At 41.0% G+C, this 72,089-nt stretch overlaps 3 protein-coding genes across 5 annotated transcripts in view; 1 reads left to right on the forward strand and 2 right to left on the reverse strand.

Moving 5' to 3' along the window:
* Window positions 1-839: 839 nt before the first annotated feature.
* gramd1c (GRAM domain containing 1c) lies at window positions 840-40,398 on the reverse strand. 2 transcript variants are annotated; one of them, XM_076290638.1, is made up of 18 exons: window positions 40,178-40,398; window positions 39,259-39,414; window positions 36,078-36,201; window positions 35,861-35,961; window positions 19,749-19,844; window positions 18,853-18,933; window positions 16,858-16,982; window positions 16,099-16,249; window positions 14,857-15,016; window positions 11,208-11,351; window positions 9,732-9,850; window positions 9,179-9,321; window positions 5,061-5,164; window positions 3,879-4,049; window positions 3,373-3,439; window positions 2,706-2,825; window positions 2,284-2,389; window positions 840-2,158 (listed from the first exon to the last, which is right to left on the reverse strand). In XM_076290638.1, exons 2-18 carry the CDS (start codon window positions 39,343-39,345, stop codon window positions 2,090-2,092), a joined length of 1,968 nt encoding a protein of 655 aa, XP_076146753.1. In that variant the 5' UTR covers window positions 39,346-39,414; window positions 40,178-40,398; the 3' UTR covers window positions 840-2,089. The 2 variants fall into 2 exon arrangements, with proteins under 2 accessions (XP_076146753.1, XP_076146752.1); XM_076290637.1 differs by having other exon boundaries at window positions 16,099-16,252; window positions 40,178-40,397.
* Window positions 40,399-40,923: 525 nt separating this feature from the next.
* Window positions 40,924-53,351, reverse strand: atp6v1ab (ATPase H+ transporting V1 subunit Ab). The gene is made up of 15 exons (XM_076290639.1): window positions 53,262-53,351; window positions 49,469-49,565; window positions 49,055-49,183; window positions 47,827-48,041; window positions 47,499-47,636; window positions 46,679-46,830; window positions 45,131-45,293; window positions 44,921-45,029; window positions 44,525-44,647; window positions 44,152-44,266; window positions 43,973-44,036; window positions 43,510-43,713; window positions 42,989-43,083; window positions 42,446-42,617; window positions 40,924-41,769 (listed from the first exon to the last, which is right to left on the reverse strand). The coding sequence occupies exons 2-15, from the start codon at window positions 49,548-49,550 to the stop codon at window positions 41,677-41,679; spliced, it is 1,854 nt and encodes a 617-aa protein (XP_076146754.1). The 5' UTR covers window positions 49,551-49,565; window positions 53,262-53,351; the 3' UTR covers window positions 40,924-41,676.
* Window positions 53,352-69,776: 16,425 nt separating this feature from the next.
* The window catches only part of naa50 (N-alpha-acetyltransferase 50, NatE catalytic subunit), a 5,679-nt gene continuing 3,366 nt past the window's right edge, over window positions 69,777-72,089 (forward strand). The window contains exons 1-2 of one of the 2 annotated variants that reach the window (XM_076290640.1): window positions 69,777-69,942; window positions 71,984-72,089. The exon at window positions 71,984-72,089 is cut by the window's right edge and continues 31 nt beyond it. In XM_076290640.1, the coding sequence (XP_076146755.1) occupies window positions 69,935-69,942; window positions 71,984-72,089 (114 nt within the window). In that variant the 5' untranslated portion in view covers window positions 69,777-69,934. The remainder of the gene's footprint in view (window positions 69,943-71,983) is intronic. The other variant, XM_076290641.1, reaches the window with a different exon arrangement.

The raw sequence follows: 72,089 nt of genomic DNA on the forward strand, positions 1-72,089 counted from the left end.
TTGGATATTTTTAACTTCTATTTGCTATTTTAACTTCTATTTGCTATTTATGGCCGTCAGGCGTCATTGACTTGATCTCAGAAAGGGGAATTATATTGGGGAAAGGATCCAGTGGGGGCTGGCATAGAAGCAAAGAGGGGAAGTGTGTGTGTGTGTGTGTAAATGTACAGAACAGAAGCACAGATAGCCTAACAGTCCATCTGATCAATCGGTATGTGCCTGGATTAAATCGTATACAATGACCATTTTCTCACCCATTTATTTCTAGTGGCTGGTTTTTGACCTGGAATACACGTGGGTGTTCTTAAGTTAAATAAAACACCCAAATTGTTATGAAAATTATCAAAATTTGTTTTATTTGTTCAGATGCCCTGTGTTAAAGTCATGGAGCCTCGTGATGGTCAGAGTAAATTAACAATATTTTTGAGAGAAAAGAATTGTCAATCGGTCAAATTTGACCAACACAACAGGAGGGTTCAGAGGTTGCCTAGTCTATATTGTGCTGAACAGAAAGATAGCCTACAAACATTGTGTAGATCAATCTCTGTCTGGTAAGACAAGCCTTCATCGTGAAATAGTTCACCTCTCGTTTAGACAGTTCCAATGATATTTTTGGAAATCTATTTCTGACCATGTGTTATAAATTCTGTGTGACACACCACATTTAAGGGCTACCTAGTCATAATTGCAGAGCTGCTCTCCCATTGCTTCAAAGTGGCACTCATGATGTTTGCCACCAATCAGGAGTGTTTCACCCAGACTCAGGAAAAACACATTTAACTGTTCCAAAACGTTGTGTAATAATAAGTGGAAAACTAAAAACGGCAAGGAAGCAAATGTCAATTCCACCACCATGTTTTAATTGCCTTTAATAACCATTCATTTATCAGTAAAAACTTCATGTAAACACTCATCTGTGCAGCTGAACTGAAATCAATTAAAAAATCTGCATTTTTGCCCAATGATTGTGTAGTGCTGTGTGCTGGTTAGTGAACTTAAACTTGGCCATACTGAGAAAAAAACTAAACAACTAAGTCTAAGGCCAGCCCAAGTCAGGATGTCCGCCAAACTGACAAGGTAGTGATGTGAAGGCAACATTTATGAAAGGTAGTCACAGTGTTTTGTAATAGGCCTATGTATCTACATTTAACCATAGTGTACAAAAGTGGTGATGGTTTTTTCTATGCTGTATGAAAACTATTTTCATGTATGGATCATAGCTTTAATAGTTTAAAATCCAAAGAAAAAAAAAAACATTCTACCAGAAAGTTGAATTTCTGTTTTACATAATTAAGCCGAATAATCCCTGAGAAAATGCAAGTTCTGGAAGCAATATACGGAGCATCAGCACCCTAGTGGTTACACCACACATAACCCATTAAAGAGAAAATAAAATTCATGGAATCACATTCAGAAATATATTAACATCTAGTGAGACATGACAGATAAAATATAAAATATTGCAAAAATTAAAATGACAATGTATGAACATGTGCAAAAAAGTTAACTTAGAAGGCCATATGGTAGTATCAAAGATGTACAGGTTCACATTATCAACTGTTGTCCCTTAAGTTCTCAAAATGAAATAATCAAGATATCTGTTCACTAAACACACAATGTCAGCTTGTAAACAAGTATTTAGCAGAAACAATAAACAGGGATATATGTTTACGTATGACACATTTACAGTTGACAGACTCCAGGCCTAACTGGATCAAATGAAGGACTTCACCCTAAACTGGCTCAAGAGTGAACTGAAGTCAAAATGAGGCCAAAGCAAAAGGTTCACACATCTGTCAATCAAATGAATAATGGCCCAACTGAGGACAAGAAACTAACGACTTGAGAAAACAAACCCTCCTGTTTTCCCACCTTCCTTCACTTAGTCAGCACTCCTGGCTGTACACATGGAAACACACAGCCACCTGATATTGCCACAAAAAAAAGATGCCCACAGAGGCAATACCCATAGTAACCAGCCATCTCGTGAGTAACGTCTCCACGGTGACGTTTCTCGGGTTTGTGCGTCATGCGAGATGGATCCTGAGAGCAACTGACCACCCCCGTCACACTGTATACAAGACAGGTCTCATAGCGGAGTTGTGGTTCTGTTGTGGACCAATAAGTTCTTCTGTAGCACCACCAAAGAACTCCGAAGCTACAAGAAGAGCCAGGAATAAGTAAAAGAGATGTTTAAAGTGTAATTGTAACTGTACACACTCTGGACATACAATACCACTCACACACATGAGACGGAACCAGAGAGCAAATAGGTAGCTTTACCTGCTCTAAAAGGTTGATTGAGTCTTGTAGAACTGCTCGGAGTAAGTGCATATCCTCATGGGTCCGATGTGGAGTGCTTTGCCTGGGACCAAGATTTGGACTAACGCTAAAGAATGAAGAACTGGTCAGACTGAGAAGGAGGACTGCTGTACTTTAAATTGAACTTAGTTCTGTTTTTGGACTGTTAAATGTAAATTGTGATAGAAAATAGAGAACTTGTTATCATTTATGTCATGTTATCATTTAAATTGAACTTGAAAACACCCAAACACACAATATTGTATGGCACAATTGTAAATCCAAATAGAAACAATCCCACGCATCACCATTTTCAAACCTATCTCAGGCACTTAGAGGAAACAACTAAAAACAGGTAAGACATGCAGAATGTTGAAGAAAGCTCCGGCTGCAGGTAGTCTCACCTGGGCTCTGCCCTCTCCCTGAGCCGATGCTTGGTGCTTAAGTACATGCGATGAGCCACATCCTCCATGGCCCACAGTTTAAAGAACAGACCCAGGTTCAGCACCGTCAGGATCAGAAGACTATAACGACACGTACAGACAGACGGACAGATAGGTTTGGATATTTGGATATCATTTACTAGGCAAATTACTACAACGGCATGTAGAAGGAGTTCAAAGTGACCTGGAGCACTGTGTGTGGTCCTTGGGAATCAAGCTAATTAACCCCAATCTGAGACACACTGAGCTCTATTAGCTGAACTAATTAAACTGTGAAATGTGTCACCACAGGATACCTACAACATCCACTCAATTACTGTGAGCTGGAATGGTAGGCACAAAGGTTGCATAAAAATATCAGCTATACAGGGTAAACTGCCTTAATACAGATGTGCATGAGCACTGTAAGCACAACACAATTCATTCATGATTTTTTAACCACCCATGATCATGTCACACAAACCACAGGGTACCTGTATGTATCGTGTTGTGTGTGTGTGTGTGTGTGTGTGTGTGTGTATAGTGTGTGTGTGTGTGTGTGTGTGTGTGTGTGTGTGTGTGTGTGTGTGTGTGTGCACAAGTAAGTGAATGAGAGACAGACATAAGTGTTTTTGTTCTCTTTACTCACATGAAACTCATCCCAGCCACAATGGTGGCTATGTTCCACCTGTGGGTGCTCTTCACATCCATGGGGCCTAGAAAAAGACAATGGTCTATGTAAGAGAGCATGACATAACTTGGTGTGACCAGGAGTGAGTGGGGTTTCTAGGATAGTTTGAATGAGTCACTGAAAGTTACCTGTAAGATATGCATGAACACTGAGGTGAACTTGGCAGTGAACAAAGTATTGTGTAACACTGTAGATAATGGTGTGGCAGTTGTGGCAGTTACAGTCAGTGTACACACGTATCTGACAAGATTAAATATGATATCTTGCATATGATATCTGGTCCTTCCAAAGACATCGTAAAGTAAAATGTTCAAACAAACGTTGGGTTGGGTTTTTACAGTGCAATTTACAAGCGTAATGCACATACCCAAGACAAATATTTACGGTTAAGAGTGTCTCACACAACCATTTTAAGAATGTTCAAACTCCAAACAAATATTTTGATTTGTTCGGATAACACTTACCTATATTGCCTTCTCTGCGCTGCTCTGTGTCGGGCCCGTACTGCTTCCCAGGCTTCATGTGCTCCTGGAAGTTCCGACTGTAGGTCCTCCTCCTCCTCCGCAGGCTCGCCATCTTCCCAGCATCCCCGGGGCCCTGGGTCAGCTCCGCTTCCTCCTCTAATAGCTCAGCCTCTGTTGATGGGTTGTACAGTTTGACATTTGGATAAGGAGACAAATAAGTTCAGGTTCACTTGTTCACATTGGCATTATGGTTCCAAGGTCATTTGTTGTGTAAGCACTAAGCATCACTATGGAGAAAGTCAAAATATTGGAAAAATCATTATTAAACCATTACATAAATTACATAGAGAGGAGTACATATTAATGTAGTTCATATGCACAATAAATAAAAAATCCAACTTCTTCAAACAAGGCAAGAAATAAACAGCTGTGCTGCTATCCACCCAACATCTACAATGGATTTATGGATATAGATGTATAGGCACATCAATGTATTCTTCAAGATCAGAGATCATCTACTACCCTCTTGCCCTACGCTTCAATGTTAAACCACAGCAAAGGCCGGCATGAAGGTCGAGGCATTGATCAGATGGGTAAAGTGTGCTCGTTGCCTCCTGGCCTCTTGGTAATTGATGACGGAATGGCAAAAATAACCTTCAGGAAATGGACGCGAGTTATGCTCTTTTTCCAGTGTGGGGGGTTACTGACACTGCCCCAGCTCACCACTCTCGCTTCTCTAATAGCCTTTAAGAGCTACTTTGATCTGGTCAATTTTGTTCATTACTACCCCTCTTCTGCCCCCCCCCAATCCCAACATATACACCAATCCCCACTCCACCTCACAGAAAGGCCATTAGGATGCATTCCCTCAGAGGAGGGGAGGGGCAGCTGTCTACTGAGAAGTGCTTACTGTCAGCTGGCAGTTCACCCCAGCTAATTGACCTACAGCGGCTGCACAGAGAGACAGAGAGAGAGAGAGAGAGAGAGAGAGAGAGAGAGAGAGAGAGAGAGAAACCGACAGAAACCGGCAGACACAGACAGACAGAGAGGCAGTGAGGCACCTTACAGCCCCTTAACACGTGGTGAATGACAAAAAGATAGATGCATACAGACAGAGGCTGCCTCAGACGCGGAGGAAGGAAAGGCTGAAAAGGTGGAGGAGGACAACAGAGACTAACTAACCGAGGCGCCTGCCATACTCGTCCAGGCCACTCCAACAGTTCTTGGTGATGAAAGACTTCACCAGACCCCACGGTTGCTTTTTGTACTTCACATCGGTGTACAACCTACAGAGAAGATAGAGACAGAAAAGAAAGAGAGAGAGAAGAGAGAGATACAGTAACCAAAAGCATAGAAAAGTGATGAATAAAAACACTTTCTTTTAGAGTGTTAAAAACAGTATTCGGAAGTTCCTTTTCCAAGTGGGGAAGATCATGTGCATGTTAACATCTAGGGAAAAAATAAAATGTTACACATCTGGTATGATTACCAATCAGTTAAAGTTCCCAAAACAGGTTGAAGTTTTTTCTTTGTGCTCTAGATCAAACAGCATTTTGAAGATAATGATGAAGTGAAGTGTCAGGCATTAGGGGTTTGTGCTCTTGAAAAGCATATTTATCTGAAAATTGTGAAAGATATTACCAACTTTTTTCTTATTCTATTTTTGTTTATGCTATACATATTTCCCTTTTTATAGTTGTGACAAGAAAATGAAGAAAAATATATATCTAAAGGGTTTTTAAGTCCTCTAGGTCCTCGCTTTTAAGTATGTGTCACTTAATATTAATTTCTAGTAGCCTAGGCCTATCTAAATTATCGTTATAAAAAAAAAAAGACCTAGTACGTGACTCAAGAGCTGTAAACAGTGTTTTTGAGACTGCGTGTAGCCTACAAAAGCGCATGGAGATTTTAATTTTGCAACGAGAAACTGTAACACAGCTAGTCTAAGTCTAACATTAACTTGTTTGAGTTTTCTCCCCAACGTTTTCTCTGGTAGTTCTTCACTGATCTGAGATAATGAGCGAACTACCTTAAAGAAACCAAATGTAAGATTGTGGCCAAAACTGGTACTGCAATCAATTTGAAATTACTCTAGAGCGGTGTATCCCCTCCCCCTCCCCCCTGAGGTTGGCAACCCGGATGCCGAAACACAACTGACTTTGTGATTAGTAGATAGGTGGAGGGTGGCGCCTCAGGCCAAAACACAACATGACATGACAAAACACAACATCATCAGTTGAGGGCTGCAACTTCACTTTTTAAATGACAATATCCTGGCCGGACTACTGTTGTCAGTGATATAAGTATTTGAAATGAACATGATTTCTTAATGTCTAGTGACATATCAAGGCCATTTTATGATTAATTGAAATACATTTCTTGCATACGGTTCCTTTAACTAGCTAGCGTCTCGGGAGAATAAAAAAAAAAGTTTAAAGGTTTTCTAACATCTCTCCAGTGTAATGGTGGGCATGTTAAGTTAACCGTAGCATTACCTACACAGTAACCCCATGGTAATGCGATGCGAGTGATCATAATAACATATAAAATGTGATATAGTCCTTGATAAATAACCAGCTATGAACTCATAAACAACAGCATTTTGTCACCGTTTGTCATTCACCGTGCTGTGAATACAGCATTAAGATGCTAGGCTAAAGAATTGAGATTCAGAGAACTTGCATGGTTGTGCTCATCCTGTCAGAAAATAGCAATTTGATCAGTGATCATGCATCATATCAGCGCAAGCTTGGTTTGAAACTGGTTTCTGGGGATGGGGTTTACACGATCCTTCACTGGGCTAGTGCCTGCTGTGTTATGACCGTGCTGATGCTAAGCTGCAGCTCCCTCAAATCTATATAGGTTCTCATGCATATTAGGCTAGCTTTTGCCAATGAAAATGAATGCAACACAAAAAAAAACAGTAGGCTACTGCTCCTAACTGAAGAAACGTTTATGTTACTGTAAGGAAATTATTATTATCATTGAATAACCATGTGTAAGCAGAAATATTGTTGTGCTGAGTTCTAAGAACAGAGAATTCAAGTTAAATGCTGTTGTGCTGAGTTCTAAGAACAGAGAGTACAAGTTAATTGTGCACCCAGACAGACAAGAACTGCACCCTGTCTGTGTGTGTGTGTGGGTGGGTGACATAAGAGTATGTCACAATGAAGTCGCTATGTCTTGCTTCCTATTTTCTGTGTGCATCTGTACAATAAAAGACACAGCTTTTGGGCTGCAGAGTCAGAGACTGATGGTGTGAGGAATTCTTCCTTACATTAGCAGGCTCTCCTCTTGGTACCAGAGTTTGTGGGCAAAGCCATACTACGTGTTGTGGTTCCTGTATGTTGGGGTTAAATTCACTTACAGTTACCAACAATGTTAAAGGAACCATATGTAAGATTGTGGCCAAAACTGGTACTGCAATCAATTTGAAATTACTCTAGAGCGTTGTATCCCCTCCCCCTCCCCCCTGAGGTTGGCAACCCGGATGCCGAAACACTACTGACTTTGTGATTAGTAGATAGGTGGAGGGTGGCGCATCAGGCCAAAACACAACATGACATGACAAAACACAACATCAACATCAGTTGAGGGCTGCAACTTCACTTTTTAAATTACAATATCCTGGCCGGACTACTGTTGTCAGTGATATAAGTATTTGAAATGAACATGATTTCTTAATGTCTAGTGACATATCAGGGCCACTTTATGATTAATTGAAATACATTTCTTGCATACGGTTCCTTTAACAACAAACTCAGCTTCACTGCTGCAAACAAAAGTTGGCTATATGCTTCACCATATAACGAACCAGCTAGCCTTGTGATAACAAAATCTTTACCTTTTGTTTAGTCCACTGAAAGTTATCCACATATCAAACGATTAAATACACAGTTATGGAGGAATTGTTTTGGGGAAGCAGTTGCACTATATCCCACTTTTGCTGCCTTTAAGCCACTTAAATCCATAGCCTAGATGAGCATTGCGCATACGTTACAACTTGACGTGATGGTGAAGCTAAATGCCCAAGAAACGTCACGTCAAGTTGTAGGCCTACTAAACGCAAACACTTAATGACAGCTTGTTCGTGGTGGTGTAGTGCTGCCTAATTGAAATGGGATAGGCAAGTATCTTATATTTGGCTATTACGTGTGGCACATTTATTGGGCTTTTAGCCTCTTTTAATTTAGGCCTATTTGATGAGGAACTGATAAAGACTGAGCAGCAGATAAGTCATAGTCGATACATCGTTTATTATTATAATTAGGCTATTGATAGCCTACTATTACTTTACTACTATTACTGTTATTATTATTATTATTATTCGGATGAGGCAAAGGAATGTAAATCTGAGTCTGAAATGTTGGCTACAAACAGTCTACTGCACTGCTGCTATTATTAATTGTTAACTTCCGGGAACTATTTGAGGCTTCCATTAGCTGCCATTGTTGAAAAAAAAAAATGGAATATTAGCGTCAATGGAGTTGTCGCAACTCTACCTTTATATGGCTCTTGGTAGGACATTTAATTTAGTATATTTCCTTTGAAAATGTTCATGCAAGTAAATATTCTCAGGTTAATCTGTGTAACTTTGTTACAGCAAAGTCACAGAATTCTTTCTATATCTTAAAATGAGATGTTCTGAACAGCCCCAAAGTTGATATGTATGGTCACAATTTAAACAATAAAATGTTGTTTTAACAATAGGAACATTTGTAACTGTTACCATGCAACTCCGTTACCATGACTTATGAAACATATATGTCTTAGAAGTACATCAAAATTAGTCAGTGACAAAATCTTTGGTCATATTATAGGAAACAAGTATAGAAACACTTCTATATGAGTTTTTCTTAATGTTATATTTTGAGAACTGCATGTTTGATGATGTTGATTTTAATAGTAAAAAAGTGATTTTCAGTGACTCCATTATCGAGCACTAGGGCACATACAAACTGACATTGTTCTTAAATTTTAGTTAATTAATTACTGAGTGGCACCACAAAATCTAGTGGGAGTGTAACTCCGTTACCATGTGATCTTCCCCAAGTGTTAACATACTGTTCTATGTCCTACACCTCAACTCTACCAGGGTTAGTTCATCATCTGACAATTTTTACAGACATTCTGTTACCAAAGATAACACATGTTTCATATCCTGTGCCATGGATTAAACTTATTCCTGGAATAAGATAACTTAAATGGAGTTTTGTTTAGTCTATGAGGCTAGGTTTAACACTAGGCTTAATTTATGCACAGAAACTTTGCATGTATGCATGTTCTAACTGATGTTTCACCTTAGGCGACACTTCTTCTTAGAGTTCCGGATGATGCAGAAGCGGTTCTTGGTGTAGAAGTAGTCATGGTAAGGCACGTCGTGTGTGTAGACCTCAGCATCCACCATGTAGTACTGACCCTCCCGAGACTCCTTGTATAAAGTCTGAAGGCCGGCCATAACAAGAAGTGTGTGTGAAAGGTGCAAACCATATTAGAGAGGTAACACACACACACAGTTATAGTGCCATGCATGTAAGTGCCTGTGCGCACACACACAAAGATGCACCCGCAGAATTGAACATGCCCACACTCTCACACACACACACACACACCACCATGCATATGCGTGCTTGTGCGCACATACACAAAGATGCCCCCATGGAATTGAACACACACACAAACACACGCACACACACATAGACAGTCATTAAACAGATGCTCTTATCTAAAATCACAGAGTACACCAAACGCATTAATTTTATGAGCGCTTATGCTCCTAGTGAAATTAATCCATGACCTTGGCACCATTGCTCTTCCGGCTAAGCCTAACACACACACAGTCCTCTGTCTGACCTGGTACTCTGTGACGGTGGAGGACTTCCCCACCAGTGGGTTGGTGATGGTTACTGTGTAGTTCATAGTTCTCTTCATACTCCCCGAAGAGTCTCTCTGCCAGGGCGTGGAGGTTGCCCCTAAACAACCGCAGAACGCAGACAAAAACAAAAATCAAATTCATGATTAAAAGGGACATCAGAAATCAGGAAAAGGGTTATTGCCACATAGGTTTCCACAACCAAAGTGTACAAGTTATTATTACAAAGGGGATCATTGTTAAGTGTGACATATGATCATGGCATTTGACATATGGCATAACTGTGACATATTTCATAACACAACACAAACCAGGAAATCAAATCAATACAAAGGTTGATACAACAGACACAGTTTTGTTACACATTTGGGGCTTTGTTTAAAACCACCATTAAAGAAAAACAGAACCACCATAAAAAAACAGGATCCCTTTAGGTAGGAAATCACAGACTGATGTCACCTAGGGGCTTATTTTAGCCTGGCTGACACTCAGGCATATGGCACACAGTCGAGGGACATATCAGCGTACCGCTGAGGTCTGGACAGTGGCCCGCTCACTCACACTACTCTCCCATCCAATGCATGAAGGCCACTTAATGACTCCACTCTTATACAAGGTTCCTGATATCCTCTGATTGCAAAACAGATATGGTCCGGATTTAACAAGGTTCTGGGTTGTATCTGGATTTAAGATCAGGGCCAAACTCGTTTCAGAGCTGGCAGCTGCAGAGGTCAATTATCTCAGGGAATTCAGTTTTCATTGACGTTTCTGATCATAATGGGTTTGCTCCATGTATCTACATGAGGTAGTTGCCTCTTATGGAAGTTACTATAAATCATTACTGGTTTGACCTGCAAAAGCCGTACTGTATGACTCAGCATAGCACCTGATAATTGTGTTAAAAGGGCTACGGCCTAACTTTCTTGAGTTGGCTTGCATGCCAATTAACAAAGGTATTATACACATTTTGGTATTTTGCTAATTCATGATCAAAGCAAGCAAAGCTGGAACTTTGACAGTGAAAGGTATTGTCTAATACAATAATGTCTGAATGCCAAATACAATACACTCTGAAATTTGATTAATCTTTGTCAACATGGTCTGTAGATAATGTGTACCAAATTGAGAGATTCGGATGAACAGCCCGAAGGAAATAGATTAGTTTCTCTTTCAACTTATTCAAAAATGGGTATGGTGTGAGGCTCGAAACGTAACTTCTGGTGTTACTCTAAATAAACAAGTAAAAGGGAAGCTAGTGTGCGGATATTTCTTGAGACTTTCTATGGCAATACTTTTTTATCCAGCACATGTTTTTGGATGTGGGCACTTTACGTTTTTGCAATCAAACATGTTCTGCAGTAGAATGAATAATAATAATGAGGAAGAATCAGAATAAGAACAATATAGAATCCAGCAGCTTCACTGCTTGGACCCCTAATAATGTCCAATGAAGTCACCTGAGATTTTTTGCACGTGCATGAACCTCCGGTTAAAGTTGGAATCAGTGAAGAGCACCTCAAACATCTTTTCAGCGCTGATGTGGAACACACGGTTTATAAAGAGACGGCCCTGCACCTGTGCCTGGCATTCCTTCTCCTCCTCTGCAGGAGGGGGTAACAAAACAGAGAGAGAGAGAGAGAGAGAGAGAGAGAGAGAGAGAGAGAGAGAGAGAGAGAGAGAGAGAGAGAGAGAGAGAGAGAGAGAGAGAGAGAGAGAGAGAGAGAGAAGAGGTGTCAGTAAATCTACACAGAGCCTGACAATGAGAAAAATAACATTGAACTGGACAGGGCTGGACTGTGCTGTACTGACACATAAGAAAAGTGGCTTCATTTCCACTTTTTGTGTGGTGGGCATTAAAACTGCCTGAGAAAGTGATAAAAACAAATGAACAAAAACAAACAAGCAACAAAACACAAATGACCTTCAGGAGTTGACAATGCACCTGCATCAGCAACACGATTGTGGGGGATGGGCTAATGGGCTGGGGGGCAAGCCTACCCTTCTTTCAAATCTGTAGCTATACACTTACACTCACACAATTATACACCACAGACACACATACACAGACAGGGCCAGTTCTAGCCTACTACATTTGGGGGGGCTGGTAGAAATTTTGGGTGGGCAACATAGCAAAGTGGCCAAATTTTATCAAAATGTACATAAACACAAAACATAAAAACAATCGGTACTACCTAGTTCGAGTTGCTGCAGCCAACAGCCAGGGATGGGCGGTATTTCTGATACATGTATTTAAAACAGGTATTTCAAATACAAAATAGTATTTTGTCATTTGTTTTCATTTTGTTGAAGAAAATGGCTTCATATTTTGTATCAAAATACTTTATAGGTGTGTATTTTTTTTATTTTTGGTAAAACCAATAGCCTACTTTTGGAGATGTGATCATAAAAGTGAATGTAGCCTCTGAATGGTGCTGACCTAGTAATTTGCCCAGACTTGTTGTGATTATAATATTGAGATTCAGAAAGATGATCCAGTGCAAGATGAGTAACTTCTAGGTTGCTCACATACACAATACACCACCTCTCATACCAAGCTCAAGTTTCTTGAGAACTTTAATCATCCAATCGGAACACATGGAACCAATTATGTGGTTGCCCTGCAACATTGCTCAGTCTGGGCATTAGTGTTGCACGGTGTATCGATACTAAAAAGGTATCACGATGCCTTCACGCAAAAAACGATACGATTTCCGACGTTTTTAGAATCGATACTTTATAATAACAAAATAATAACGTTCTGTGTCTGTGTGAACTGCTGCTCTCACTGCTCCTTGCACGCATCTAGACAAGTGGGCGTGTCAAGCAGGCAGCTCTGAGTGAGTGAGTGCGCAGCAACGTCAACATAGTTATTTGCCGACAGTCCTCGGTCTTGTGGATAAAACAAAAGGTGATGTGAAATCTTAAACTATTTATCGCGGATAGTGAAGGCAAGCCATCAGGTAGGCCTACACAGTGGCCCGTTTGTAAAATATGTTTCAAAGTCATTTAAAAGTAGTAGGCTACGCATGAAACTTGGCTAAACACCTTGCAGACATATCCCAACATTTTTAAAGAGTTCAAAGAACGACAGGTTAACAAATATGCTATAGAAAACACAACTACATGGTTAGTGCCAAGTTCTTCTCTTCTGTTTTAGTCTAGCCTAAGTGAAACGAGTATGGTTCTCTGGGATAAAGCGAACCTTCCTTCATCAATTAATTTTGACGAGACATAACGAGCTGTAATCATTGGGTGCTAACGTGCTGAAAGCGCAATGTTCACGCCAGAATAACAGTACCAACACTACCAAACAATCTATTTCATGTTCGGTCAGTAGCCTAGGCTACTACTGGTAATATTTGTCATCTCATGTAGACTGCAATTTGTTCAATAATTATTGCCCAGATGTAGGATAGGCTACCCGAAATGCGCTAATTAAAGCCCACAGCATATATTACCACCAAAGCGTGTTGAGTCCTAATAATAATAGCATCTTATTGTTACGTGGTAGCAAATCATGTTATCAAAGAAATAGACAGGTAATGGTGTAGGCCTATCTGACAAGACCTGAGTGGTTGGAACGTCGTACTTGTACACTGGGCGCAAAGAAGACTATCCTCACATTTTTCCCTTTGCAACTGTCAAAGAAATCCCATGAACACGGGAAGGCCTAGGGTAGCCTATACTGTACATCAAATGGCCTAAAGATTAGGCCTCTCTGCATAGCATTTAGTGATTTGCAAGCAGTAATTTCAACACTGCTGATCTAGCCTAGTTTGGCTATTTAAAGCTACTTTATTGCCAAAACACAACACAATGTAAATTAACTATAACAAACAATAAAGGACTTAATCACACAAAGTAGGCCTACTATTTTACTGACTATAAAAAATAATAATTATGTAGGAAGTTGAGAAGTTTAGAACCCAGAATTGACCTGAACACTACAAAAGTGCACCGAATTCAACACAAATGACTCAATACACTTGGAGGAGGTTGAGTCCTTTCTTTTCCAGTTATCTTAGGATTTCGCCATAGTATCGTTTCAGTATCGAGCATCGTGATATTTATGTCAGGTATCGTATCGAAGTCATAATTTTGGTATCGTGACAACACTACTGGGCATGCACTGACGATGTCAGAGTCTCCACTTTGTACTGCTTGACAAGTTCAGTTGTAACTTTCTGAGTGCATCTCTGATACAGTATTTACTATGGCTATGAGATGTTACAGGCAGGTCAGCATGGTTGATCTGTTCACTGTTTGCAGGTTATAGCATGTCTCGTACAGGCAGAGAAAAGCTGTTGCTCTCAAACACTGTCCACATAATCAACAGAGTCAGTGTATTGATGAAGGAATAGATTAAATAGACACATATGGAAGGTTTGCAAAATTATATATCATGCTCCCTTTCAAGAGTATTTTAGTACTTTCAAAATACAAAAATACAGTATTTTATTTTGATACATGGTGTGGCTGATGTATTTTGTAGTTTATTTTGATACACTTAAAATTAGGGTTTTAATATTTTATTTTAAAATACATTTTGATGTATTATTGCCCTGCTAACAGCTAGAGCAGCTAGACAGCAACATCTAGAGCAGCCAGGCAGCTACAGTGCTACATTCTAGCGGCATTTTTAAAATCAGAGTGTAGCACTGTAGCTGCCTGGCTGATCTAGCTGTTGGCTGCAGTTAGTCGAGGTAGACAGCACCGATTGTTTTTTTTTTTCTTTCGTACCGACAGTACTCTGGGGGGGGGGGGGGGAGCTAGCTCTGTAACTCATCATCCAAACTGGGTTTGAGGCTACACATTGTACAGATGCACAACTGAAAAAAAAATTCTTAACTTTATTTGGGTGGGCAAGACACAATGCTTTCTGGCTACTGCCTAGAGCCGGCCCTGTACACGGATCTGAGGATGCGCCTCTGCTTAGCACAGACACCACAAATGCATACACACAGATGGCTGACCACGTGCTTCTGCCTCCTTTAGTCAAGTACGTGCTTCCATGCACACACACACACACACACACACACACACACAGTATTTTAGCCTTCTCTGGTCATGGACATACAGTTGTGCACACAAACACACAGGACTGACCAGGTTCTTCGGGCTCCTCTGCGCTCTCACTCTGTTCAGACAGGCGGTCCTCATTAGCGTTGAGGTCCAGGTTTGAGCGTTTGGACGACCTCTCAGAGCTGTGACGGTCTAGAGAAGGCACAGGACTCCGCTGGCCAAGTGGAGTGCCGCGGGAGTCATCCTAAAACACACAGGCGCACACACACCAGTGGTAAGAATCATATCAATAAGATATCATTGTCTGTACCACTACCCTTTCATGAACCATGGGCCCCCACCTATAAGCTTTTCTAGCTTCTTTGAGGGACCCATTCACTCTACCCGTCTGTCTTTGTACCCTTACTGGTTTATTGTAATGTTGAAGTGGTATTGTGAATAAACTCAAACTTAAACTCAAACTAGCAATTTACATGAATACGTTATTGGCATGTAACTGTAACAAAAAAGTAATTCCATACTTATAGCTGCATTCCTTATACAACGACAACCCCATTCACCCACCTCACCACTCCAAAAATGTATCTGACAAAAACTAAAACAAAAAGACTTCTTGAGAATGTATTTGCAGGCTTGCACTTGTGTCTCTCTAGATTAACTGGTAGAACAAGGTGCCCATCAGAAGAACTACCCCCCCCCCCCCCCCCCCAAGGAGCACCACACCCATCCTGTTTGTTACTTTAGATAAACACATCAGATGGGCATACTACTAAATGAGATAAGACGTATGCTGAGCCTAAAGCCCAAGGTGTTTTCAAATTCAGGAAGTGGAGAAAAAAGGTCTGTCGCTGTTATCTTACTGATTCTCAAATCTGAACACACTTCAGGCTTTAAGTATAAGTATAAGTATATATACTCTTTTGATCCCGTGAGGGAAATTTGGTCTCTGCATTTATCCCAATCCGTGAATTAGTGAAAGACACACAGCACACAGTGTACACACAGTGAGGTGAAGCACACACTAACCCGGAGCAGTGAGCGGCCTACTACAGCGGCGCTTGGGAAGCAGTGTGGGGTTAGGTGCCTTGCTCAAGGACACTAGAGCCCCTGCCTCCTGAGCATGGGAGAGCAACCACTTCCCCCGCCCACATTTTCCTACTCGGTCGGGGATCGAACCGCAACCCTTCGGTTACAAGCCTGAAGCCCTAACCAGTAGGCCACGGCTGCCCCTACTTTATTCTCAACACATCACTAATCTTGCCGTGTAGTATACCCCCCCAGGCAAAAGAATAAAAGTGAATGCAAAACAGCTGTAAACAAACAAACCCCGTTAGGTGAGAGTGTGCTTTGCTGTGAGGACTGCGTGTCGTCCCCTAGAGGCGTGGAGGCCTCATAAGAGGCTAGCTCCACCTGCTGGAGACGGAGTGTAGTGGGCCTCTCCAGCCTCCCGGGTTGGTCCTCTGACTTCATGATCAGGCTGCTAAAGATGGAGAGACGAGTCCGTTAGTAAATGTATTCATTTGGGCACTTTTCAAAGGGCAACTTGGTGACATTGGAAAAAAAGGTAAATTGAAGCATGTCTAACGCGCTGTGTTGCGCGGAGTTGGTGAGGAGTAGCTGACAAGCCAAAGCATCACAAACTCAAAGTTCTCTACCAATACCAGTACCAATCAGTCTGAGTACTATGATTCAAGTGTGTTCACCTGTGCGTGTGCGGGGTATACATTAAGCGTCAACCATCAGCAGAGCACAGCAAGGATGGGGAATCCTAAAAGACTGATTTGACTCAAACAGGGCCCTTTCAATGTGCCAGATGTAGGTTTTAGCATATATTTCATATAATTTGTCTCTACACCACCATAAAAAGGTGCATTTAAATATTGTCAATATTATTGTGTGTGTTTTTGCCTGACTAACAGAGGAAGACAGACACAAAATAAAAGACAAGCAATGAAGAATGAACAAACTCAATTATGATTTTGCCCATTTGTTGCCCATTTCAACAACACAACAAGTCCTTCCTTTGTTTAAGACCTAAACACATTCAGATGGACAAGACGCGTGTGGGAAAGTCGATCATGGCACCTGGGATTGGTGGGTGTATTGGCATCTGCTGATATCTGTGCGTTATCCATTTCATCGTGACTCAAACCCAAGTCATTTCCATAGTGCTGCTTGACCATCTGCCACAGTTCTTGTCTGGTTAGTGGCTGCAAGAGAGAGGCACACATTAAAATGAAGAGACCAGTTCCGATCATTTTTCTTTGTCAAAAGAAAGAAGGCCTGTTTAAACCTAATCTCGCCTCTTCTCACATTGTTCACTTCTACAACGCACAGCTCCAACCTGATTCAGGCTGAACTTGATCTTTATCTGGTTAAGTTTCACCTAGGACAACCGGGCATGGGCAAACACAGCAGTTACAGTCAGGTCATCATAAAATATGCCCGCATTAGTCGATACTAGGCCTACTCCCGTGCCAATAGCGCATTAACGCTTCTAGAGTGGAGTCGCTCTCCAGGGCAAAGTTGAGTAAATTAATCATAGAAGTGACATATCAATCTGTGAAGGTGGAAAACAGGCTAACAAAAGAAAAACAATACAAGTACAAATTGACGATGTCAATGGTAGATACGCTGTTTAACACCAATTCCTGAACAAGTGCACTCAAACAGCCATATGGTTATCACAGAAAGAAAGAAAAAACAACAAACCAAAAAACACCTTAGCTTGTGAGAGAATTTTGCGCAGGCCATTCATTACGCACGCTCGTGTATTAAACAAACCAACACCAAAATAACCTCTTAATTTACTTACTTTAGTTGAAGCCGCTTTCTTCCCTCCAGTTTGCCAGCCTGACTACCTGCCTCGTCACCTATGCGAACTATACCTGCTGTGCGCTGTCAAATGAGTATTGTCCAAATCAGGAAGTTATCTCGCTTTCGGCAAGTCCATAGAGCGCTCCGCCCATTAGCGTAGTAACAAAGTCAACTAATTCTTTCTTAGCATAATTAACTCACACAATGATTTCAGACTGTATATTGAACATCAGGACAGTTTCTTTACGTTGTCTGTCAGGCGTAGTTGTAGTTTGCTTTAAGGGAGCTCGTGCAGTAACCTAACAAGCCACACCTCAAAGGTCATTGAACTTTCTTTTTATTTGCTAGCTTGTCAAACTCCCGAATGACGACGAGACTGATTTAACAAGACTTGTTTTTTTCAGGCGTGAGGTCCCCCGACCCAACCCATGGTCTTCAGAGTATAGTTTCATGCTAGGAACAACACACAATGGACAGAGAGGGCTGTACAAGGAAACTTTACATATGAAAGCAACAGGTTACCTGACACCGTTTCTTGTCTAACCAGAAACTGCAATAGGCAGCACAAGGCGTACTGTTTACATTTTGGAAATGCACGTTTCAGAACCACCAGCAATCCTACATTTTCTTGTAGTTTTAGGGTCAGTCGTAAAACCTATTCTAACTAAGAGACTAACCTTCTAATAGCCTACCTTATACATGTTAGTCCAGCTCTCTTGTGTCTTTCTGATGACACAATATAGTGTTGTTATTGCCTCATCTTTTATCTGAGTCTTTTAATGGACAAAATACTTCCCTGTACTTGGTCTAAAGGTGTGAAGCATCAGCTACATAAAACGTCTTTAAACAATTTTTTTTTTTTTTTTTTTTTTTTATTTATTTATTTCAAACTATTTGAAATTGTTTTGTTCTGCATGTAAACCTGAGTTGGATTTAATTTGTTATATTAAAGATTAAATTGATTAGATTATATTATATTAAGTATTGATGTTGGGCTCTGTTGAGTCTGTGAGTTGAGCAATATCCATAAATCTCATTGTTGGCTACAGAATAGCTCACATATGTGTTTGGTTTGCATTCAAAATGTACAAATGCATACATATATAAAAAATATATACAATTGGAAAAAGACGTGTGGCATACTCGACACACAAATATTATGTTCACTATTCACACTTGACAGACAAACAGACAGCCTACAGAGTGTGAAACCACGTAGACAAAACAAGACAAAACAGCTAGACTAGACAGCTAGAGTTATACCTTATTCAGCAAGGTATTCTGCCACATCCGGAATATGCTCTGGAAACTTTTTTCCCTGGCTGCGAATGATGTGAAGAACAGCTGTATGGAAAGTAAACAAATAGTCACATTAATTATGAAAATACAAATAAATATCTAGATAAATACATTTCCCAAACATGCCCCTGGAACTGCTTCCATGTTTGTGTTTGTGTAGCTCAAATGGTAGAGTCAAAGGGTTCATTGATGTGATATACCCAGGGCACACTGAGAGAAAGTGGAATAGAACATTATGTCCAACATTCCAATATGTGGTTTAATGTTCTGCATTATGCCCAATATTCCAATATGTGGTTTAATGTTCTGCATTTCTTATTAGTGGATCACTTTGATACTAAAAAGTATGATTCTATGTAATGACTATGATATCTGTACTGTCCCTGTGTATATCTGTGTGTGACTGTATTTAGAGATAAGCGGGAATATTATGACTTTGCAGTGTTTCACTGTTCTGCATGGTTGCGTCAGTAGCTATCTGCTCCGGATTGCCAGGTTGCCTTTAATCAGAGTGTGATTCAGTGTAGTCCACGTGAGATGGAATGACCAACGCCATATCCCGTCAGCCTGGAAGGCTACTTAAACCCTAACTATTTCCTTGTCTAGTTAGAGCAGCTGATGGATCTTTAGGTGAAGTCATGCTGTCTCTCCCTTGATGCACATCATTGTAAATAAACTCTGTTCCTGATTTTTCATGCTATTGATCTGACAGGGTCTCTATTCATCTGTGGTATCAAAATTACCATCAACACACACACACACTAATGGCAAAATGAACACCTGCATTACTCTATACGTTGCTTAGGAAAATAGGGTGTGCTAAATAAATCTAAAAAAATTAAGCAGGGTGAGCAGCATACCTTTTCTGCATCTGTGGAGATCTGAATAGCGTTTGGAATCCATCTTGCTGTCTTTTCTCTGGTCATGGCTGTGATATCCATCAGGTTCACGACAATCTGTGAAAAATGTTCATATGCAAAAAGATTGAAGGCATATTCATGAAAATGTAAAACTGTGGTTTGTTTTCTAGATGAGCATTTCATTGTGTACAGGGAGTATTGACAGGGATATTAAGTGTCACAGTGTCTCCAAATCAATATGGTAACCTGTGCTTTTCAAACATTTGTATGTCAAAAACTTCCATTGCTTGCGTGTAATTTTTTAATTAATATAAAATGGCATTAACTCTAAACAGCAGTATCCTTTTTCCAGAAGCAGTACTATCACCAGGGTTGGGTCAGATTACTTTGAAATGTAATCCATTACTGACTACAAATTACATGGCAATTTTTGTAATCAGTAACATAATCAGTTGGATTACCAAAAACATGTAACGTAATCTGATTACTTTAGGATTACTTCAATAAATATGCCCATTAAGTAAAAGACACCACCACAGAATTGATGAAAGAATTCTCATTCTATTTTTCTCCACTCTTCTCCAAACATGCACAACTCAGCTTAACCTTTATAAGGGCACACCTGGACAAAGAATTTAGCTTTCACTGGATTTTTCTGACCCAGGGACATGGCCTGAGATTGGCATAAAAAAGGGAAGCATTAAACCCAAATCACACCATTTCCATTTCAATTGTGGGGGTGAGAAATGTATTATTTTTTTCAACCAGGGGGACCTGGTAACTTTCTCAAAGTAAACGGTAACACTAAAACAAGAGGCTACATTAAGATTAGGAGGAAAAGATCAGGCAGTGTGCCGAGAGACCTGCCCCAATAGTATGTAAGTTAGTAAGTTAGTGTAACCCTCATGAAACTAGATGTACCGCATAGCGGAACAAAATATGACCGCCGCTCAGTCCTGTACATCCGTTCCGCGAAAATAAATCACACTTCAATTTGTCTCCATATTTTACTCCATCCCCCACTCTTGAAACTTTTGTGTATGCTTGTTTGGCATGCCTGAGTGTGTGTGTGCGGCTGCACAGAAAGTAGCCTACTGGTGCTGAAAAGGTGAATAGATTGTAGAATAGCTAAAGAAGATGTAGCATTGTTATAAAACCTTTAAAATCTCTAAACAATCACAAGTAGGGCAGTTCATCACAGTTCCATTGCAACTGGATTGATGAAAGGTCACTTACACCTGTAGGCTACATTGTATTTGGGAAAAGCAAAAGGTATCAGCATAATGTTATTTATTTATTTATTTATTTATTTACAAAAACATCTCTGTCAGTTCCATGCCGTTTTCAACAGCTATCAAAAACAAAGGTCATTTTTGGATGGATGGATTTTTTTGTGAATGTTTCTTCTTCTACATAAGATTTTAGTCATCTTTAGTTCATGTAATACTTTATTGTCAATGCACAAATTAAGTAACAGTAGTCTGAAACGTTATTGTTAATGCACAAATTAAGTAACAGTAGTCTGAAACGAAATGCTGTTTTACATCTAGTGGTGCAAATAACTGACATGTCCAAATGGGCCTTGATGAAATGCGTCGCTAGACTGTTCATACACATTTTAACGGGCCAAAGTTGAAGAGCTGTTGTCCGTTATTGTTCGTGCAAATATAGGCTGATTCATGTTCCCTTGCATTGTGTAACTGAGGTCCATGGCTAGTCTGGCTTTCACCAGACCAAGCTCAATCTTTTAAGAAATCAAAAAATAAATAGCGGGCAGATCAGACTGGGTTCACCAAGCCTAGTCCATAGGCACCCGATATTGTTCACGCTCTGGCTATTCTAAATGCAAAAACGCATCAGGGAGTTATGACAAAACTGTAACTAACAAACTAGATCCTAATAGAAAGCTGTTAGCTTCCCTAAGCTACAGGTAGGCTTATAAGGTAGGCCTATTTAGTATTTACAACATAAATTGTCAATAGGCTATGCTGGCGACACAAATAAAATCTCCTTTGGAAACCAATGGCTTACGCCTTACAGTATCAAGCGGACTTAAATTGCCATATCGTGGCGAAAAGTTGTAATAAAATTCACGCAGCTCCATGAGTCAAGGAAAGCGCGAATGAAGTAGCCACTTCTAAATGGGACCCACTACACAGCTTAAGGTGTGTTGCTAAAGCAGCCATAATGAAATGAAGGTGTCATTATTTGGATACTTCACACACACGTGATTTTTAATTTCACAGACTACAACTACCAAGCTGGAATCAAAGCACATCGATTCCCCTCTCACACCCTGCACACACTTAAAACAAAATAAACAGGCGTCTCAGTCTCACGCATATAGGCAAAACTGTATAAGACTGGTGTAACGGTAAATCTTCCATTGCACAGAATGATTTTTGTAGCACGTGCAACAAATGACAGTCGAAAGATACAATTACAGTGCTGCTATCAATTTGCTTGGTATAACCGCATTTATAGTTTTCTACAAATGCAATCAATCAAATTGGCCTCCATCACTCAACCAACGCTAACGGTAACATTACCTATTGATATTATAAGATTAACGTACCTGCAGTAAAAACCAAGCATGTCCGATAAACATCCTCAGATTTATTTCGGCTTCAAGAATAAATGGGAATTACATTTCATGTGAACGTCATCCTATCCTTATTAGACGTTCTCTGCGGTAAACTAGGAAGCGTCCATTGTTATTCCAACCCACGTTTAACTTTCAACAAAATTACGTCTCACTGCAACGATGCGGCATCTAGTGGACAAATGATTACTTATCGCCAATACTGGAAATGCAGCCATGATGATGATGATGAATATTTATTTTGGCTTTCTTTTAATCCTACTGAATTTGTAATTATGTATTGGCCGTTCTAATACCGATAGTATGTGGGTGCCTGTGTGTGTGTGCATGTGTATATGTGTGCACCGCCATCTACAGGCCAATGAGTGTACAGTCACTAAATGTACACATAATCTATTTTTTTTAAGACCCCCCCATGGATGAAATTCTACGAAACTTGGCATACCACCAGAGAATGCCAGGTCAATCATACACATACAATTTGGTGCAGTTCTGAACATCTTAACTGAAGATAGGGGCGATTAAAGCAGAATAATATTGCATTTTCATTTTTTACCGGGGGGGTGCAAATCACAAATGAGTGATTATGGGCCAGATTGATGTGGGCCCTTGAGACCAACATACCATAAAAGATTCTTCATCCTCGGTGCCACGGTTCAGGTAGTTATTTAGGAAAAACTGCTTTTTTTGCGGTTCGGGGGGCCCAGCACGGGGGGAGTGGACCCCGGGGACGAAACAATTTTTTTCCGTAAAAGTCTAGTGGGGCTACATACCCACCAAATTTCATGTGCCCCGGTGGTTCGGTGTCCCGGGTATCGTTGACCAAAAATTCAGGAAGTAGATGACGAAAAAAAAAAAAAAAACTTTGACAATCCCTATATGACCGCTTCGGCTACTAATCTAGATGCAATTTCATGTGTCTTCCTATGGAGGGCGCTCTATGTGTTAGAAGACTAGAGCGTCCTACTAGCAAACATTCTCTCTCTCTACCAGCGACATATTTCCTGTGAACGTGCACCTGAAAGAGCTCCCGGATTAGAAGATAAATAATAACGAAATACTTTTGAAAAGTCAATACTTTACGTCTTGTTATATCCATAAGATATTAGTCTACCTCAAACTCAACTTTGAATAAGAAAGAAAAGTGATTCTGTCGAGTTTACAGCAAATTGGAACTCCGGTGAGTAAAGCACGTTTTGCTAGTTTCTTACTAGCCATCTAGGAAAGGATGTCATTCATAAAAACCAATCGGAGTATGAGTGAGACGATGCTCAATGTTTGTATGAAACCTTGGTATGCCATATCATAGTTAAATAGAATGTTTAATCTCTGACGAGAATCTTAATGTTCCTGCCACTTTGGTACAAGCCGTGTCATTGTGCTCAATGTTAAATCCTAGCTAACGCCCTAACTAGCTGGCGCAGCATGGTAGCCTAGTCAGCAGAGCCATTAGTAGTGGTTTGAACCATGCGAGATGCGTGGTGCTTAACTTGTTTACATTTTAGCATTCAGTTGATGCAATAGCGGATGCTAATGAGTTATAATACAGATGCATTAGAAATGCATAGGTTTTGAGTTTCACATGTATATTTTGAATAAGTTAGTTGTAATATTTAATTCATAGTCATGTTACAATGCAATATGTTAAAATAGTCCTTGAAAAGGTTAAAAAGGAAAATGTTTTAGTGTAAAATAGATAAGCACACTGCTTAATGATGTTAAAAACATTATTGTTATTTCATCTATGCAATTCATTGAATTGTACTGAAAGTACATGCTTATAAGTAATGTATTTGCTTATATTTCATTTGTATTGTTTATTGTGATGTAAGTCAGTCATCTCAATGTAATCTTAAGTGCATCCTTAGTTATTGGTTACACATTAGAAGGTGTTCTAAAAGAAAGAAAGAAGTTAATGAGGTCTCATGTTGAAGAATAGAAATAGAACAGAATTCTTATTATTCTGCACTTTGTGTAGATTGGTTTTTTTGAACGACCAGATCAGATTTGGATCCCAGATGGCGAGCCCAGCCCAGTGAGACTGAGAACGATCGTGGATGCGGTGTGGCCAACCGTACGATTTGTCTCAGAGAAACCCAAGATTTGTTCATTCGTTCATCGAACACCAGATAAGATTTTCCACACTGTTGACTCAACACAGTAGTCATATCCGCACTCATTCAAGGAACTGAACTTTGGGAATCGATACACACACACACGTTCAAGGAACTGAACTTTGGGAATCAATACACTTTTCATACAGGAACTGATATACACTTTTCATACAGGAACTGATATACACTTTTCATACAGGAACTGATATACACTTTTCATACAGGAATTGAACTCTTTCTTGAATCAGTACATACAGGAATAAGAGGCTTGAATTCTAAGTTTCCTTTGATTTTCATATTTTATTTGTTTGAAGAGCTCTTCCTTATCATTTCATTTATATTTTGCCCATTCAATGCTGTGTACCCGCACTGCTGTTTTGGAGGCAATAAAACTGTCAATTGTTCAACTTATTAATTCCTCTTGTGAGTTAGTCCATTTATGCCTACCCCTCTCCCGAGCCTAGGTTGATGTTTAGTGCTTGAATTACTGGTCCAGGTCTACGAGCGCTACACAAAAAGTGGCGAGCCAGCCAGGAGGGGTTTAGGGCTAATTTTTAGTGAAACGTTGAACATTTTGACACTTTTATTGCATCCTATTTGTGAATACTGCTATTACATACTTTTTTGCATTTTTTTGTGGTGATAGCATAAAGTATGGATTAGGGGTGTAACGGTACACAGAAGTCACGGTTCGGTTCATACCTCGGTTCGGACATCACGGTTCGGTACGAGTTCGGTACAATGGAGGGAAAAGCAAAACAAAAATGCAGAAAGCATTTTTTTTATTGTGCATGTCTCAGGCTGTACCACCTAGTGTCATACAGTCTCTTCCCTGAGCTATCTGCAACAGCCTGAAGTGTGTAAGATGTAGGCTAAACAGTACAATAAGTACCCAGACTCCATCTGTAACTTGTAAACAAAATAAGACAATCAGCTATAAAACTGAAAATAGGCCTACAGCATCTCTTATTTCTGAAAGTGCAAATTACATAGAAAAATGATTTTTAAAAATCCACTTAAGCAAGACCTTCAACATCTGTGTTTAGTTGTATATGGAAGGGTCTACAATTTGCCTCAATATTTTTCATTGTGTGTAAAGTAATAATCTAGCCTACTAACTGTGAAAATATCACACTATTTTGCCTTTTTTTAAAAAACGAAATTGCTCCTTTTATTTCATAAACAGACTACAACTAGAAGTCACGTGACTTTGCCCTTTGACGTTAACTCACCGTACTAGCATGGTTTGTTTATTAGCCTGGTTAGCGTTGTCACTTTATTTTACTGTCTATGCACTTAACACTACCAGCTCCTCATGTGAGAAGTTACAAGTTACCCCAACATAAAGGTAATTACCACGCGATTTACATAGCTTTCTGTCATTACGAAATCATTTAATTTAAGCCATAGGTTTTGGCCCTATTTGTATGTGTATCCAAAGGCTGCTGAAGCGCAGGGGAAGTTTTTTTCCCCTCGTTTCAGTGATTGGTAGCCTACATCATCTGGGTGATGGCTTCGAATATGTGTAGCATTTATTCCACTCACATACCCAATAACTGCTGAACAACGCTGACACACAGTTTCATCTTATCCACCACTCTTTCGCCTGTACTAACGTTACTGTAACTGAAGTTCTCAAACTTGCGATCTTAAATAGACCAGCGGATCCTCTAACTCTTGTGGGTCTAACCTTAGTGCTGCTAATGACTGACGGACTCGACTGACGACCTGACAAAAAAAAACATAGGCGCCAATCAGAGCTTCAGAGCTAAGGCGAGGCTACAGATTAGCGTTAGGTGTCGCTAAAGAACTCCCGTAACTCTCGCTACTTAACAGTAATTGCGCATGACATTAATTAATCCGCACACGAGTTTTATGTATTTTTATACCGTGTATTCTCCGTGTAAATTCATGCACCGAATCGTGACGCCCGTACCGTTTCGGTTCAATACGAATACATGAACCGTTACACCCCTAGTATGGATGTAATTCAGTCACAAAATGTGAAGGTACCTAATTCACTCTTAGTGAATGGTTTAACTGGTGGTGAAGAGGATAATGAAGTAATGGAGTACTTAGGAACAGTTGGTTCTGTTCAAAGAATAATTAAAGTAACTAGTGATGAATCTCAGTTTAAAGACACTGCCATCGTAGAATTCACATCAGGAGAAACCATTCAGTTTCTTCACGAAGCTTTGCCCTGCAAAAGACCTAGCAGTAACCCAGATGTTATCCATCAAATTCAGCTTCTCTCTGAGTTATATGTAGCTGATAAAAGTTCTAGCTTAACACAATCTTACTTAGCTGAGCTACAAGATGTTGCTAAACTAAGCGGAACAAACTTTGAGAAACTTTTGCTAGATGAGCTGGCTAAAATACAGGGAACTACTAAAAGTAATCCCACAACCGAACAACCCACAGGCCCACCGCCTACTAATAATACAGCCCAAGCCAACCCACTAGCTCCTGAACCTCAATCTCCTACTCAAATAGTCCCTGACCTACCCTACTTACCTGAGCGTGATTCTCTCCCAGTCACTGTTAGTGCTCCGACATCAGCCCCACGTAGGCAACAGACTCTCAATTTAACTCCTGAACAGCTCACCACTCCTGAAGTCCAGAAAGTAGTGGTTGAGCATGTCATTAAGAACAGCAACTTGTCCTCCCAATATCATGATCGTGTCAAACTTAGGCCTTTCTCAGGAAAAATCCCTTGCCCAGGTTCTGAGTCTGACTATGACACATGGTGCAACAATGTCGAGTTTCTTCTCGCAGATGTCACTGCGTCTGACAAACACACAGTTTGGAAGATGGTTGAGAGCCTTCTCCCACCTGCTGCCCACATTGTGAAGCACCTCGGGCCAAAAGCATCTCCTCATGACTACCTTAGCCTTCTCGAATCAGCGTACGACACTGTTGATGATGGAGACGAGCTTTTTGCAAGGTTCTTGAGCACTAATCAGAACTCAGGCGAGAAACCCTCCAGCTATTTGCAGCGATTGCAGACAGCCTTGAGCAAAGTAGTGAAAAGAGGCGGCATTGCTGCTTGTGAGTTAGAACGCCAGCTACTTAAGCAGTTCTGTAGAGGGTGCTGGAACAATGCCTTAATTACTAGTCTTCAGCTTGAACAGAAAAAACTGAATCCACCCTCATTCTCTGAGTTTCTTCTTTTGCTGCGTACTGAAGAGGACCGCCAAGCTGCTAAGTCCAGCCGGATGAAACAACACTTAGGCTTCCCTAAAGCCAGAGCTCAAGCAAACGTCCACACAGTTCAGGATTATGACACAGACACAGCAACCTTTGCAGATAGTGCATCTTCCACTGAGACGCATAAACTTGAAAAGCAAATTGCAAAGTTACAAACTCAAATGGCTTCACTGAAAGCATCCATGAATAGCTCACGCCAGGCTACTGATAAGCAAAATAAGAAACTAAAGACCAAAGCCAAAGTCTCCACTCAGGAAAACTTCTCAGTAGAGACAATACTCACAAAGAGACCCCGCCCGGGGTATTGCTTCAAGTGCGGTGAGGACGGTCACATCGTACCATCCTGCAGCAATGAGCCGAATCCTGAATTAGTGGAAAAGAAACGTAGAGAGTTGAAACAAAAGCAACAAGCTTGGGACGAGCAAAATGAGCAGCATTTAAACTGAACTCAGTTCCTGAGGCGGGACTATCAGGGACTGAAAGTAAGCATAAATGTCCCAAAACAAAACGTCAAATTAAAGCATCCATTCAGTCACACAGAACAGAGAATCAACACCAATTTCCTAAAGGGCTTATTGGACAGAAATGTACAGCTAATATCATGGTGTCAGGAGTGAATTGCAATTGTCTCCTTGACACCGGGTCTCAAGTGACCACCGTTTCTGCTTCTTTTTATGAGAGGAATTTATCAGAGCACCCTATCCAGCCACTTGACGGTCTGAATGTTGAAGGCGCTAATGGGCAAAACGTTCCATACTTGGGCTACGTGCCTATCCGCCTGAAGTTTCCAAAGGACTTTGTTGAAAATGAGCCTGAAGTCTCTACTTTAGCATTAGTAATCCCCGACTTGCGCAGTAGCAACAACTTACCTGTACTGATTGGAACAAATGCTCTTGATGTCCTTTACAATGAACACTGTTACGGCAGAAGGCCAAATGACTTGTCATCTGTCCATGGCTATAGAAAAATTCTTCGCACACTCCAGCTTCGGAAAGAAGTGAACTCAACAGGGAGAATTGGGTTGATGACTCTTCAAGGCAAGGTGCAACAAGTAATACCTGCTCAAGAGAGAATCCTACTGGAAGGATACGTCAAAGCTAACAGCAGTAGCCAGTGTGCCGTGATTGAACAGCTGACAACATCTGCCTTACCTGGGGGAATCCTTGTAGAGTGCTGTCTTGTTGCGTTGCCCAAGCAGAACCCTCACAAGCTACAGGTGTGGATTAGAAATGAAGCCGATCATGACCTAACACTCCCTTCACACTGTGTCATTGCTGAACTCCATAGTCCTGAGGCGATATATGACAACTTACCTGCTTCGAACAAAAATGTTGCCAGTGTGAAATGTTGTGCTGTCACTTCTCAGCCAGTCAGAGAACCTAACCAGTCTGAGCTGAAGTTTGATTTTGGTGATTCACCTCTTCCAGAAGAGTGGAAAGTCGGAATAACACAGAGTCTAAAGTCTTATACCGATGTTTTTGCCCAACATGATCTCGACTTTGGGCATGCATCTAAAGTACGACATCATATAAACCTAAAAGACGAGACACCCTTCAAACAAAAGTCCCGACCCATCCACCCCAATGATTATGAAGCCGTAAGGAAGCATCTGCAAACCCTTCTTGATGCAGGAGTGATTTGCGAATCAGAGTCCCCTTACTCGCCGGGCCCCCTATCGCAATAATCGTCACTCGCGACCGGGCCTTTCACTGTAAAACGGACATTGTTCAGATCTTAACACAGCCCAGCATAGTCCATGTTAAGATTATCTTTGGTGGACCAAACCAGGTAATAAATAAACTTGTTTGAGTTTAGGAGCAATGCACCTTGTCTAAAGTTATTCATTAGCTTTTAGGTTAATAGACTAATGATGTCTGCCTATTCACCTATTGCCCATCTTAATGGTTTAAAGTTCACGTATTCTCCATCAAATAGACTCGTTATACATTTTCGCATGCAAAAATGCAACATACGGTTAGTTGTCTAATATTGTTCACGTTAATGACATTGAAAAAATATGCTTCTTGCTACACTAGGATACTCACCGTTTTTCCTAACATAATTTGAATTTGAATTCTCAAAGTTTCATGTAGCTCACCTGTGACATCCATCACCTCTGCTCGGCGACTCACATCACTATTCCAGCTGATACATCGGACGCACCTATCTGCGCTCACACATAGCCTACTTTCGCTTTCTAAGAATATCAAAATTACGTTATATATATATATTTTTTTTTTTTGGAAAGAGGGGCAGCTCAGTCAAAGAGGGCAGACGGTCAGTTCTATTATGCACTATGTTTGCTATTTTTGTGGCTAAATGAACGATTTAGCATAACATAATGACTTCATTAATGCAATTTCATATAGTAGCCTAACCAGCAGTGTTTTTTCATGTGTTAGGCTATAGTGCGCCGTCACCAGCAGTGTTTTTTCATGTGTTGTGCGCCTTCACCAGTATTTTTGTTTTTGTGGTGCACGTACTCCTGATTTTGTCAGTCATCTCATCTCAAGGATCCTATCCTGTCCTATGCATGGTAGCCTACTCGTGGACATTGCGTTATCACGTGCTGTAGAAGGGGGGCCCGCCTTGATAATCCTGCATATGGGCCCGGTGTTGGCTCGTTACGCTACTGCTATAGCCTACAGCTCAGTTAGGCTAACTCCCGTATGTCAAAATAAACAGATTTTTGAGCTGAACTTAACACAGCAACCTCAAACACCACTGTTGAACCTAGGCTACTGCTTCAGTCATGTAAAAAATAAGCAGTTTATGAATTATCTTTACCCGTTTAATCAAGTCCACATGACTAAAATAACAGCATATTTAAAGGCTGAGCTAGCATAACAGCCTAATATAGCCGATGCTGCAATGAACTAGTAAAAAAGTTTCATACAATTAATGAACTTTATCACTCACATTCTGAGTTCTTCTGGGTGGTTATATGTCCATGCAGATCGTCTTCGAATGAGTCATCGCTGTTATATGTTATAATATGTTACAGGATTCATGACTTTAACAACATTAATGTTACATGATGCTGACTGACGCTGGCTATCATTTTAACGTCTGCTAGTCTACTGCCTACCGAAACCTGTCGCTTTTCAGTTCAAGTTAAATGATCAAATATTGTTTGATTTTGTGTCAACTTTCAGAGGGAAGACATGTTCCTTTATGACCAAATTTCACAGCTTCTAAGAAAGTCTATCGTCTTCGTGTAAACCGAGTTTTGAACAGAGAAAAAAAGTTAGGCTACCATAGGCTACATGCAGGTTCTCCCATAACGTTATCGATACAGATCAATGCACCAAATCAGGGCGATTTTAGCGAAATAATGTTCCTGTGACAGGCTATCAAATATTGAACAATGGGATAACGTTTCATCATCACCTTTATTGATGCCTGAAATGTTGACATACAGACATGTAGCCTACTGAGAGGCAGCTGCAGACAACGATGTTCAATGGGTTCAACAGAGCCATATAAAGGTACCTTTATATGGCTCTGGGTTCAACTTGTCCCTTGCCTACCAGGTGGATGTAAACAAAGCTATAGAACCTTGAATACGTCACATGAAAAACGTTAATTCGGAAGCAACATATTAAATTAATTAAAATATTAGCCTTTTTGTATCATCCAATATGGCGATTCATAGACTTTGCAAATATTATGCAAATATTGATAACAAAACTAAAGCTTGATCTGTTCATGCAGTAGCCTAGGCCGAAAACAAAAGTAGCCTCTAAGCAGCAGATCCGCAGTCCCCAGCTGAAAATGATGAGCCCGAAATTAGCTATGACTAGGGACAAGTAGAAAGGTTAACCGAGTTAACCATATGATTTAAAGTTATTTTATGTAAGAAAGAACAGTAGGCTATGACAGATCAACCTATATACCTTGTTTGCTCAGAAGTGGGTGTAGTAAAGGAGAAAATCACCAAACAACAACATGATAGCTGACCCATGCAGAAAAAACATGTAAACAATACAGTAGTTCAATATGCCTCTTAGTGGAATTGTGGGATACATTTCAAATGCTTTATTTCTTCCTTCCTGTTTTTGTTAACTTATCAACCTATCCTTGTGGAATATTGGTAGCCTATAATAAAAACTATACAGGATAGTAAGAGCTGAAATGTTGCCTATTTTATCAAATTTTCACCGCCACTAAAAAAGTGGGCCGGTCTTGGGCCTGAAACTCCCGGGCTGAAAAGTGGCCCCACTCCGGCCCTGATGGCCGTAGATGTTGAGAACAAGATAAAGACATGTGGACGCTGTGTTCGTAGGAAAACACCTCCTGAAAAGTCAGCACCTCTCGTGAATATCCAAACAACTCGTCCCATGGAACTAGTATGCATGGATTATCTGTCTTTAGAGCCCGATAGTCACAATACAAAAGACATCTTGGTTATTACAGATCATTTTACTAAGTATGCGGTTGCCATACCTACAAAGGATCAGAAGGCTACAACAGTTGCAAAGTCACTTTGGGAGCAGTATTTGGTACATTACGGGTTCCCAGAGCACCTACTTAGTGATCAGGGTAGAGACTTTGAGTCTCAACTCATAAAAGAGCTCTGTGCCCTTGCCGGTATCACCAAAGTACGCACCAGTCCCTATCACCCGAGGGGGAACCCAGTAGAACGGTTTAACCGAACTCTTCTTGGTATGTTAGGAACCCTGAGTGACAAGAAGAAAATTCACTGGCGTGACTATGTGAAACCCCTAACCCATGCATATAACTGCACCAAAAATGAGGTCACCGGGTTTAGCCCATACGAGTTGATGTTTGGGCGCCAGCCTAGACTCCCAGTGGACATTGCATTCTGCTTACCTGTTAAGAATGGTGCTCCTAGGTCTCACTCCCAGTATGTGAGAAACCTGAAAGCGCGGCTCAAAGAAAGCTACCAGATTGCCAAAAGGAATTCACAAAAGGTTGCTGAACGAAATAAACGTCGCTTTGACAAGACAGTAAGAGAGTCAACACTAGCGGAAGGTGACCAAGTGCTTGTGAGAAATGTGCGGCTGCGAAACAAGCACAAGCTTGCGGATAAATGGGAATCCAGTGTTTACAAAGTTCTGAAACAGATGGGAGACCTACCTGTGTACATGGTACAGCCCATAGATTAAGGTGGTCCCGTCAGAACCCTACATAGGGATCTCCTACTCCCTTGTGGTGACTTATCTGAGCCAGAAGAAGCTGAACAGGACAAGCCAAAGGAAAAACGACCAAGAACCAGGCGTAGTCAACCTCAGCACCTTGAGGAGAACTCTGACTCCGAAGATGACTTACCATACTGTTCCGTCCAGCCATCTGTCGCTCCTGAGGAAAGGTTCGTCCAAGTGTGTGAAATCCCAAGAACACTTCAAACGCCTGTGACACCAGCCATGCCGTTGACGTCCCAGCTTCAGGATGAACCCAATGCAGACTATTCCGTGTTGCCTGCAGAACCTGCTGGAACACCTCCTGCGGTAGATGAATCAGTGGAACCAGAGGTTATGATCGACCAACCCCATACTGACATGGATAGAACGTTAACTCATGTGACAAATGAAGCTCCAGCTGCAGTTGTTGGTGACCAAGATACATCTTCTGTTAACCCAGAGAGTCCTGAAAAAGAAGCTGAGACTGAAGTTCAAAATAGTGATAACTCAATAACACATATAGAAACTAATAAGAAAGTGAAAATGTTACACATACAGAAACACATGACCCTACACGTAAATCTGAGAGATCACGCCGACCACCTGGTCGTTTCAGCTACCCGGAGTTAGGTAAACCCTTAATCTCCTTTACAAAAAGTCTCTTAGAAAGCTTTAATCAAACACTTGACACCCTTACTGATTATGATGTTTCCCCTACTAGTGTCGTTTAGACTGACAGTAGGTCAAGCATGAGAGGACCCATGCAGAGTCAAGGGGGGAGGGTGTAACCCTCATGAAATTAGGGCTACTAATCTAGATGCAATTTCATGTATCTTCCTATGGAGGGCGCTCTATGTGTTAGAAGACTAGAGCGTCCTACTAGCAAACATTCTCTCTCTCTACCAGCGACATATTTCCTGTGAACGTGCACCTGAAAGAGCTCCCGGATTTGAAGATAAATAATAACGAAATACTTTTGAAAAGTCAATACTTTACGTCTAGTTATATCCATAAGATATTAGTCTACCTCAAACTCAACTTTGAATAAGAAAGAAAAGTGATTCTGTCGAGTTTACAGCAAATTAGAACTCCGGTGAGCACGTTTTGCTAGTTTCTTACTAGCCATCTAGGAAAGGATGTCATTCATAAAAACCAATCGGAGTATGAGTGAGACGATGCTCAATGTTTGTATGAAACCTTGGTATGCCATATCATAGTTAAATAGAATGTTTAATCTCTGACGAGAATCTTAATGTTCCTGCCACTTTGGTACAAGCCGTGTCATTGTGCTCAATGTTAAATCCTAGCTAACGCCCTAACTAGCTGGCGCAGCATGGTAGCCTAGTCAGCCGAGCCGTTAGTAGTGGTTTGAACCATGCGAGATGCGTGGTGCTTAACTTGTTTACATTTTAGCATCCCAGATGGCGAGCCCAGCCCAGTGAGACTGAGAACGATCGTGGATGCGGTGTGGCCAACCGTACGATTTGTCTCAGAGAAACCCAAGATTTGTTCATTCGTTCATCGAACACCAGATAAGATTTTCCACACTGTTGACTCAACACGGTAGTCATATCCGCACACATTCAAGGAACTGAACTTTGGGAATCGATACACACACACACGTTCAAGGAACTGAACTTTGGGAATCAATACACTTGATATACTAACTGATATACACTTTTCATACAGGAACTGATATACACTTTTCATACAGGAACTGATATACACTTTTCATACAGGAATTGAACTCTTTCTTGAATCAGTACATACAGGAATAAGAGGCTAAGTTTCCTTTGATTTTTATATTTTATTTGTTTGAAGAGCTCTTCCTTATCATTTCATGTATATTTTGCCCATTCAATGCTGTGTACCCGCACTGCTGTTTTGGAGGCAATAAAACTGTCAATTGTTCAACTTATTAATTCCTCTTGTGAGTTAGTCCATTTATGCCTACCCCTCTCCCGAGCCTAGGTTGATGTTTAGTGCTTGAATTACTGGTCCAGGTCTACGAGCGCTACATTAGTATATCTTTTTATCCAGTGAGGGACATTTGGTCTGCATTATATCACCAATTCCGTGAATTAGTGAAGTCGAACCAGCAAGCCCAAAGGCCGAAGCCCTAACCAGTAGGCCATGGCTGCCCCAAAAGGCAGCATTTGAACATTAAACCACACAATGATCCAAAACATACAGCCAAACAAGGCAAGAAATGGTTAACAGAGAACAATATCAACATTTTAGAGTGGACCTCAATCTGTCAAAAAAGTGAGCACAAGGCCAAAGTGATGGCAAATAATCGTTCCTGCCTCAAACTCCAGATTGCTGCTAAAAAGGTGCAGTCTACAATCATTGTGGAGACATGAAGAGGCTTGGTGGGTATTATATGAACCATTTTGAGAGCTGTGGTGGTAAATAAAGATGTTTCCAGTGATTGTTTAAAAAGGGTATGAATAATTTTGAAAATGCAATTTTTCATAAAAATGTTAAAAAAGATGATAACACTTTTTTTTATTCCATGTTTTTACCACATTGTCTTGCAACCTTTTGGCATGTGCAAGTGTCATTTTAAGTAAGAAAAAACATATTGGTAAGGAGAAAATCAATATTTGTATGAATAATTTTGTTCTTAACTATATCTTAAAAAAGTCTAAAAAATGTGAACATCCAAATGAACTGCTTGTCAAATTAAAAGATAGCTAGGCTATCATAAAAAAGTTTCATTGTTTGCATGATAAAATGTAATCAGGTAATCCCCAACAATATTACTGTAATCTGTTTACACAATTATTTTATTGTAATCTGGTCTGATTATAGTTACTTGATTTTTGTAATCTGATTACGTGATCCAGATTACATGTAATCCGTTACTACCCAACCCTGACTATCACAGTGTCCTATATGGTCTGTTGTTATTCTATTTATCAAGCTGGCTTGTGTCAGTATAGCATTCCATATCACTGAATAATTTCACAGCTATAGGGACCTGACAAAGTCCTTGACTGGTGGTGTTACATCTTTAAATTTACACTTCAACGAACTTCTCACCTTTGTTCCCCGAAATACATTACTGTAGAAACACAACAAGTTTTCCGACAGGTATATCCGTCCCTGCAGTAGAAGGTCCCTCTGGAGTGCACAGGTGTAATCTGAAAAAAATATCTGTTGTCATGGGGATTGATATGATATGAAGACTCGTTGATATGGTATACACCTTACAGGATAAAGATGCTCCTGTAGCGACCTTTATCTGGGTATAGTTCACCTGTGATGAGCATCTCAGAAGCTGCTTGTTCTTTGAACAGCTTTCTGAACTCCTCATTCCTCTGCTTGTAGCTGGTTGGTGGGACTTGAGGTGTTGTTACAAACAGTCCAACTGAATCAAACCACTAATTTAAACAAAGAATGAGAAATTAGCTTTAAGATGTACAGGAGATTGTCTATAAAGAGGATAAAAAAATAAAGACATTATAGCCAGTAGAGGGCAGTATTCTCCTAACACTTTCAACGCTAACAAGAATAATGGGACAGCACCTGTGACATATTGTTAAATTGAACACCAAAAACATGTTGGCAACTATTTGGGTTTCATGGCAGTTGCTGATTGCATTTTTTTTTTAAGCTTCCAGGCCTCCCCTGTGTTTCACATCATGGTAAAGTCTGCATGAATGCAACTTACGGAGAGATCAGAAAGTTAGTGAACAAGCCCTCATGCACTTCATGATTTCACAGTGGGATAGCTCTTGGCCTCCACAAACTTACCTGAAACACGCATCAAAGTCTGTCTGTGAGTGTGGAGAATGAGACTGGACATCTAAACTAGTGTTAAGGGCCCTAGTAGTGCAATGGCAAGTACATGTAATGCACTTACACAATGTCTGAAAAGAAGTTACTGGGTGTGAGTGACTATGTTCTCACTTAACTCTTTGAAGCAAGCTGGTTGAATAAAGCAGGCTATGTTTTAGAGAAGCACTCTTTACTTGCACTATAATTATTCATAGTGAATTCAGTCTCATGGCCACCTTACCAAACAACTTTGACAAGATTTGGGAAAGATTATTGAAAGATTGTAGTGGGCAATTCCATGCAAAGGTCATCCTTACCATGGAAAAAAAAAGTTGTGCATACGCAAATATAACTGTTGTTAAAATCTTCATTTAGGTCTATATTTTATTGTTTGTAACTGATCTGATTGAATTTGATGGAGAATTACACTCTTTTTACATCATAAATATGGTGTGCAACCATACAGAAACAACATTTTTCACATGGTAATATTATACATATTTAAAAAGTGGATAAATGGACCCAAGGTTCAAACAAATTGTGCCATTTGATAAATTCCAGATTGACAAGGGAATGGTAGAGAAATGTCTATGCTCATCTTGCCTTTAAGTGCACAACTCCTTACATTTGTAAGGCTTTTGTTTTTAGGTCAGCAAGTCCCATGGTCATGTCACATCCATAACGTTTTATAGGAAAAGTTTATGCTACACATACAGTGTTGATGCGACAATGTCCATAGTGTCTGTGCAAAGCTGATTTATATCAATGTAAAGTGTGATGACCAAATTGTGCCACTTTCTTGCTTTTAAAACCTTTAATGGTGCGTTATGGATGTGACGTTATGGATGTTACATAATGTGAATTTACAAGACTGGAGACTTTATTATACCTCAAAGCCTATAAAACGTCTGTTCTGGTGGCATGTCAGTTTCAACGCATTTCACCTTAGTGTTTACAATTGACATTTCAAAGATTATTAGGTTGATCAAAACCACAGGGAGGCCTTGCCTAACCATTAGCAAAACAAACATAATATTAAAATAGCACCAGTGATTAGCCTAGCCTATTTTCAAGTGGCCTAATAACGAAAATCTGAGCGATTATGTTCCTGTAACTGTCATACTGTTGTTGTACAGTAACTGGATTATCGTGTTAGCTGGTGAAGATGGCTGACTTTGCAGCTGGAGTTAACATAGCAACCTCCTTCTGTTGCAGATCTGTTCAGCCTGCCGTTCACGTCTGCTTAACACAGTTTAATTTTAAATGTGACGCGATATGCCAGCATTTGAAGTGTCAGGTCCTCTGTAGCTAATACCCACAGAGTAACATAAGTAACGGCAGCAATAAACTAGATGTACCGCATAGCGGTACAAAATATGACCGCCTCTCAGTCCTGCATATTCTCTTCGCAAAAATAAATCACGCTTGTCAATTTGTCTCCATTTCCTACTCCTGAAACTCATGTGCATGTAAATGAGTGTGTGCATATGTGAGTTTGCTTTTGTTTATAAGTGTGTGTGTGTGTGTGCATGTGCGTATGCGTGCCTGTGTTTGTGTGTTTATGTGTGTGTGTGTGTGTGTGTGTGTGTGCGTGTGTGTGTTTGCATGCGCAAATGCGTATGCGTGCCTGTGTGTGTGTGTTTATGTGTCTGCATTCATGTGGGTGTGTGTTTGTGCATGTGTGTGTGTGTGTGTGTGTGTGTGTGTGTGTGTGTGTGTGCTTGCGCTTGCCTGTCTGTATGTGTTTATGTGTGTGTGCTTGCCTGTCTGTGTGCGACTGTGCGTGCGTGCGTGTGTGTGTGTGTGCATGTGCGTGTGTGCACATGTACTTTATGTGTGCAAATCACAAATGAGTGGGTATGGGTTAGGTTGATGCAGGCTCTTGAGACTAACATACTATATATCTTGGGTGCAACCGTTCAGGTAGGGCTAGTTATTTAAGGGAGTGGCCACCAAGTTTCATGTTCCCTGGTGTTTTAGTAACCGGGGAATCACTGACCAAAATTGATGATGGTAAAAGAAAAAAATAAATTAATTTTTTATATTTTAAATGACTTGTCCTGATTCTTCCTGTGTCTCTTAGTGGGCACTAAGGAAGCAATAATTTCATCGCTAGTTTTTCATGATTACTATTTCAATTGTTTCATATTAAAATTCACTACTTAATTATGTGTTTTATGTAGTTTGTCGAGGACTGGTTCAGACACGTCACATCCATAACGTGAAACCGTCACATCCATAACGCCAGTTTTTCCTACATAATGCATTACGAAAATGACGCATAGTTTCAAAAACACACTTTTTGTGTTCATTCAAGTCTCCTTCATGCTACATATATCATAGTTTCGGCAGTTTCCTTCAAAATTCACAGAGTTTGTAGAAAACCTGTCATCTCTCACAAAAGTGTGTCCATTTCATGTCACATCCATAACGCTGATAAAATGCCTTGTATTCTTAGGATGAAATTGATTATATGAAATTTGAGGATTTCTCAGTATTCAGAGGACAGAGGTTACATTAAAAGTTATGCAAATTAATTCACTGATACTTATTTTGCCCCCACTCTAGGGCATTTTGTTTACCAATAATAGTCCAATTGTCACATCCATAACGCTGGAACTGCCCTAGTCTTTTAACTAATTCAAGGATCTATACCCCACCTCAGCCTCTTCTGTAAAGGTGTCACCAATTGTGGTGGTGTCCTCAGGGGTGTCATTCGCCATGCCTGGGTTCAGCAAATGGGTCATCAGCAGTATTTCTTCACAGACTTGACAGAAAACCACACCCAAATGAGAGTGCACTTTACTCCACTGGACCTACAGCAGAGGAGTTTATGTGTGTCAGGGTTATTGTTCAGTTCAACTTTTCCACAATTGATTGTGTGTTAAGGGAATTCAGTTTATTTATTGCTAAATTATACCAGAGCTGCTAACTTTTGGTCAGTAGATAAATTTCATTTAATTTCAAGCATGGGAATTCATATAGATTCTTATTGGTGTTTTGTTATATAACTTTCAATATAACTTTGTATTTGCAGAATAGAAACCCCTTTCCCTGCCATTTGCCTTTTTCCCCAAAAGATGCACTCCCAAACTGACAGGACATTTTTTCAATGCACCAAGGGAATATGCTGAGACTGACTGATCCTGACTTGATTTCATAGACAACTCAATGCACCATCGCTTAAATTCACCTATGCCTACTTTATTTTGTGGCAAAAAAATAAATACATAGTGGGCTTAGTCTTTTGTGACTAAACAAAGTTGCAACAATGGAGGTCCGCATTCAGAAAATATAGCCTACCTACAATAATTCGTCAGATAATTTCTGATGGTAGCTTATCATGAATGACTCCAAATATAGGCCTACGCATATTTTGGAACTTCTGAAGTCACGAAAAGCAATACTGCCTGAAAATATATTAGCCTAGGCCAAATATCACAAATGTTTTACAAGTTTAACAACTAACTTGTAAGGTTTACATATCCTACAGTTAGAGCAGCCTAGGCTATTCTCTGATCGTGAAGATCGGCTAATCTTTCTTCACAGATGTGATGATAAACCAGAGGCATTGCCTACCTGTACGCGAAATGAAGTGAGATTATTATCTCCCGCGGCTTCTTTTCCACGCAGATAGGAAGTCCAATAGGCGTAGTAGTCGTATGGATATTAGACTTGCATTTTTACCATCAGCCCCTAATCAACCTTTGAAGTTAAAATGTCCATTTATGTCTTCTGTTCGGAGAATGGCTGAGGCCAACACGGAGCCGAAACGGCATATCACCTGGTAACAGGTGCGCGTGTCTGACATAACCGGTTCACGAGGGAAAATGCCACTTGCTATAGGAAATGCTCACGCCGAAATTTGCATTCTGTACGGACGAGTGTTCGTATGGTTGCATAAATAGACCATCCATAAAATCACTATCACTTATGCACTGGATAAATCTTATCATTTTAGACATCCCTTTACGTCGGAGTGACCAGTTTACTCTATGTGTTGTTTTCGAACCCAAGGTACAGTCTAAAGCTTTATGGTTGATGGCTGTATTGGCCCGATTCACCATTATCATCAACCTTATGGTTTTATGAAGCTACTTTATGAAGTAAAACTTAGTAAGACCAGATTTCTATTCCTCTTGACTGTTCTCTTACCAAGGGATTTGATTATGTTTGGCAGGTTGTTAGAGGTGAGGTACCAGAGTTGCAGCATTCCAGGTGTGTATTGTAAGGAGCAAAAATGAGAGAGGTGTATACACACATACACACACACACTCACACAGGCAAGGTGTGCATGCATGACCACACAGATAAAATACAGAACCCAACATCTGATTCCTTTATTGTCCGCGTTTTATTCTTTGGGACTGAAACATCTGGTACATGAGCAGTGTTGAGAAGAGAAACAGTTTTCCACTCACGACAAATACACTGGACAAACACGTTCAGAACACAATCATAAGAAAAAAAAAACATCAAAACAAACAAAAAAACAAACAATGCAGGCTTCCACGTAAACAGCCCGCAATAAATATAGTCACTCTGCTTTGTAATTATGTTTATCAATTTTCTGTACAGAGAAGAGGAAGAGAGAAATAATTACACCAACTGAATTGTGAAAGCTACAACTAGAAGAGAGAGAGGCTGTAGTAAACAAACATGACGGTGTTCAGGGGATGGAGAAGGGGGGCAGTGCAGGTGAAAGACAGGGAGGCGACTTTACGATCTCACAAAACACATCAACAGACACACACTCACACACCGACACACATACGTTCACAAAAAAAAAAAAAAAACCCACACACACATCACACGCTCTCAGACATTCTGGGGGTTAGATCAGGTATTGGCCCATGCAGGAAAAAAAGAGACATATTTATTTGGTGAGGATCTCTCACACACACAAGATTGGAAACACGTAAAGCAGTGGAATGTGTGACACTGCAACAGAAAGTCCACTGCAGAGAGAGAGAGAGAAAGCAGACAAGGAACAGGGAAGTGGAGGAGTAGGAGCGGGAGGAGGGAGAGGTATTGCACTGCCCCAGAGGGGTCAGAGGTCGAAGGGGAGAGGTCAGAACTCAGTCCTCCAGGGTGCGGAAGGAGTTCTGCATGTCCTCGTGCAGCTGGGCATAGTCAGCCTTGATCTTGGCCTCTCCTTCCTTGACAGGGTCCTGCAGCGGAACAGAGGGAGAGCGAGAGGGTCACCAGACAGACACAGCAATGCAACACAGCAGTCTGAGATGATACAGGCTGGCAGAGGAGGTGGAAAATATCAAGGGTGGTCTTTATTCTAGGCGATAAAGAAAAATAAGCATAAGTACGGAGAAACCATGCTCAATGACGATGTACTCTGCTGTTTGAATACTGCTGACAGGGATATAAAGGAAGATGACACTGGTTTCCTTTGCTAAACTGCATCCCACACTGATGTCCACCTTATTTCACTCAAACCCAACAACTATCCAAGAAAGTGTCTTATAGTGACATCCAGATGGCTGATGCACAACAATGGGAAACATTCTTTTAGTTATAGGACGTGACCCATTCTCCTGTTGCCATTGGTTGAGCAACAGAGGGCAGAATACAACAACGCATAACAGGGCTGGCAACAGCCTCAACGCGTGGGTACTTGGGATCCATACAAGGCTGTAATTCCAGTTACCACCTCTCCACCTCCATTAGTCACCACCACATATAGAACAATCATTATCAATCAAAGAATGTAAGTATTACACTTAGAAACTCAGAGACTGACTCTCGAGAGGTTCTGGTCTGAATTGGACAGGTTCCACTCAGGGGTGTGGAACTGGGCTGCCCAACTACCCATGGGAGGGAAGGGCCCTGTACCTTGAACTTCATGGAGCTGATCCTGTAGAGAATCTCGCCCATGTGCTCGCGGATCATGGACCAGGTGATCTTGTTGTCGCTCTGGGCGGTGGTCTCTACGGCGTGGCGTGCCATGTCATAGAAAGCGATCATGTTGGACAGGATGCCCACCGTCTTGTAGAAGGGGCAAAACCTGTGGAGGGCAACAAAAAAGGGTTATAACAAGAACAGCAACAACACAAACACATACATATATACAAAACTACTGACTGTAGATACGAGTCTGCCTAAAAAGTGATATCCAAAACTCTTTGATCAGTGAGCTGATTTTTAAACAAAATTCTTTTACACCAAAACATCTGACAGCGACATTAATATGATGAATGTATGTCTGTCATACTAAATAATGCAGAGAGTGTAATGCATTTGGTAAGTAAACAGGTTACTTGAGTATGTTGTTTAAAAGCACTGGTATGTGCAAGCACTGATATATACAAAGTATATGTAAAACATAGGGCAGCAGGTGTAATGTGTGTTTATGTATTTGTGAGTGGGATGTTCCACCTGTCATAAGGGGTGTATCCATTCTGTTGCAGGAAGTCATCCTTGATCAGCTTCGCTACCTCCAGGGTGATTTTATCAGTCTCAGCCAGTGAGGCCTATTATACAGAATGTATATATAGGAGAGAGAGGGAGGGGGAATGGAAAGAGAGAATGGAAAGAGAGAGAGAATAGAGAGAGAGAGAATGGAGAGAGAAAAATAGATAGATAGATAGATAGATAGATAGAGAGAGAGAGATAGAGAGATAGAGAGAGAGAGAGACAGACAGACAGACGGACGGACGGACAGAGGAAGAGACAGAAGGCAGAAACACTTTTAACAATGCCCATTAAACCAAAGGCCACGGTATGTGAATGACAATGCAGCGTTATTTATCATGACAATTGCGTCATCAAAAGGACAACAGAAGCATACATAACCCTTGCGTAGAACAACCAGCAGTCACTCCCTCCAATTGTACCCAAAACACACTTAGCTCTCTCCACCCACAGACACACACACACGTATGCACAGACGCAGTTACCTTGCCGACCAGCTGCACAATCTCAGCCAGATCCTCCTCTTCCTGCAGGATCTCCTTGGCCTTAGTGCGGAGTGGCACAAACTCGGGGAAGTGTTTGTCGTAATACTCGTCCAGAGCGCGTGTGTACTTGCTGTAACTGATTAGCCAGTTGACAGAGGGAAAGTGCTTCCTCTGAGCCAGCTTCTTATCCAAACCCCAAAACACCTGACACGCACACACAAACACGATTTATAGCAGCAGTAGAAAGCAAAGCAAAGAAAAAATTCTACGCCTGAAGACATTTTCAAAACTGTCTATCCCGCTACAGGCATTTGGTATGATAATCCATTATCAAATCTTCAAATCTATTTTCTAACGGCCCAGCCCACACCTGAATTCCAGTGCCTGAGAACTGTGACTATACTATACAAGACTGACCATTGGGAATCCCTTGATGATCAAGTGGTGTTATATTATGATATACCTGCACAATACCCAGGGTGGCAGAAGTCACAGGATCTGAGAAGTCACCACCAGGAGGTGATACACTGAAAGAGGAAATTATAATGATTAGACCAATCTCTGTCTCTATGGAACAGCTGAGACAAGAGGTATGGCGTAGAAGAGGGAGGCTGCCCTCTAGTGTTGGAAAGCTGTACTTACGCCCCCACAATACTGACACTGCCCTCTCTCTCAGGGTTGCCCAAGCACTTCACACGGCCGGCACGCTCGTAGAAAGAGGCCAGACGGGCACCCAGGTAGGCAGGGTAACCGCTGTCTGTGGACAGAAACACAAACAGGTTTAACCACATATTCCTCTGAAAAGGGGCGTCAGGAAAGCTATTGTTTTTAGTATTAATGTAATAAGTAGATAACAAAGCCAAAGCACTTTTAGTACTAGTTGTGCTAACAGGGCACCTGAATGTTTTAGAAAGTACAGAACTGAATGCTGAATGCTATCCAGGTCCTCCTTTAACACCATGGACATATTGTCTATTGATTCGATGAGTACTCTGCAAAATTGAGAGGGTCTTACCAGCAGGCATTTCAGCCAAACGCCCAGAGATCTCCCTAAGAGCCTCAGCCCAACGAGAGGTAGAGTCAGCCATCATACTGACGTTGTAGCCCATGTCTCTGAAGTATTCAGACAGGGTGATTCCTACAGACAAGCGCACATAAACATAAACACACAAACAAATGCATGAGCTAGTGTTCTATTCATCACCATAAGGCATGAATCAAAACAAAACAACTATTTCTAGCTCACTAAAACTCAATTTGGGGTTATGAGTTTCAAGTTTTCACAATACAGCTCAATCATAAAACTATAGCTGTAATAAAAACACAGAAAAACACTTAACATTGGGTACCGGGTACCAAGTTGGAGTCTTAGTTATTTTTCATAATTGGTGATTTTTTGATTGGCTGTTACCTGTGTAAATAGAGGCTTCACGAGCAGCCACAGGCATGTTGGAGGTGTTGGCCACCAGAGCCGTTCTCTTCATGATGCTTTCTACCTTTCCATCCACCTCCATGGTCAGCTGTTGGACAACAACACCATCACTCAGACTGAAGGCCCAATCAAAATCTACGCATACTGCTGTTGTCATAGTGATAGAAGTGACATCATAAAGGAACGGACCTCAGGGAAATCTCGCAGTACTTCAGACATCTCATTACCACGCTCTCCACAGCCTACATAGATGATAACGTCACTGTTTGAATACTTGGACAAGGATTGGGAGATCACAGTCTTGCCACAACCGAAGGCTCCTGGGATGGCTGTGGTTCCTCCCTGGACACACCTGCACACAGGCAAAAAACCCACATGAAGCTCATGACATCAAGATAGCAGAATCACAGAGAATATACTTCATTTCATATTGACAATATATGTAGTTTTGGGTATATTGGGTTACCCATCAGAGAATACACAAAGCTCTCTGCAACCTACACATTTTGCATACAGACCTTATGTGTAAGCTATGTAACTACCCATAACATCTGCTTTATGACACAGCAGCTGGGCATAGCTAGACTTAGAGGTATGTTCATTACGTTGTGTTCAGAACGTCAGCAAGACCAAAGAGATTGTTGTTGACTTCCGGAGAGGTCACACCCAACACCTGCCACTGACCATCGACGGTGCTGTGGTGGAGAGAGCGAGCAGCACCAAATTCCTGGGAGTGCACATCAGTGAAGACCTCTCCTGGACCACCAACACAGCATCACTGGCGAAGAGAGCTCAGCGCCGCCTGTACTTCCTGCGGAAACTCAGGCGAGCAAGTGCTCCACCAGCCATCATGACCACATTCTACCGAGGCACCATTGAGAGCATCCTCTCCAGCTGTATCACTGTGTGGGGCGGAAGCTGCACTGAATACAACAGGAAAGCCCTGCAGCGCATAGTGAACACAGCTGGAAGGATTATTGGTGCTTCACTCCCCTCCCTGAAGGACATTTACACCACCCACCTCACCCGCAAGGCGACCAAAATTGTGAGTGATGCAAGTCACCCCGCTCACAATCTGTTTGATCTACTGCCCTCTGGGAAGAGGTACAGAAGCCTGCGCTCCCGCACTACCAGACTCACCAACAGCTTCATACACCAAGCTGTTAGGATGCTGAACTCTCTCCCTCCTCTCCCCCCTCCACCCTCAGCTACATAACATCCTGGACATTGGACCCACAATGGCCGCCTGCACCACTCCACTTGCACACTTGTACACTTTGCAACTTGTTGTTGTTGTCCTGAAAACACAACACTTCTGCTGCTCTTACATAACTTGCACCACTATGCCACTTTATTTCTTACTTAGGTCAAACAGAACTACCTCAGCCTCTTATTGGCCTGACTTTGCACTAGTATTTTATTTTATTGACTGTCTATGCACAATTTCAACCAAATTTTGCTGCTCTTATTTTTTTTCATTATATGTGCCCTCTTATTTACTTATTTACTTACTTTTTTGTTTACTTGAATGTTATGTTTGTCTGTGGACTTAAAATTGGTAAAATATGTCTTGTCTCCACCGTGGGATAGTGAGAAACGTAATTTCGATCTCTTTGTATGTCTGGAACATGTGAAGAAATTGACAATAAAGCTGACTTTGACTTTGACTTTGATTAAACTCAAAACATGAACTCCTGTCATAGTCAAATGCCATGGACTGGGACTGTGTGGACTCACGGGAAGAGGGCATCCAGCACCCTCTGACCGGTCAGCAGCGGATGATTGGCGGGCAGCTTCTCAGTGACGGGGCGCACCTGTCGCACGGGCCACACCTGGATCATGGTGAACTTCTCCTTCACTCCCTCGAACTCCAGCTCCAGAACCACATCCTAACACACCACAACACAGAACCCGACGTCAGCAAGGCTCGCAAATGCATGCTTGCTTCTCTTCAAGAGCAGCACTCTTCATTTGGGAGAACAGAGTTGGTTTAGGGAACTCTATATGTCTAGTGACTCAAACTGCCCAGTGTTTAAAGCAACAGTATTCTAGGTAGTTAGCTTGTTCACTTCACACAAAAACTCCTTCCTTACTGTAGCTTGATCAATGTTGACTGTTATAGACTTAGTCTCAAGAAACCTGATGGGATCGCATCACACATCATAGCAATTTGGACAAGATATGCCACAAACATTCAATCATTTAACATTTGTACATTTAACTAAAATAACAACTGTGTGAAACTCATTCTATTTTAACAGCTTTGAATGATGTTCGAATGACAACTTATCAGACAGGCACATTGGCAGACACGTTAATACAGTGTCTGCTGATGCCAATATCAGTAATTCATTTTGTAAGTTTTCAATTAGCTGCTGCTTACAGTATATACTGATATACTCATGCATCCTTAATTCCAACACTTTGTGATCAGCACAGCATTGGATTGGCTGTACGCATTGTAAATGTAATATATTGTAATCGCTCTTGCTAATCTCTCTTGTCTAGTGGTACATGTTACTTAGTGAAGCTAACTTGTAGGACCCGTGCCTCTCACCGAGACATCGTAGTTCCCAGGGGGTGCCAGGTATGTAACTGTGCCTCTGTTTCGTGGTGGCAGCATGATCTTGTGCTTGATGAGAGAGTTCTCAAAGACATTGCCATAAATATCGCCTCCTGTAACATGGCTTCCGACCTAGACAATTGTAGAGATCAAGGTTTATAATTAGGTAAGAGGTTTACATTCACAAAAATACTGATTATTTACACCACATAAAACCACAGCAATCATAAACATATGTGCATATTTGCCTTCAATACAAACAATAAACAAGCATGCACATTGCAGTTATATATACTATATAGTACTGTGATCAGTCACATACTCGTAGGTTTTTGGATGGGGTAAACTCCCACTTTATGTCTCGGGTCAAGGATCCGATGTTGATTCCCCTGGGGATGTAGATGCTCTGGGTCATGTCGTTGATGTCCCTCAGTGGTCGCTGGATACCATCAAAGATGGAGCCCATGCAGCCTGGCCCCAGCTCAACGGAGAGGGGCTTCCCCGTACGGAGGACAGGGTCCCCGACAGACACACCCGCTACAGGGGGGTTCAGGAAAACGCTGGGAAAGAGCTGGCCCACACACACACACTACACACACAACACACTACACACTACACACTACACACTACACACTACACACACACGCTGCACTGCTGGCACACTGCACTACTGGTGATCTGGGTTAGATTATATCACACAGTGAAGCATATGAATGCAGACAGGCCTGGACATGCAGACGGGGAGATAGTTTATTGCATACTGGGAAACACACAACGGCTTGGTGTGCACCTCGTCATCTCAATGATTTTTGAGGCAAAAGTCTGGCACGGAAAAGCAGAGCCAAGATAAAACCGCATAGGTTGGCTTCATTACTGACTGACCTGTTCTCTTCGTAATGGACAGAACTGAGCTGGTGGGAAAATGTGACCTCTGTTAACGAATAATGCTTTTGGCAAGCCACTTTGCAGTTGAAAACAAACTAAAGTGACTAAGGTTTCCAGCGACACACAATCCTGGTAAAAAGGCAATGACAAAGACTAATGTAAATGACTAGATGTTATTCCCCTATGACACACTGAGATCTCTCCATTCTTGGGCCAGCGCCAACCATTGTTTAGCTGTGTAGAAATGGAACGTTACAATCACTTGCAGATTGGATGCATTATATTTTCATACTTGCCGTCATTGTTTAATTAAAACAAGGGAAAAAGGCGGCTGCAAGATATCATGAATGTTTCCAGATGCATTATCCAGAAACAGCAGGATCATACTTCTGTATAAGAAATAGAACATGCTTTTGAGCAATTCTGATTTAGTTTTGACACAGAGGTACCAGTATTTGGATTTATCTGCATTAAATCAATTCTTCCACATGTGATATTGTACATCTACTTCAAACCCTTACATTGCCATCTGCTGCCTTTGTCTTTCAAAAACTCTACACAAAGAAAAAGCAAAGAGGTTTCGCAAACACAATATTTCATTGCTAGGAGTTATGGATCAAAAAGATGTTAAAACATATCACATGTGGACGCTGACTTAAGGATACATGTTTCCTCATACACCTGGATGGTTGCCATGTCACCCTCCAATCGGATGATCTCCCCCACTAGCTCGCTGTGGCCAACACGCACCAGCTCGTACATGGCCGCTCCCGCCATGCTGGAGGCAGTCACCACTGATAGTCACAAACAAACCAAACGTCAGTCAGACATACTCAAAGAACAATTAATCAATCAATAATCAATAATCAATCATACAGGGCTGTTCCACAAATTACATTGGTACTATAGGATAACAAAGAAGGAAATATGTTTTAAATTATAGTACAGTGAGGCCAACAACTTAATTGACATTTATGTGAGAGATATTGAGCCATTCCTTTTTATGACATACAAGTTACGAATTCATTTAAAATCTTAATTCAAATAATGTTTTATCTTTACAGAAAGAGTTGACTGACCAGGCCCGGAGACTCCGTGCACATATCCAAACTGGCTCTCCCGCTCCTCATCGCGAATCTTGGGCAGCTTCGAGAAGTCCATCCCGAAAGAGTGAGTCTGCAAGAGAGAAAGCTTGAGCGTTTTCATGGTTCACTACACTGAGCAGAGAAAGAGACCTATATTTTAACATGTCACATTACAAGAAACATTTAGTATTGTTAGTATTTTTAAAGATATGAAGCAATTTTATTAATCCAACCAAAATCTGTGTGCTTTGTGACACGAGGGGGAAATGGTTTTCCAGAACGACTCAGTAGTAATCGCCCTTAACTGATTTATGATAATCTGAACTAATTGCCTATGGTCTCAGTTATAAAACAACAAGAGTAAAGCAAATAATATTCTGCAGGTTTGTCAGAAATTATTAAACAGCCAACTAGATCCTAATTTTATGAGTACATGATAATAAACTTGAACTTGATGGGGCAATGAACTGAAACAGGACACAACAGGACGCTTCACCCATTAGATGCTAAATATTTGATTGATTTACATTTTCACAGTTCACTTAAAAAATCACTAGTGCTAGGAAAAGTATTGATCAAATTACATACTAAGTAGTGGACATTCAGTTCACTATGTAGGCCTACACTTCAAAATCCCAGTGAGGTATCCTGCTTACTCAGGACCCCCCCCCCCCCACACACACACACACACACACACACACACACATACATACATACATACAGGTGCATTCCCTCTCTCCACTTGAGCACTCTTGAGTACGGACTACGGAGCGATCACTAGCGGCAGTGACAAACAAATTTTCATCTGATTAGCCGATTTCTACCCTGCCAACACTACATCCAGCATTATTGGCATCCTGAGCGGTAACCATGGCAATATTCTTTATTCTGCTGCAGTAGAAGATGGGCAGCAGGATAAAATGTCACACACACACGCATCCACATCCGGGCCTACATTTCTCACACTCACACACAAAGGTGGCAGAATTCGCATTACACTAAAGGACATGCATGTGCATACACAGACAGACACAGACACACACACAGGCACACACATAACCATCTGCTCAGATCTAATCCACAACATAGATCCTGCAGGTGCTCAGTCACTTTAAGACACATCTCTGGTTCCACGCAGGAAACAACACTCACCGCTCACAAGTCATGCCACACTACCTACATAATTAATATCATTCATCACTCACTAGAGCACACTCATGAACAAACATACAACCACATCATTCATTCATTACTTTAGATGGGCATACCCTCTCCTTGTGCCCTATTTGTCCTTCCCTAGCCTAAAGCCTCACTAAGCTAATCTTAAACCCAGCAGAGATGATCTAAAGGGGGAATTCTCAAACAGCTCCCCTGCCTGTCTGGCCTTGAATAACAGCCTTCCTCTTATAAATAATAATAAAAAAACTGCAACTGCAGCTCCTTTAAAAACACATATCTTACTACATATCTAACTACAACATTTTCAAAGAATTCAAACATCTATTATTTTATTATCTATTTTGTTTTTAGATTTTCGACTTGCTTATCATAATGTTTTTTTAATGAAATTACTGGCCACAGACAAGTCCACTATTCAGCTAATGCAATGCAGTGAGTGATTAAGAGAACTGTACTTCCTCCCTTTCTTTTGATAAGCTGCTGATCATAAGGCTCTGAGTCCAAAAATGAATAAGGAATTCCAATCCAGAGTTAACACTTGCAGATGTGCGAGGTCCTACTCACAAGAGATGAACACATCAGTCACATGGTAAAGGCACATGACTGAATCATAAAGTAAGGAGTTGTTTAAGGAAGTGAAAAAATAAACCTGTCTGGAGGGGAAATATTGAGATTGCCATAGGATAAAGGGAAGTGCTAAAAGGGAGTAAACTCTATCATGCATTCAGCCAACAGCTCATACATCTAGCCATTTTAGGTACGGCTTTGCTTAATGACAACCGGCAAATACATTTTACAAGTAATTGTCTTAACTATTAAATGTGTCTTAAGTCTGGAGAATCGTAAAAAATAGAAAGGAATATCCACACACAAGCGCCCTTTCTTTTTGTTTATTAAAGTTACAACAAAAGCAGCGTTTTTCGAGCCTTGTAAGCTCTTCATCAGACTGAGGCTCTACTTACTTTTGGTGCACTTTAATAAACAAAAAGAAGGGGGGCTTGTGTGCGGAATCTGCGGATATTCCTTCCTATGTTTTTTAACGATTTCACTTTTTTATCCATCACCTGCTTATGGATGTGCGCATGTTACGTTTGTTTGGTTTTAGTCTGGAGAATCCCAATATTGCAGCATCAGCCACAAATCCATAGTGTTTCAACAGAGGGGAAGAATCACACAGAAGTCAAACTTCCAGGTTTTCAAACCAACCTAGTCACATGACATTGGTCATCAGACATCTAAAATCCTTTCATCAGCTACCCCATACCCTCAAGGACACACTGGAACCCTAAATTGGCATGTACCCCCTCTGAAACACTCTGCAGACAGCCTTTTAAAAATGCAGAGAAATGGCAACAGTCTAGGCGACCAAAATAAATAAATGTGTTATTTAATAAAAACTGGGCCGTGATTAGAAGCCGCCGTTTTAAATATCATCGGAGGCTGAAAATGTTTAAACATTCCTCATTAGTGTGTGGATCTGAGGAGGTCGTGACAGGTGCACTGCAAACGGTTAACATCACCGTGTTAATTGCAATGCTGAGCGGTAGAGCCTACTAGACGACAACGACCATACGACAGACCTGTCACATGCCTCGGCTTCCTAAAAAATAAAAAGATTCAATCGCATCACATTACAAATAGCGAAATTAGCGAGTCAACAATTAAATGCCCGGCAATCAGATAAACCACAATTGTGACCATGGATAACAACCGAGATATTTTCGAGTCACGATTCTTTGAATACGTGGAGTCAGCTGCAGCAAAGCCATGACTGAAGTCACATGATCACAGTCTAAACATCCGTTCACTTAGCTTTTACCTTTGATGGCCTACCTGTCCCTTTCAATTCGAACAAATATCGCTGTATTTTAACACTAGACCGTACATTATTTACAGAATCTGACAGTGACCGTCAATTTAATGACATCTCTCTTTTAACATTACCTAGCATAGAGAGCACCAGCGTTAAATGTCAGTGGATGGCTAAGGCAGTGAATCATTGGGGACAAATCTCTAGATTTAGTGATGCTAGCCAGCGAATGTGTCCGATTAGAAGGCCTACTAGTTCTACATTTTGTTTGAAGATTCCATGTTATTTTTAACATGCAGCACTGGGGACGGGTTTACATTTTCTAAATTATAATTGATAATATTTTAATAGCGGTCATCGCAACAACGATAGTTCATCTAACCAACATCCACGTTAACGTTAACAAACGCTAACGTTAGCTAACATCAACCCTTCATGGTTTGAAGCATGTCGACATTTCAGTATTCAGCCTGTTAGAACGCTAAAGGAGGTTGCTGTAAACTATCAAATACTGTAGCTAAGTATCGTATATTGGAATTAAACAGTTGATATCTAAAACTGTATTCACTATCATACTAGGTAGCCTACAGGTTAGCTACCGAGCTAGTCGAGGTCATCTGGAAGCGTCAGCAATGAATGAAAAACCGAGGAATTGTCCACCTAGTTAGTTGCAAAGCGTAGCGATATAACGTTTGTCAGCCCGCTTAATTCTCTACACAACCGAAGGCAAACATTTATAATTACATACAAGCAAGACAAATACATGAAAAACATGATTTAAAATAGCAAAGACGATACCTTTGAGTATGAGAAAGATCAAGTGTACTGTTCCTCTCCCTCGAAAAATATGAGCAGCTTGCGATGCGAGAATAGTCAGGTGACTTGCTGCTTTGCTGCGCACACTGGCTGCGTAAACATCACATGAAACGGAGCCATTTTGGCTCTAGTTCTACTCATTACAGTCTTTACAGTTGGCTACAGAAGTAGGCCCACAGTTCAGGAACAGGGATGGGCAGTATTTCTAATACATGTAGTTAAAATACGTATTTCAGATACAAAATACTATTTTGTAATTTGTATTTTATTGAGATGATGAAAATGCCTTCGTATTTTGTATCAAAACAGGTCCGTGTAACGCTTTGCCGTGCTTTGTTCTATTTGCTCCATCTGATCCAAATAAAAAATGTGTTCATAATCCAATTTTCAATTTTTTAACTGGTCAGCAAATAGATAATTGCTGCTATTTTCCAAATGTGTCATTAGTCACGCAAGATAAAGAAAACAGAAACTGGATGGGAAACAAAAGTGTAATATTCAGTTAATATTGGATTTTTGCCCTTTTTTTTTTACTGTTTTTGTTGGGCTGAACCACGCGTGGGGGGGGGGGGTGATACATTGGCGCGCGGTGTTGATCACATTTTATCAGCGGATGTAGAGATGAAGGGCTATCAAACACAGTTCAGCATGCATCAAGGTGCCAAGCGATTGATAATGTCAGCTCGAGATCATAACTTCAGATGCAGAGGGAGACATTGCTGCGTCCTGACACTTATGAGTAGGCCTACGTGTTCTAGCCTACTCATGTTCTGGGACTGGGAGGCTTTGAAGACCTACATGAGCATTACCAATGGACTTGAGCCGTAGTAGCCTACAGGCCAGTAGGCTATTTGCTGTTGAAATGAATAAATGGATAAATTAGGCTCACTGTTGTGTCTTCGTTTAGCCTAATGAAACCTAGTCTAGCGTAAAGCGTTAAATAAGAAAAAATGACATGTCAAACAGTGCTTGGGGTAGCCTGTATAGCCCGGTATAGCCAAGAATTATTTGCTATGGTATGGCATGGCCATGGTATTCAAATATAGCCTACTGTAGATATAGCCTGACGAGCCAGACCCACAGCGCGTCTAGATTTCTAGGCTAGTAGATATGTTCAACATAGGCTGAAAGTATGTTTAACGTGCCTTCTCCCAAAAAGTGTTAGTTATTAATCTCTAAAGTAATGAGTCAAAATCACAAACAACTTCAGGCGGCGCTCTCTTCCACCATCTAGCCTGGCCCAGCTATGGTGTTCTCCCCGCGGTGCTCGTGGTTAAGTCCAACCACAAGCGCAAAAAAGGAAAATTAGAAAATTGACGCATCATTTCCATTTTTAACTTCTGAACAGAAAACCGTAACTGTGCTCAATTGAAAAACAAGATAAGCAACAATAACCCATTTACTGTGCCGTCCTTAAGAATGGATAACGGATTTTTAAGCCTATTTTTATATTTTTTCATGTGAATTCTGCAAATAGAACATGTTACACGGACCAAAATACTTCAGTGGTCAGTGGATCTTCTGGCCAATCGATTTCCGTTTCTGAAATGAAAATTAACAAAACAAAAAACGAGGGATTATTTGATTTCCGTTTTAAAATACAAAATCGAAAAACGAGAATCAAGTCGTTCTCCGTTTTTCTAATCGGTTTCAAAACATCAAAATACAAATATCGAAATTAGTCTTAAATTTCGATGGTCATTATTCAATGAAGCCTAGTCTTAGCTCCTAGGCTAATATGAGTAGGCTACCCAGAAGCTCGCATCATAGTCTTAGGCTAACTTGGTAAAAATAGGCTATATGGCGGCCTTGGAAAGTGTTGCGAGGGATATAGAAGAGATGGTTAAAAAGGACATGTCTTATGCAGAAATCCCAAACACTTTAACAAATAACTTTGGTTCACAAAGAGGTTACTCTGCGAGGAGCATCCTACGATTTTGCACCCAGCATAATTAGGCATCCACTAACTCGGGACCACCTGGAAACTGAGGTGGTGAAGTTTGCGAGGTAGCCTAGGCCCTAGGGGATGCCAGGCCTACTGCGGTCACGTAGCCTACCTACTGTATGCAATCATTTTATTCATTTTAATTTGATGTATTTATTAGGTTGGTCCAACATACAGTACCTCAGAATTATTGGCACCTCTGCTAAAGTTGATGCCAGTAGAAAAATGAGGAAATATCCAATTTATAGCCTAAGGACACCTGGTTTGATGCTCAGGACACCTGGTTTGATTAGATTATATTAGATTAGATTCAACTTTATTGTCATTGTGCAGAGTACAACAGAGACAATGAAATGCAGTTTGCGTCTAACCAAAAGAAAAGATATAGTGCAGTGTAGACAGTAGTATACAGTTATTTTCAGAAGGTGGTTTAGAGTAGTATAAATTAAATATAAGTATGTGCAGTGTATTAGCAGTAACCTTATAAGAGCAGAATAAATATGGCTGTAATATGGACAATGTATGAACATCATGTACAGATATGTGCAATGTAGTGGCAGTATACATTATAGTAGTAAGAACAATATAGATATATGCAGTGTATTAACAGAATATATTACAGAAAAACTGAATAAATATGGATATTTAGTATGAACCATATAAACAGATATGTACAGTATGTACAGCTATGTGCAGTGTGGTAACAGTACCATCGTAGTGCAGAAACAGTAACAATATAATAGTAGGCCTATTAAGAATAAGTATGTGCAGGATGAAGAGCAGTAGAATAGTAATAGTAGAGCAGTAGCAGTAAACAAATAGACACTATGGATGATTGATGCTCATTGAGCTCAATGCAAATCAAACCAGCTATAATAGGCCAACTGAAATAAAACCATGCCAATCTGTATGGTGAAGGGTATGTGATGATGTGGAGGTATTTTAATTCCAAAGGCCAGGGGAACTTTATCAGGATGCATAGTATACTAGATCCATGAAATATCTGCCTCTATAGGAATGTAACATAGGGGTGCCAATACCCTATTTTAAGGAAGAACATTTAGTTATTTATGATACATTAATCATTCACAAAGAAAATTGGTGTCCTTATAGGTTTCCTATTTTTTTTACTTAAGGCATTAAGATCAATTTCCAAAAGATTTGCATTCCTCTTTTTAGTCAACTTTAGCAGAGGTGCCAATAATTCTGAGGTACTGTATGTTGGACCAACCTAATAAATACATCAAAGTAAAATGAGTGATTGCATACAGTAGGCATGGTAGGCTACATGACCGCAGGCCTGGCATCCCCTAAGGCCTAGGCTACCTCGCAAACTGCTTTTGCCACCTTAGTTCCCAGGTGGTCCCGAGTTAGTGGATGCCTAATTATGCTGGGTGCAAAATCATCAGATGCTCCTCTCAGAGTAACCTCTTTGTGAACAAAAGTTATTTAAAGTGTTTTCTGCATAAGACATGTCGTTTTTAACCATCTCTTCTATATCCCTCGCAACACTTCCCAAGGCCGCCATATCTAACAGGTATTTTTACCAAGTTAGCCTAAGATATGATGCGAGCTTCTAGGCCTCCTCAGATTAGCCTAAGAATAGGCTTCATTGAATAATGATCATCGAAATTTAAGACTAATTTCGGTATTTGTTTTTTGATGTTTTGAAACCGATTAGGAAAACGGAAAACAACTTGATTCTCGTTTTTCGATTTTGTATTTTAAAACGGAAATCAAATAATCCTTCGTTTTATGTTTTGTTAATTTTCATTTCCGAAACGGAAATCGATTGGCCAGAAGATCCACTGACCTTCAGTGTTGTGTATTTTCGTATTTTAAAAATACTGTAAAATACTTTCTGTGAAACACTGTGATGATTCTATCTATCTATAAAGCACAAAATCTCTGTCTCTGTCTCTGTCTGTGGCACCCTCGCACCCCGGTCCCATCTGCTCAGTAGAGCGTTTATTTTCCTTTGCTGGACTGATTAACAGTCTTCTGAATGCAACACTGTTTGAGAAGTAGTTGTGCTTAATAGTAGGGGGGATTATCAACAAAAAAGGGCCTAATTGTTACGCGGTGGATGCACCAAAATTGGTACAGAGTCAGACACTCTTTATGATTTATCTCATCATTTGAGAAGGGGTGCCCAACATTTCGGGTTCATTTAGGTCATTTTTTAAGGGAAAATCCAAGATGGCCACCTAAAACGACCCAAGGATAATAAAACATTACATAGTTGGACATCATGGTTTATTTTGCTACTTTATTATTTTACATTTGATATACAGAGATGGTTAACAAATAATATGTGCAAGATAACCCATGAAAATAATCTTACATGCCTTTTATACAGCTTTAAAGGGGGGGGGGAAACAGGCTTAAAATGGTCAGAATGACTCCCCAAATGAATCCTCATCTGAGAAGGTAATTATTTATGTATGCATAAATTTAGTTTATTGCTAAAATGTCCACATGAGCAGAGATCAAGGGACACAACTAATTGACCGTTATGCAAGTGTTAGCGTTAGCATTAGCCAATGTAGACTAGCTGGGTTCCAATTATCAAGCAAAATCTAGGCAATCAAGGCATCCCTAGGCTAATTGTGTCCCCATGATCACCTGGGGTCAGGGGCGCCTTAATACCACCTGAGGCCCCTGGGCTACATGTCTTTAAGCCCCCCCAAACCGCAAATATTAATTATGATTAAATACCCAGCCGCGATCTGACCCGCCTATAACATGCGCTTTTGGTTAATATGCCTGAACAGAAAGCCCGATCTTAACCGTCATCTACCCATGACATCGCTTATCAAAAAGGCTAGCCTACTGCACGAAACTACTGCTAGCCTACTGCACGAAAACAAGCGTTGAACTTTTACAACACTGACTGTAGGCTAAGTTAAAAGATGGATTAAACATACGGACCTTTTAAGCTTTCAAACGTGCATGTGTTTGTCGTGTCGGGGGGTTCCCCAGGAGGTTTTTTTTTTTTTTTAATTCTGTCTACATAACACACCATTTTTTAAACGCAGTTTAGGAGGGACAGAAATACTTTTAGCCTACAGAACAAGCAGCTGGCTCATGTGTATGGAAGCATATGAGTAGCTTTTTTCAAATGAGAATGCAATCTGCAATATGCAATTCAAAAAGACATTACATTATGCAATTGACAATTCATTATGCAATTTAATATTGCAATTTGCAATAATATCCAACAAATTGTATTTTAATCTGCAAAGTGACAATGAAATCCTAAAATCAATTCCAATAATTTTGGTTAAAAAAATAGAATAAACATGGATTGAATTGCATTCCATTTTGCCATGGTACTTCAGTCTCAAAATTCAAATGGCAATTCATTTTGCATTTCAATTTTCAATATTCAGTTTCATCATTTAACTGTCAATTCGTTTTGCAATTTAATATTTAAAGTGCAATGTAGGATTGCATTTTAAAAACATATTTGGCAAAACTGTCAATGCCAGCTTGAAAAGATTTTGGATTATTTTGGGCAAAACGTTTTGCCATCGTTTTGAGGCATTTTATTCAAATGGAAAAGAAATAGCGCCCCCCGTGATTACATTGCACTTTGGTCACGCTCTTTGTGTTGCAAAATTCAAATGGCCATTCAATCTGCCAAACGCATTGCAATCTGTCAAGTCACTCGTCAAGGCGGGAACTAGGCTACGTCACTTCCGTGTTTACGGATCCCCCTTGTCATACCATTGCCCACCTCTACTGGAAACATCAAATGACATTATCCTACACCATTTGGCTCCTGAATTCCCAGCCCTTCCTCTTCCTTTAAATCAGAATCATTTATCTAACCTGGACTTTGTGCCAACATTACACCAACAACTGCACCTACACTCATTGCAAGTGTCATCACAAATGGCCACCGAAATTGAAAAGGAAACCAGGCAGCAGTCCAAATGTCCTGCCTGGGTGCAGTTACGCCGTCCACGGTTAACTGCCAGTCGATTTCGTGAGGCCTGCTCTTCCTGGGAGGGAAATGCAGATCCAGCGGCTGCAGCAAAGGCCCTTGCTGGCCAAATGATAAGAGGCTCCAGAAAGCAAACAGCGGCAATGACACGAGGTCTACAAATGGAGACAGAAGTCCTGACCAATTATGCAGAGTTTATGCGAGTTAATGTGCTGTCTGTTGGCTTTGTGATACCCCCAGAAGCACCATATCTTGGGGCTAGTCCAGACGGTAGGGTCTATGACCCTTCAGAGTCACCGCCGTTTGGACTGGTGGAAGTGAAAAGCACCACCAAACACGATGCTTCACAGGTTGCGCACCTTAAGCGGGAAAATGGGTATGTCAGCCTGAGGCAGTCTCACAGATACTACTGGCAGGTTCAGGGCCAATTAGCAGTAACTGGCCTTGAGTGGTGTGACTTTGTCACGGACACTCAATCAAATTTATATATTGAACGAATTTGGCGAAATGATTCATTCATACTCAAAATGAAAAACAAATTAGACCTTTTCTATTACAACACATACATGGATGTGTACTTGGAATCACACTGAGCTGTCCTGGACTCTCATTAGATCTATAGGTTTCATGTTAATCAATCAGTTAAATTAATCAATCAATCAATCAGTTAGACCTTTTGTACAACTACACATGGATGTGTAGTACACAATTACACTTAACTGTCCTGGACTCTCACTGTATGTCTTCAAAAAGTTGCTGTAATGGGAATTGTTTATTAATCAGTTGCATTTACTCATTTAACATTTTATGAATTAACCTGTATAATCACATTGCCTTGCTAATGGTCCTACCTACCTTACTGTAAAATGTAAAGTAAATGGCAATAAATTGGTTGTTTATTCAGTTAATGGCTTTTAATGTCAATAAATTATTAACTATATACACACACACACACACACACACACACACACACACACACACACACACACGACAAAAAGAGAGCAAACCCAAAACCAGGGTAAGTATGCAACATCACATGCAATATACTCTCCAGATCTCAGTCTTCTTCATAAGACAAAGGTCCTTGAAAATTCACCATAACACAACAGTTGTGCCAGATCTGGTTGACAGTGCCCATCAGAGTGAGAGGTACAGGTGAGTCCCAGATGTGATTGGACTTAATTCTGCCTATTACCCTTTCGACCACTATCCTGAGACGCGCTATGGCTTGTGTCTTCTCAGTATCCTCTTTTGTGAACTGGGCTGAACGCTTGAAGGGTGGAATGATGAGTTTTGCCCCAACACCAGAAAGGAGATCTTCAATGATAAATCCTTTGTCGGCCATCACTTCATCACCTGACTCAAGTAAGGGAAGGATACCGCTGATCTTTGTTATCTCCTTGTCAGAGATGCTTCCAGTGTACAGCGGCGAGAAGAATGTCAACAAACCATGGGGAGCAACTCCGATCAGTCCCTTTAAGGTTGTCCTGTTTTTGTAGTGGGAGAACGTTTCTGATTGCAGGGTCAGTGAAGAGGCTGCCGCCACAGCAATCTCAGTGCAGTCCAGTATCACACGGACATTGGGACAGTACTTCTTGAATTTTCCTGGCATGACGGACTTCACCTTCTCCCTACTCACCCAAAGAGGAAGCGTCCCCAGAATGAAGAAGAGGTAATTGGCCCAGGTTATGGTCACACGGCTCACAGTGGTTAAACTCACCTGGAACATGTCAGCAATTACCTGCTCTTTCATGCCAACAGCTACTCGCATACAGTACATAAGAAATTCATCAATTAATGGCATGCTGCGCGGGGGACTGGGACTGATGTTTTCACTGGTGCCTTCACTTATCCTCTTTGCTTTACTCCAGTAGACTAGTTGAGAGGCAGATGGTACAATGGAGTCCCAGAAGATCTTAAACACACGCTCAGATGGAAATTTGGTGTAAAATCTCATCTGGGCATCTGACGCACAATACCGGCTGAAGAGGTCCGGGGGTGGAAAGGCTTTCTTCAGCTTGGCTTCTAAGTCTTGGATGTAATCCCCTGTCTCATCTAACATACCTGTGGTGATTGAGAATTCACAAATTAATTCAGTCCTTCATTCAATTTAGTGTGATTAAAAAGCCCTGTGGATAACAGTATTTCTTTTTAAACTAAAGTAGTAGTATAAACTAAATGAAGGGGGGGGGGGGGGGTAATGACAGACACCGTTAACAAGCAGGATGGGTAACGTTAACATTAAGCTTTGCAAAGTAGGCTACAACACAACAACATAGCCAGGGAATTAGGCACAGCGATATGAGGTAAGGAATGCTTTGAAACCTTTTAAGTTAGTAGTGGTAAAATACTGACATACCGTTACGGGAGGTGGAACTTCTTACCTGCGGGCGGCGGCGTCGCATAATCGTGGTCCAGTTTCAAAGCTTTCTTTGCCGTTTCCTTTATCTCGACTCCTACAGACGTTAACGACTGCCGTTTTTGGCACCGCTCATACACAGGGTCCCTTTTTCCTTTAGGGGTGAAATCGTTCCAAGGAAAAAGACTAGGGACAGCCTCTGGTTTCAAACGGCGAACAGTGATCCCTAAAACGTAGTCGTCTGATGTGAAGTGTCTGCTGCAGACGTAAGTGCTCCCCTTTTTAATTGTGAAGTTTGGTCCTTCATCCCGCCGGATAGCCTGAATCCATTTTTGTCTAACTTCACCATCAACAGGGAAGGAATGAAACGACAGATATGGCTGCTTTTGTGAATAACAAGAGCAGCCCGGTACGCTACAACAACTCCTGCTCGTAGCTTGCGCCATTTGTTTACCTGTTGCCCTGACCGGAGCGGAAGAAGGTTATCGCAACGATTGCGTATTTCCGGTCAAAAATACGGAAGTTGAGTGAGAGGTCTATGGGCAGTTTGTCCTGCAAGTTGAGAAATTAGTTGATATGTGTCGGAAGAAATTAGTTCTACAAACAAGACAGTTTTAGCGATTAAAACGTTTAAATTGTAACAGGAAATGAACACAACGCAAGTGGCAACAGTGGAATAAGCGGGATAATGGACTCCACTGTGGTCTGTTCACAGAAATTAATGCACTTACAAGGTAAACTCCGCTTCGCGTCGGGGCCGTTTTACAACCTCGACCGTGCATTAACTTCTGTGAACAGACCACCGTGTCGTCCATTATCCCTTTACTTAACAATGGAGAAAACATAACGAATGGGTTTAGCACAAACTTAGCTTTTGATGAACGGAGATGTAGATCACTAATTAATTTCTTTGCGCAACAGCCCATGTTCTGCGTTCACTCCAGTGAGACAAGTGAAATACATGTTTTTAAAAGCCGTTTCATTGCCAGGCATTTACTACAATATTTACCTGCTATATGCCTTCTGTTTTCATGGACAGTTACAGGAATCCACGTCATTCGTTATCGTTGCTTCAATCCTACCCACGTTATCTCCAGAGTTTGTAAGTTTGTCAGTCAGTTTCAGCCTCTCCTCTGCTCTACACACCCGTTGGGATTTAGAATCTAAATTTGTTACATTTTGTTACACTTTAGAAGAGAAGACAAAGGGGGTCTCTGCAAGGATGTCATTGTCATTGTGCGATGTGCTCAATTAGGCTAGCTCCAGAGTAGGCTAATGACTGACGCTGCGAATACGGACACGGCCGTTTATTATTATTGATTATCATTATTATTATTAGGAGGCCCCTCATTGGTCGAGGCACCTGGGCTGAAGCCCAGGTAAGCCCCTGCATTAAGGCGCCAGTGCCTGGGGTGCATATTTGTGAATATGTGGGGCTTACTGGGGGGTATTGTACCGTTATTTCGGTAATAACATTAGAAGCTACGAAATTTTGATTTGTACTACAGTAATGGTAGCCAGCTAGTATTTAGCTGTGCAGTGTGCATTGAGTAAACCTCCCTCGTGATACCTTGACGTGCTAGTGAGAGAACTAGCAGCCTGGGCTTTTAGCTCAATTACTAGCACGCTCGCCTCCCGATCCGAGGTGCTAGAGAGCAAATATACTCTCTCTTCTCTTCCAGAGAAGTATACACTACAATTCCAGCTGTTACTTGTCAACCAAAGGCCATCTTAGTGCCACAAGTTAACCAAACCAATACCTGTGGTGAACTAAGCATGGGCAATAACAGAGGAGGAAAAGTGGAGTGAGCATGCAATCAAATGCTTCACTTCAGCCAGAACTGTCTGACCCACCTGCTATAAACTCACTCCTTCCTTTCTTTCATGAAAAAGCTGCCAGCTTTGCCATGGTATGAATGTTGTAAAACAATTGACAGAGCACCTAAATCCCGGCCAGGTTCCAGTTATGACATTTGACCAACCACTATTTACAAAAATGGTTCAGCGGAGTGATCCAGACTGTTATGGAGAGAGGTTTGTGATGCTTGGTGGGTTACACATAGATGCCTCTATGGAACACAATCGGATAACTTTTAGATGGAAGTAGTTGAACAATTGCACTATGTGATAATGGGATGGCTACTTATGGAACAGCAGACTCCTTCTAAAGGGTGGGCTCCACGGAAACCATTTCCAGAAGTAAAGGATGCCTTCATTGCTATGACAGGAAATCCTTTTCAACTGCTTAGCCAGGAATTAAACATGTTTGCATTTCTGGAGAAGTACACTTGTGTTCTTTACAATAAGAAAACGGATCTTGAAAAAGTCAACGATCTCAGGAAGGACTTGTTTTCTCAAATATGTCTCTCAATAGAAAATATCCCTCCCACACAGGCTGCACTGATACAGCATTCAAATAGAGCAGTGTACCAAGCTAGCATTTGGTCCAAAGGTCTGCAGGCTACCCAGTCAGTGCCTTCTCCTGAAAAATATGGATGGACCAAATTAGATGATTTTTGGGCACCTTTATGGATACTTTTACCAGAGGCAGCCAAAGTTGTAGAGAACCTCTTAAATGTGGCAGCAAAGGTGAGCCGATGCCAGGATTCTGGGTTGCTTTGCACAGTATTATGCCAATTTGCCAGAGCATGTGAATAGATGCAATATGCAGTATGTAGACTATATAGGACTAATGTAATCTAGTGTGGTGTTTTACTGTGTCTTAAGAAGTTGCAGGGGACATGTGTGCTTAATTGTATGTTTTTTATGAGGTCTGCCTGAGGTGCTTGAGTGTCTGTGTTTATAGTATCCTTGAGACAATTGGTGGATACTGTAGATAGCCATAGTGTAGCTGTGTTGTCTGCTTAAAACAGAGACATATCTATAAGACACGACTTATACCTAATTTCATGCTTTTAGGAGGTTGTATAGGTGGCCTTTGAAATAGCTGCCAAAATGTGTGGATAGGCAGTGGAGCCTTTTTTCAATTTCTTTAAAAATGTACTTCCCGTTTGAGATTTCTTGGAGTAATCTTCCAGGATAACGTAGGATCACCCAAGGGACATATACCAAATTTCAAGCTTTTAGGAGGTTGTTTAGGTGGCCTCTAAATCAGCTGTCAATTATATGGGTGGCCATTTTGAATTTCTTCAAAGTCTCACTTCCTGTTTGAGATATGTTTGGTCACCCCTTCTATGATGTCTTAGGGTCAACCAAGGAATATATAAGCTTTTAAGAGGTTGTTTAGGTGGTGATTGAATTAGCTGCCAAATTTGTGGCGGGGAGCGCAGCATTTTTCAATTTCTTTAAAAACTCACTTCCTGTTTGAGATATTTTTGGGCACCCCCTCTAGGATGTCTTAGGATCACCCAAGGAACAAACATACCAAATTTCAAGTTTTTAGGAGGTTGTTTAGGTAATGTTTGAATCAGCTACCAATTTTGTGGCGGGGAGCACAGCATTTTTCAAATTCTTTAAAAACTCACTTCCTGTTTGAGATATTTTTGGGCACCCCTTCTATGATGTCTTAGGATCACACAAGGAACATGTATACCAAATGTGAAACTTTTAAGAGGTTGTTTAGGTGGTCTTTGAATTAGCTGCCAATTTTGTGGCAGGGAGTGCAGCATTTTTCAATTTCTTTAAAAACTCACTTCCTGTTTGAGATCTTTTTGGGCACCCCTTCTAGGATGTCTTAGGATCACCCAAGGAACAAACATACCACATTTCAAGCTTTTAAGAGGTTGTTTAGGTGGTGTTTGAATCAGCTACCAATTTTGTGGCGGGGAGTGCAGCAATTTTTCAATTTCTTTAAAAACTCACTTCCTGTTTGAGATATTTTTGGGCACTCCTTCTAGGATGTCTTAGGATCACCCAAGGAACAAACACACCAAATTTCAAGCTTTTAAAGGTAAACTATGCAGTATTGGCAATTTCCTTACTGTTTTCTCAGTTTTTGCTTCTTTTTCGCTGGCTTTGTCATAACGAATGTCCATCGCTACCTTTTTTCTAGCCGTTGCCTGGCATGTATGTGTATTTGAATGCAGTAAAGCAATTCATTACAGTCGTTATACTTCCTGACATTGAGGCCATCGGCCCGCCGGCCCACAATTGCAAGGGTGGTTTTTCCACTCACAGGCGCTAGGGAGAAGCGAGACGGCAACCATTCAACCCGAAAAAAGTCATATAACCATTCCAATGACTCTGAAGCTGTTAAATGAAGGTAAATTAAGCGAAAAAAACTTGCATATTAAGCTAAAAAAACCTGCATAGTGTGCCTTTAAGAGGTTGTTAAGGTGGTGTTTGAATCAGCTACCAATTTTGTGGCGGGGAGCATGGCATTTTTCAGTTTCTTTAAAAACTCACTTCCTGTTTGAGATATTTTGGGCACCCCTTCTAGGATGTCTTAGGACCACCCAAGGAACATACATACCAAATTTTAAGCTTTTAAGAGGTTGTTTAGGTAGTGTCTGAATCAGCTGACAATTTTGTGGCGGGGAGTGCGGCATTTTTCCATTTCTTTAAAAACTCACTTCCTGTTTGAGATATTTTTGGGCACCCCTTTTTAGGATGTCTTAGGATCATTCATTCTTAATCTACTAATCTACTTAATTAAAAAAGGGTTTTAAGGTCAAAAGTAAGGCATTTATAAGGGCTAAAATTAATGGCTTTTGTTTCGTAGTGACAGAGTATGCTGAGATATGGTACATTTTGACATGTTTATTTCCGCAATATTCTTTGAATTGTCACTGTGTAACATGACCTTGCTGCCATCTGTAGGTGCATAATATGTACTGTATGTTTTTACTAGGACTTGAATGTTGTTGTTGTTGTTGTTGTTGATGGGTAACTAGTGTTTTTGTAACCTAAGTGTAATCACATAATCTGAGTAATTTCAAGAATAAATCTGGGCAATTAGATACATACAGAGACAGTACGTACCTGTCTACATGCCTAGGTCCTAGGTCTACATGGACTTTAAGGTCAGATAAGTGTAATTGTGGAGACAGTTTCTCACAGAGTTGGATATGGTAGTAAAATAATTCAAGGTAATAAGATTCACAGTGTCTTCGAATAGTCAGCCCTCTTTACAGTAAAATGTAATATTTTCACGAATGAAATATAGGCTATTTCCATAAACCGAAGGTGTACATGGCAGACCTGGATGTTCCAAATGAAACATGAATCTCATCTAAGCACCAAATATGTCTTATTTCATTTATGTCTTATGTCAAATAGCTCTTTTACCAATCAAGCTACTCACAGCTTATTGCAAAACCAATAAGTGAAGATCGAAACAACCTCAGTTCCCCAGTGGATACTTTTTGAAAGTGTTTCTATTCAGAATACAAAAAAGATAATGTGAGAAAATTCCAATACAGGGCCCCTTGATGAATTCAACTGAAATAATAGGAGAATAAACACAAACCTAGCCCACACACATATTGACTGTTAACACTCAATATGTTCTGAAGAAGTCCAGACAACGACTCTACTTCCTTCATCAGCTAAGGAAATTCAAAGTTTCTACATCCATCATGAAGGCCTTCTACACTTCAGTAGTTGAGAGTGTTCTAACTGGTAGCATCATCACCTGGTATGGGAACTCCACAGTTAGAGATTGTAGTACTCTGCAGAGAGTAGTGCGCTCAGCTGAACGTACTATAAGAACTCAACTCCCTGCTCTACAAGATATCTATTCCAGAAGAGTACTCCTAAGAGCCCAAAAGATTCTGAAGGACTCTTCTCATCCTAACAATGGATTATTCCTACCGCTGAAATCAAGAAGACGCCTATGTAGTCACAAAGCCAGAACTGAGAGACTCAGGAGAAGTTTTAATCCCCAGGTCATCTGAACTCTGAACTCACACTATACTGACTTTGCACACATTCACTCCTCAGCACTCTCAAACATTCCCCAACTCTGAACTCACACTATACTGACTTTGCACTCATTCACTCCCCAGCACTCATGACCCCCCCCCCCCCCACACACACACACACACACACCTACAAGACTTTTAGCACTTTTACATCACTCTCCCTATGCTACAGACCTTTTATTTATTTTCCTTTTTTCATCACACGTCAAAACACACACACACACATACAAATATTTGACTTTCTCCAACTTTTGCACATCTCCATAGAGCTTTTTATTTACCCATGTCCTTGATTGCCTAGCCTTTCTGCCCCACCCCACCCCCATCCCCAACACACACAAAAAACACACACACTTACATCATCACTGTCATCACCTCACATACATACAGCACACTGCTTGTTACAAGCCTTCTCTACATACTTGCTGCACACTGCCCCCCCCCTCCCTACATACACAGCACATTGTCTTCAGGATCTTCTCCAACACACATCCTCTACATACTTACAGCACACTGCCCCCACCTACCCACACACACACTACACACACACACACACAGTCACTGCTCCACTCCCCTCCCGCCCACACACACATCTTCACTGTCATCACTCACATACATCATACTGTACACTACTTGCAATAATAAGTCCCTTCACCATACTTGCAGTACACTGCAGCCCCCCCCCCCCCCCACACACACACACACACCCAAGACTTTTAGCACTTTTTCATCCCTCTCCCTATGCTACAGACCTTTTATTTATTTTCTTATTTCATCACACGTCAAAACACACACACACACACATATCTGACTTTCTCCAACTTTTGCACATCTCCATAGAACTTTTTATTTATTATTTTTGATTTCTCCTCCATCTACCCATGTCCTTGATTGCCTAGCCTTTCTGCCCACCCCACCCCCATCCCCAACACACACACAAAAAACACACACACTTACATCATCACTGTCATCACCTCACATACATACAGCACACTGCTTGTTACAGTAAGCCTCCTCTACATACTTGCTGCACACTCCCCCCCCCCCCCTACATACACAGCACATTGTCTTCAGGATCTTCTCCAACACACATCCTCTACATACTTACAGCACACTGCCCCCACATACCCACACACACACACACACAGTCACTGCTCCACTCCCCTCCCGCCCACACACACATCTTCACTGTCATCACTCACATACATCATACATACAGTACTCTGATTGCAATAATAAGTCCCTTCACCATACTTGCAGTACACTGCCCCCTCCCCTCTCCCCTACATACACAGCACATTATTTCATCAGGAAGCTTCTCCAACACACATCCCCAACATACTTACAGCACACTGCCCCCCCACCCAATACACAGCACATTGTATCATGAGGAAGCTTCTCCAACACACATATTGCACACTGCCCTCTCCCCACATGCACAGCACACTATCCCATCTCCCCTGTCATCCCCCCAACACACACACCAAGACCCCTGGCAGTTGGGTTAGCCCCTTGAGCCGTGGATCTGCCCAAGGTTTCCTCCTTGGTAAGGGAGTTTTTCCTTGCCCCTGTTGCTCTTGGGTGCTCCATGTTGGTGCCCCCCCCCCAATCCCAATCCTCCCCCACCTTTCTTATGCAGCCCTTGCCACTTAATCTACTAAACCCATCTTCTACTGCACTTTTTACCCCCATAAATGCACAAATAGGCTGACACCAGACATAATTTCACTGCATTTCTTACTTCCAGTAACTATATGCATATGACAATAAACTTCCTTGTATCCACCAGTTTTGGGAAACAATCTGATTCAGATTGACATAACATTAATCTACAGTGTAAACTGGCTACAGTTAAATATCACTGTTTTATGTCAACTCTTATGTAGGAATTTGCTAGAATTGTTCAATTATAAGGTGGCATGAGCTACAGTATATTCTGCAACTCTAAAATGTTACAGCAGAGGCACTGTGTGGTTTCTATCCATTAGACTGGGATGCATTTGTGTCACGTGACTGTGTCGTTTGTATCTTCTGTATTTGATTTTTGATTCCAATTTATATTTTCTTAATTGGGATATGGGATATTTGATTTATGTTTATGCTTATGTTTTAGATTTAACATGTCTGTAATGGGTTTTCGTATTTAAAGCAGTTTCAAATCATGATGTGAAAGGTCAAAGTTCACCTACTTGTCCCTTCGCAGATATGTAATTATTTTGTTTCAGGTTCATCAAAGAACGGCCAATATCATGCACTGGGTATCCAGGAATATTATTTGATTTTACACGACATTTTGAGGAGGAGAAAAAAACATTCTACCAGGAGCAAAGTGTGAGGGGTCAGAGTTGACAGCAGCGTCGGCTGTGGAGGGAGAACGGTTAGCCAGCTTGCTAGCAACATACATGTGGAGGGTACCTCTGGAGGCAATCATTATTCGAACTGAACCCAAATCACCCTTTCTTACCATAAAATACACTCAACGCATATTGCATATTGAACAAGGACTAACTTCTTTTCGCTATGAAAGGGTGAGTAGCTACGTCTAAACACGTCTATTCACCACGAGTAAAGTTTTTTCCTTTCTCTTTTTTTCCAACGGGGGGCGGGGGAGGCGATAGAATGCTAAGCTAACCTAAGCTCTCCGCTCAGTTGGGCTAACGATAGCTAATGGTAGCAAAAGAATCTGCCAACGACAGCACCACAGTTAGCCTAGCTAGCTAATATTTCTCATAGCGATTGGTTTAAATTAGTTGTTAACTCGACACTGTGCTCTATGATTGTTAATCACACTGTTGTTTGTTTTTACACTGCCTTTATGAACCTGACATTACAGTAGTAAGATTGAGACCGGTGTGTGCTATCTTCGTGTGGCGAATCCTAATTCGAGATTCGTTGAGTCAGACACCCAGGCTTTCTAGCTAGCAAACCACGCTTTTACCATTTCAACACCTTAAGGAGTCCATTGATTTACAATGTCAGTGTCTTTCATTGAAATGTTAGGTTAGCTAACACTTTCGGGAGTATGGAATGCTATACTCGGTCATGTTGACGCTATTTGAGAGGCGAATCGGTATTGATTTATGTAAGCTTACTTGCTATCCTAGCTTGCTAAATTGTCCCTTTGGAGTTTTGAAGTAAATTCTCAAGTTAGCTAGCTAGCTACTAGCCAACTAGCCAGCCTTGATTGTAGCTGTCTTTGTAGCTACGAGTTCACAGAAGTTACTTTTAACTAGTGTCCCCCAAAACAATCTCTGTTGTGCTCAGTCTGTTGTACTGAGCACTACGTTGTTGGATGGTAGGACAACAAGGGAGAATTTATTTGCAACATGGTCTTTTCTTAGGTGCAACCTGTTATTTTGTTACAACGACTAACAACGTTAACGTATGCTAGCAAGCCGAATAGTAGGATACTACCTCTCAGTCAAGTATTTAGTCCAGCTATTAATAACAGTTATAGTAACAGTCTGCTGTCAGTTTGGTTGTGGTGGCACTCTGAATAGCACAGTTACCAAAGCTCTGTGTTTGCTTTTAATACTGCAGTGCTAAGTTAACATTTTGAAATCGTTTAATTAATTAGGAGGCATTGCAGGAAATCAGGAAAGTCATGTTAGTAACCTGTCAGTGTGCCAAGTGGTGCCAATCCAAACAGAAGTGTTTAAAATTAGTTTGCCAGCTATTCAATGTATAATGGTACCATGCCGTCTGGATGATGTAACATTGTGTATTATAATTTGGTTAACAAATAACTTAACTTCAATTGGTTTGAATGAAATGATTAGGTGCTCAGTTATGTTATTTTACTTAATGCAGTCATTATTTCATTTTACAACGCCTACTATAATGGTGTAGTATTTTGTAATGCTACTTATATAGTATCAGTTATAAATGGAATTTTATCAATCTGCAGTATGTTGGCTAATGCATGTCACTAAACACAACTGCAGAATAAAATCCATAAACTTGTCATTGAGGTCAGACAAGCAAACCACAAGCAAGGCACTGTTGGTGTCCAAGAGGTTTAATGTGGATTTGTCGACCAGATGTCTTAAATCAAACCTGCAAAAGTTGCCAGGTCTTTCCCGTCACCACATCCTATCTGGTGGCTGTGCAAGTGGTGCCAGGCACACGTGACAAGCAGCTGTTGTGTCGGACTGGAGGTTTAGCATGTAGTTACCCCTATAAATACCTCTCACGTCCTGCAGCCAGGGTCAAGTAGTGGCAATAAGACAGATGCTGATGGGACTCAGTAACAAGTCAGCACTGGAGCAGGTCTAGACTAGGATTAACCTAGTGGTTTGTGATGGTATGTTGCACTTTTGTTAAAATCAATCGAGACCTTGATGCTCTCAGTGCTTGTTTGTAGCTTTGTGTGAGGGAATGTTCTGGGAGCAACACTGTGACCCACCATAAGTAGTTTCACTGTCGTACGCCTTTGGAAGGTCCCTAGGCTGACTATTAGGGTTGACAAGGTGGAAGAGAGTCATTTTTTTGTTAAAGTGGAGCATGTGTAATGCTTGACCTGCAAGTCTTGTTGATGTTCAGCCATTGACCGTTTTGGTTTTGTTCCAGTAGCCGGATCGAGCTGGGGGATGTTACACCCCACAACATTAAACAATTGAAGCGACTGAATCAAGTCATCTTCCCCGTCAGCTACAACGACAAGTTCTACAAGGAT

Source organism: Alosa pseudoharengus, unplaced genomic scaffold, assembly GCF_046254945.1.
Source record: "Alosa pseudoharengus isolate Yale_2024_CS ecotype anadromous, Long Island Sound unplaced genomic scaffold, YU_APseudo_1.1 YU_APseudo_1.1_scf_18, whole genome shotgun sequence".
Taxonomy (NCBI): domain Eukaryota; kingdom Metazoa; phylum Chordata; class Actinopteri; order Clupeiformes; family Clupeidae; genus Alosa; species Alosa pseudoharengus.

Excerpts from the sequence above, each read along its gene's own strand:
- atp6v1ab (XM_076290639.1), bottom strand. The coding sequence starts at position 49,550 with ATGGACTTCTCGAAGCTGCCCAAGATTCGCGATGAGGAGCGGGAGAGC. Across the intron at positions 47,637-47,826 it reads CCCCATCCAAAAACCTACGA|GTCGGAAGCCATGTTACAGG; the intron begins GTATGTGACTGA and ends ACAATTGTCTAG. Across the intron at positions 44,267-44,524 it reads TTTGGCTGAAATGCCTGCTG|ACAGCGGTTACCCTGCCTAC; the intron begins GTAAGACCCTCT and ends TTCTGTCCACAG.
- gramd1c (XM_076290637.1), bottom strand. The coding sequence starts at position 39,345 with ATGACCCATTTGCTGAACCCAGGCATGGCGAATGACACCCCTGAGGAC. Across the intron at positions 9,851-11,207 it reads GCACGTGCAAAAAATCTCAG|GGGCAACCTCCACGCCCTGG; the intron begins GTGACTTCATTG and ends GCGGTTGTTTAG. Across the intron at positions 2,826-3,372 it reads GTGGCTGGGATGAGTTTCAT|TCTTCTGATCCTGACGGTGC; the intron begins GTGAGTAAAGAG and ends GTGTCGTTATAG.